General features: G+C 44.1%; 1 protein-coding gene across 1 annotated transcript; it reads left to right on the top strand.

The window, feature by feature from the left end:
• Positions 1 to 21981: 21981 nt before the first annotated feature.
• On the top strand, positions 21982 to 58373 carry TBX18 (T-box transcription factor 18). Its single transcript, XM_060236636.1, has 8 exons — positions 21982 to 22286; positions 24590 to 24782; positions 27290 to 27391; positions 31829 to 32000; positions 40146 to 40313; positions 45724 to 45788; positions 52083 to 52177; positions 57627 to 58373. Exons 1-8 carry the CDS (start codon positions 22004 to 22006, stop codon positions 58349 to 58351), a joined length of 1803 nt encoding a protein of 600 aa, XP_060092619.1. The 5' UTR covers positions 21982 to 22003; the 3' UTR covers positions 58352 to 58373.
• The last annotated feature ends 13716 nt before the right edge of the window (positions 58374 to 72089 follow it).

Genomic DNA, 72089 nt, shown 5'->3' with positions numbered 1-72089 from the left:
AAACCTTGGGCCTGTTGAAGAAAGGAAACCAGAGGGCATGCCTGCCATGGACTCTGGGCAAGAGCCAGAGCCTGTCAGTTATTGAAGCTCTCTAGTTCCCCCCCACACACACACACACACAGGACCGGACCTACATGTTTTTTGAGGGGGGGTGGGCAAAATTAAAAAATGGTGCCCCTTTATGGGATATTCTATCTTATGGTTCCATAGAATACAATGGACTCCGTATCCAATTTAGCATCTCCCTCCTTTGGTGCCTGGGGCAAGCACCCCCTCTGCCCCCCCCTGCCCACACACACATACAAACAGAATTCTCTGGGAATGACCATCATATTTATGGTATATACGTGCCCACTGAATCCACTCCTGTCCTGCTGGATTCAGTCTTGAAAAGTATTGTGCTATCTCTGGCCTCTCAAAAACTCTCCCATTCAGGGCCAATGTCCCAGTGGAGCTGGCATGATGCAATTCATGTGCAGAAACCTGGCTTCAACAAATTCAACAAGGTTCAACAAGCCATAATATCTCAGCTGGGATCTCTGAATAGATTTGGTATCCAGTCTTTTTAATACAGTGTTACAACATTGATCTTGGCTGTCCCTAATAGAGGGAGAAATCCTTGGGTACTGTTATGTTGGTGGGGGGGGGAGCACAAAGAAGCACACCTGTCAAGTATAGCACCTGTGAAAGTGTCACAAATGATGATCCTTCAATAAGCCTTCCTGTTTCTTTCCGTTGTGTAGATACTGTATGCGTAATACACAGTGGGCCAGTTATAAAGATTTAATAAGCATCAGTTTTAATATGGCTCCGTTACTTATAAGTGGCAAAACCATGAGTGAATTATGCAGTTTATCCCACATGAGCACTAATAAAATCTTTATTCCACACCACTCTGTGTGTTCTGAACATTTAAGAAATGTTTAAGAAATGGGGGGGGCTTCTACTGGGGGGGGGGGGTATTTTTATACTCTTGTATCCATTAAGCCAGGTGCTTTACTTGCGACAAGTCCAACTGTTCAGAACATAGAGATGGAGAGAAAACTAACTAATAAATCCAAGACACCTTTTAAAATGACTTCAAATTGCTGTTTAGTATATTAAAATGTCACAGCTTGATAGGTGATGTCTTGGGGCTTTCCCAGGATTGTGCAGCGGGCATAGTTTTCTTAAAGCAGACGTGTCATTATGCCCCATGGGGTATATTTGCAGACAGGCTGTAAGTCCCCGTCACTTTTGGCCTGTTAAACTTACAACGGCAGTGTTGGCACATGCGTTTATGCAGCTGTAAAACCATTTGCCAGTCCAAATGGGCAAAGGCAGGAGTGTAAATGCTCTACCTTCCATGAATCAACAGAGACTACCCGCTCCTGCCCCCCCCCCAAAAAAAGTTCAAGCACAAACAGTTTAAACAAACTCAGCTAGGGATGAGTTGCTGAGAGTGTGCCTGCATGTTCAGTGGCTATCAGGTGCACTCATGGGCCTTGGTTTAAATTTCTCGTCAATGTGCTTCCTAATTTATCTCAATGGACAGGGAAGCACCATGCTTGCAAAAGGTATGTAGAGGCTCACTCAATTTGTTGGGGAAGTCTACTTCAACAGCGCCTGGAGAATAGAGAAACATCTGACCCTTTGAAGGATGTGCTGTGTATGTGTGCTGGCTGTACACTGCAGCAAAACCACACTGGTCTCTCACAAAGGACAACAGACAGAACCAGTATCAGACCCTGGCTGAAGTGCTAACATGAACAGTATATGGGCAGAAGGACATGAAACTCTTGGTTTGAACCTGCAGTCCAGCAGCTGATTCCCAGCAGCCACTAGTCAAATGGCTCTAGGTAACTCCCCCAAGGGGACAGCCCTGTTGTTTGCTTCTGCACTCTGTAAATCCTTTCTCTGGTATGTGGAGTCTCCATTTTTTGGTAATCCTGGACTGAACTTTTGATTGGCTCAACGACTAAGGAAAGGAAAGGTCCCCTGTGCACCAGTCGTTTCTGACTCTGGGGTGATGTTGCTTTCACAATGTTTTCATGGCAGACTTTTTACCGGGTGGTTTGCCATTGCCTTCCCCAGTCCGTTACACTTTCCCCCCAGCAAGCTGGGTACTCATTTTACCGACCTTGGAAGGATGGAAGGCTGAGTCAACCTTGGGCCGGCTACCTGAATCCAGCTTCCGCAGGAATCGAACTCAGGTCGTGTGAGCAGAGCGTTCAGACCACAGTACTGCAGTACTGCTGCTTTACCACTCTGCGCTACTAAAGCACCTCCTTAATCTCCTTCCCACAAAACACCTTTTCTCTCCGCCCCTCATACAGTGAAAAATACTCTAGAGCAGGGATGGCCAAACTTACCTAATGTAAGAGTCACATAGAATAAACATCAGATGTTTGAGAGCCACAAGACATGAACGTCAGATGTTTGAGGAAGGGAGGGAAAACAGATGGAGAGGGAGGTGGAAAGAAAGCAACTTTAACTGCATTCTCCAAGCCACTGGCTGGCTTGGCTTCAAGAAGTGATTTAAAAAGGGAAATGTCTTTTCCAAGGCAGCCAACAGGCGGTGTGGGCTTCGAGAGCCACAGAATATGTGTGAAAGAGCCACATGTGGCTCCCGAGCCACAGTTTGGCCATCCCGGCTCTAGAGGGAGGCACGGCTCGGCTTTGGGGTCGCAGGACTCTGCTGTAGCTGGAGGGTGATATTCTACCCCTGCCTCTAGGGGGCACCGCCCGTTCGCCTAGCCTCCCTGACCCCACATATCGTTGGAATCAAGAAATGCCGGCTCAGCTGCTTGAGGATCGGGGAGGTGGATCTCCTTCAGCTGGAAATCAGTGGCGGTTCGATCGGCTGAACAACGTTCGAGTTCCGTGGCACCTTTAAGAGCCACAACGCTTTCGGTGTGCATGCGCTCTCCCTCCGATCAGCTGTCAGTGCGCAGCTCCTCCTCCTCCTAGTCTGCTGACCGGGCACAGATCGCCTCTGCCAGCCGCCTTCTCCTCCCGCCTGCCTGCTCACCCACGCCCTTTCCTCCTCTAGGATGTGCTCGGGACGGGAGCAGACAGGCAGGCCTCGGAAGAGGCGCACGGGGGCGTTTGCTTGCCGGTCTGGAGAGGGCGCAGCTCTCCTCGGCCCTAGTCGAGCAACCCAACCGGGACAGGGCGCTCTGCGATCCGCGTTCTCCTCGCCAGCCCCCCATTTCAGACCGCCTCCTCCAAAGATACGGCGTTCGCCTCCCTTCTCCAATTCCGCCAGTCACGAATGTGGCCGTGCCATGGCCAGGCCGGCCCTACTTGCTGGGCTCGCCGTGCCCCCTCCCTGGCCTGCGCACCACCAACCCTCCCCCCCCCCCGCTCCCCGGAAGCAACGCAGCGCGTTCAGCAACTGCAGAGAAAAGGACGGACGCGCGCTCTTGTCTGCTGCGAAGGAAGTCAGCTGGCCGGGCTGCTCGCGGAGGAATTTGATTTTGGCAAGCTTCAAAACAAAAACAACAGGGAAAAAAACCCTTTCTTCCAGATGATAAGGAGGGAAACAAGCCTCTCTGTGTGCTCTTGTGCCCAGATCTGGGCGGAGGGGGAGGGGGGCAGGGGCTGGGAGAAGGCAGAACTTTGGCAGCATGTTGAAAAAATCTGCCGGGCTCTTCGAGGCTGTCGACCAGATGGAGCGGCCGTTCCTCCGTCGAACGTGTGTGTGCCTGAATTTATATGCCCTCACACAATATATCATATATATAATGAGAGGGGGGGAGGGAGGGAGAGAGAGACAGATACTTCCCCCCACTCACTCGACTGTTGCCGGCTCCCCTCGCGTATAAAACGCAGGCGCTCGGTGGTCTCACCTGAAGCACAATGGGCGCAATGTAGGCAAGGCGTCAAGCCGAAAATCCCCCGCGAATTCTTGCTTCCTCCTCAGCTCCTAACTGAGACGTCCCGTCGGAAGCCGGGAGGGCTTCGCTTCTTCCCCGCAACCCGGGCTTCTGGCGCTCAGGGTCAGGCGGCGCTGCCTCGCTTGGCCAGCTCCAGCCCCAGTGCACCCGCACGGCCTTGCCTTGGAGGGGATGCCGGCGGAACTGACAGCCCGGCTGCGGGATCGAAGCCTTTAGCCCCTCATTGGCTTGGCCTGGAATTGTAAGCAGCATTTTTTGAGCGGGGGGGGGATGTTTTATGGCCACGGCTGTTGGGGTCCCCCCCCCAATGGCTGGGATTGTAATAATATCTTCTTCGTTTGAATGGATGTTTTAGAATGGATTCAGAATAGAGTGATGTCTTCGATCTGAAATAGAATGATGTTCTAGAATAGATTCAGGAGGGTCGCCGTGTTGGTCTGAAGCAGCCGAACCAAGTTGGAGTCCGGGGGCACCTCTAAGATCAACCAAGTTTTATTCTGGGTGGCATGCACACGCGCAGTGGCCGTGCACAGGAAGGCTTAAATACATGCCCAGATAGATCCAAGCGGGCAGCCGTGTTGAACAAAGCAGGAGTCAAGTTGCACCTTTAAGACCAACCAATTTTTATTGAGAACGTAAGCTTTCGTGTGCTCTTCAGCACACTTCATCAGACGAGGAATCCAGCACAGTGAGCAGAGCCATACATAGCTGGTAGGCAGTGGCCCAGAATGCAACATGGTACAGATTTAAGAACCAATGACAGTGAAGCAAAATTATCTGGTAGGCAGTGGTTTAGAATGTAAAATGGTACAATGACAGAATAGTAAAATTTAAAAAATTGAGCAAACCTTTGATCTGAGTAGTATGGGCATGCGGAAGCAACAAAACATCAGTATGACGTATACATAAGCAGAATGAAACTTGGTTGCTCTTGAAGGTGGCCCCGGACCCCAGCTTGGTTCTGATGCTTTAGAATGTTGATCTGACTTGGCTTTGTGAGCCGCCCGGCCGGAGTAGGTTTTCCCAGAGGAGCCGCATCGCCGTGACTTTTCTCGAGATTGCTTCCGTGTAGTAACACAGTCCAAGTCTGAAAACCGAAACCAGAAGCGAAGCGTTGCTCAGCCGCAGCATCGGGGGGACCTTTTTGGAGAAGATTTAAGGGGATACAGGTCGGTGTGGGATTTCAGGGACTGTAGAATGCTCGGTCTCGGTCGGCGGGGCGGGGGGGGGGGGGAGCACGAATTGGACAGAGAGTGAATTGACCAGAGAGAAATGCCGCCTCCGTATGCTCAGAGGCCCTTTCCCCGCAGCCGTCCCCAGCCTGGGACTAGATTCTCCTGAGGCTTGTTCTCCCTCCCCCCCACACACACACATACACCCGCCCCCTAAGGGTTGGACAAGGGGCTTGTGCTTGTGGGCGGGCAGGGGCCGGTCCCTTCCTTCGGGGATCTGAAGCAGGAGCTAGGGACTTGGACCCCATGCTCGGGAAGGGGGGCGGGGGGGAGCAGCGTCCCCCTCAGCAGCGGGAGAACAGGAGGAGGTCTGCCGAGCTGAGGGGGTTGCGACGGGCCACTTCGGGGAAATGTTCTAGGCCCAGAGGTGGCCAGGAGCTTTGTGCAATCCGGAAGGCCTGGGGCTTTGTTTCAGGGACAGGTTTTGTTTGGTTGGCTGGTTCATTGGTTGGTTGGTTGGTTGGTTGGTTGGTGTTACTTAAAATCTTTGGTCGCCGTCGAGTCCCCATCGGGGATCTTGCTTATCTGTTAAAGAAGAGGTGGGGGGAGGGAGGGGAAGAAAACCCTCTGGAAATGTGAGTGAAGCGACCCCAACTACGGCTAACCTCAATAGAACTTACTACAGGGCGGGGGTCGGGGTGGGGATTGCAACCCCGATCCTGTGCATGTCTATAGAATTACAGGATTGCGGGCCTTTGCTCAGAGAAGTAAGTGCCATTGAGTTCCAGAGGGCGGGAAAGCAAGGGGCGACAGGGTTTCCGTCTAGGCCTGGTGTAAGGGTCCAGAGCCCACTTTCTCCACATGCAGCCAGTTGGATGACCTTGGGCCAGTCACAGGTCTCTCAGAGCGCTCTCAGCTCTACCTGCCTCACAGGGTGTCTGCTGTGGGGAGAAGAAGGGAAGGCAATTGTAAGCCACTCTAAGACTTTTTCGGATAGGGGAAAGTGCAGTATAATTCTCTTCTTCCTCCCGAAGTTTATATATTTGGTTTATATCGTCCAAAATGTTCTACCTACCCTCGTTTGATACTGGGGTGGCCCAGCCACATTTGTCGCTTCAAGCCTAACCCGCGTGTCACAATGAAAATAGAACAGGAGGAGAACTTGGTGCCGCCGGTTTTCAGTCTGAGTCCAGCGGAGCTCTGAAGGCCGAGGGGGAGACCTTTTCTTGCTCCGTCCCTTTCAAAGGCAGGACTAAGAAAGACAGTCCAAAGCAAGGACTGAACTTCGAGGCGAAGAGTGACTCCTCTGTACATTTCCTTCAGAACGATTCGTTGCGGGCGCCAGTGCTGACTTCCCACCAGAATGCCTTCAGGGGCGCCGCACACCGCTAACATCCCCCCGCAGAGAAATGCGTCTTCAGTGCTGCTGTTTGGTGCGCCTGAGAGCGAGCCAAGGGCCCGGCGCTGCTCCCCGCGCTCCCGGTGTTGAGGTCCTTCCCATCGCTCCTCCAAAGCGAAAGCGGGTTTTGTTCTTGTCGTTTTGGTGAACACAGAAACATCACACAACCCTTAAGGAGGTCTCTTTGGAATCAGCAGAAAAGAGCGAGAGTCCAGGAGCACCTTAAAGGCTTCACCAAATTTGTGGCAGGATAGGAGCTGTCGTGACTCAGGAAACCCCCTACCTTGCAACAAATTTGGTTAACGTTTTAAGGTGCTCCTGAACTCTTGCTCTTGTCTACTGCTACAGACAGACAAACACGCCCGCCCACCTCGATCTGTCTTCGCAAACAAAACCTCCTCCATCTCAATGGCGTTTCCATTGCATTCAGGAGAAGCCGCCTACTACCGCACCTCTGCTTTGCGGAACGAGGCCCGCAAGATTCCCTGAGGTCTCCTTGCAAGGAAGTGCGCGGGGGCTGCGGCTGGAGACGTGGCACTTAACGTGGAAACGTGGAGCTGCGGACTGGCAAGAGAGCCGATGGGCCAATGGGGTTCGAAGCAAACCTACTTCCGATCGGGTAGGTTTGCGGCGCCGGAGGACAGACCGGTGGCTCCCAGCACTTCTCCAGAAGCAAGAGCAAAAGGTGGGGCAGAGAAAGCCCTAGCCCGGGAGGGGGGGGGGGTCTTTCCAAAATGTGTGGGCGGAGGGGAATAGGGAGTTCTTCCCAGCTTAAAAATAATGGGGGGAGGGAATAAGAATCTGCTACTCGCTATTATTCGGACAACCATGGAGGCAGTCGATGAATCTGGCTATTGTTTGACGTCCCAGCTGGTTTTAGACACACGCGCACACAAATGGATGTATCGGATTTCTCTCTCTCTCGGACACGCACACACAGAAGGTCCCACGGGTGGCTTGGCAAAGAACTGATCTTTTGCAAGCACAAGACTAGAGACGATCCCAGGGAGGTCAGAATCCCCCCGCTCTTCGCTAGGCACAGGCAGGCTGGGACCCTCCCCGGCGGTCCTTCAGCTCCAGGGCTCGGGGCCAGGCTGGAAAGCTGCCGTTCGGTGCCTCTCCCTGGACGGCAGAGAAAGGCAACAGACCAGACCTTTAGCCCGCTCGAGGGGACGGAGAAGGCAGCCAAGGAGGGGGGAGGGGAAGGAGGGGGAGGAGAAGGTGGAGGAGGAGGAGGAGGAGGAAGAAGAAGAAGAAGAAGAAGAAGAAGAAGAAGAAGAAGAAGAAGAAGAAGAAGAAGAAGAAGAAGAAGAAGAAGAAGAAGAAGAAGAGCAGCTGGGATCGAGATCTGCCCTAAAGTCGCTTTCCGCGGATGGCTCTGCGGGAGGTGTCACCTCATCTGCCCTCCACCCCCTCTGGCGACTGCAGGCTGTCCGAGGAGTCGCCGCCTCCAGTCAGAAAAGTTTCTCCTCCTTCTTCAGAGCCGTGCTGCTTCAGACCCTGTGAAAGTGAGAGGCAGGAGAAAGCCAAGAAATGGCCCCAAACGGTCCCAGTCACAAGCACCTTGGTGCCTGGAGAGAATAGTTGACGCGGAACCGGGATGCCAGACCCACTCCCACGCAAGGGGTAACCCCCTCGCCCCAAAAGGGCTCTCCTCCCAAGGAGCCGCTGGCTTCGATGGGGCTGTGCCAGGAAGGTTTGGCCGCTGGCGGGGACATCCCCCACCCCCCACCCCTCGCCGCCGCCCTACAATTCCCGGGTCTGGGGGACGCCTGAGCTCTCGGGCCTCTGAGGTTCACCTGCCTGCCTCTCTCCGCCTCTCTCCATCAGCTGCCGGCACGCCAGGAAAGGGCAAGAGCTGCAATCCCCATGCGCCCTGCAGGGCAAAGCGCAGCGCCGGGAGGCGCGATCCAGCCCGGAATGTCCCCGGCCCGAGGCGTCGGCTGAAGCCGAAGCCACTAGACCACCGCCGTGCCCTTCCTCGCATTCTCTGGCGCTCACCTGCTCCCGACATTTCTGTTCCACCCTCCCCCACCCCCCACATACTTACACCCCACGGAGTTTACGCGGTTCTTAAAATAATAATAATAATTAAACCAGTATTTGTGCTCTGTTTCCCGAGAAGCCTGTCGCTGCCTTCGCAAATGACGCTAAACCGCGCTGGGTCGTCCCTCTGCATCCCCAGCCTATTTTGGGGGGAGAATATGCTCTTATTTTGCGTGATGGTGCTGTCTAAAACGTTTCTCGAGGAGGGAACGAAGGAAGCCTGTGAGAGGCCTGGCGGGTGGTGGAGGAGGAGGAGGTGGGATTCGGGAGGTGGTTTTGCTTGAGCGAGTCGTGGGGGCTGCGGGGACCACTTGGTGCAGCGGCTGCTCAAAAGGAAACCTCCGGTCTCCTAACCGTGGCGGGGGCGGGGGATGCAGAGAGAATTTCAAGAGCCTGGGGACTGACGAGGAGAGGCCAGTTCCAGCCCCAGGCAGGCCCCGGTCGAAGGGGATCTTCTCGGCCATCTGCCCTTCGCCTCCAGGGAACCCCGGGGGACCTAAGAACATCAAAACATAAGAGAAGCCATGTTGGATCAGGCCAATGGCCCATCCAGTCCAACGCTCTGTGTTACACAATGACCAATGTGTGTGTGTGTGTGTGTATATAGAGAGAGACTTCTTAACTAGAGGGGGGGGGTCTCTAGAGGGTTCCCTAGTTGCGTCGACCACCCTGCCGTTCAAAATCGGGTGCAGGATGGGAAGCGAAAGCCCCCACCTCCCAGCATCTGCTCAAATCTCTCGCCTTCAAGGAAGCGAGGCGGGGGGAGCGCGACCCTCTTTTCTACTCGGTGGGACTTCAACTCACGTAGGCGCGTCTCTGTGGCTCAATACTCCCTTCAAAGGTGCGGAGTCTTGTGAGCAAAAATTCTACTTTGTGAGCTACTTGGCGTTAAAGCTGTGAGCTCCTGCAGAAATTAGTTTGCTCGGCGGCCATCCTTCCCGGGCTGAGACCAAAACGTGTGAGCTGGAGGCTAAAATACTGTCAACTAGCTCATGCGAACTCAGCTGAGAGGGAACACTGCTGGGTGGCTGGATCTTGTTCTGCAAAGATTCCGTGTCTCCTGGGCAGACGTAACGGTACAAGCGAAGAGCTCTGTCGCCGGTCACCCCTGACTTCTGCGAAGGCCTCCTTAGCCCAACAGGTGGCATGCAGGGACCAGGTCCACTGGTCACAAGACGGGGACACACACGGCTCCCTCCCCCCCCCACTCTAGCCTTTCGGAGTCGCCTGCCTGTCCTTCGGGGGCTCCCGCGAGCCCAGGTATCTTTCAAGGAAGGTATATTGCAAAAATCAACATTACAGATGTCACACACACTGCGAAGCCTATAAAAACGCGTTTACAGTGGTTACTTTAAAAACGAAATTTATAACTTTCATATGGACCTTTCTGGTGCAATCTGCAACCTCCATATGTTTCCCAGTTCCATAATTCATTCCCTCTCTTGCTCTCTTCCTTCCCCCTGGACAGCTGGAGCAGGTAGTCCTTCTGAAAGTCTATTTCGCGTAATCCGAGAACCTGCCTGGCCCGAAGACGGAGGTTTCCATTAAACACGCACACTCGCAAGCCCTGCGCAGAAACGCGCCGCGTCCCTCGGCTTTCAAGCCCCCCCCCCCTCCCTGCCCTTTCCCAAAGTTTCTGAGGAATCGGGGGAGCTCGGGTGTCCAAGGGGCGAGCGGCAAATCCCCCCCCCCTCCCCCGGCCCCACTTTTAGGCTGACAAACGCTGGCTCGGCTTCCACTTAGCGCGTCCTGACTAAACGAGGGTGATTTGAAACCAGCGGTTTCTGCGGAATCGGGGGGAGCTCGGGTGTCCAAGAGGCGAGCGGGAAACCCCTGCCGGAGAACCAGCTGCTCCATGTGCAGCACAAGCACAAAGCCTCTCTCTCTCTCTCTCTCTCTCTCTCTGGGGCCACTCTGAAGCAAGTCCCACGGCGTCCAATGGGGCTTCCTCCCTGGTGCGCAGCCCCTGCATCTGAAGGCGGACCCTCTCTGACTCCCAAAAGCTGGTGCTGCAATAAATATGAATCCCAGGAGGGCAGCCGCGGCGGCGGTCTGAAGCGGCAGGACGAAGTTCGCGTCCAGTGGCACCTGCAAGAGCAACCAAATATTCAAGGGCTGAGCTTTCGTGTGCCCGCACACTTGTCTCGGAAGAAGCGTGAGTGCACACGGAAGCGTATACCTCGAACAAAACTTGGTTGGTCTTAAAGGTGCACACTGGACTCAAATATTGCTCTGAAAGAAATGTGGTTAGTCTTTAAGGCGCCCCTGGACGGCTGTCTTATTTTGGTGCCTTCGAGGCGGCCATAAAGAAAAAGAACGCCGGAGCTGCGCTTTCTTGTTGCTGCGGTCCTCGACGGGCTTCAGCGGCAAGAGATGCTGGCCACCGTCCCCATCGAAACGCAGGCAGACGAAAGGATTTCCTCTCCCCCCCCCACCCCCCGCCCCCAGTTCAGATGGATTTTTTTAAAAAAAAAACCAGTGCTGGAAAACGTAAGGGTTGTCTCGATCCTAAAACAAGCAGGCGTCGGTGAACCCCTATGCTGATCGTGATAAGACCACCACTCATAATCGTAGCCTTTTGGGGGGAGGATCTGGTCGGATTTCAGAAGGGAAGACCTCCAAGGAAGGCACCGGCCAAGCGTCTCTGCTTCGCGCTGGCCTCGAAAGCCCTGGCTGGGCTGACCCCCACACCCTGTCGAGGGGATGAAAGACTTTGACGGGCTCACCTGAGAGTTTCCGGTGAGATTGGAATTCGGGACTGGCTTTCCCCCTCGTACACCTGCAAGGCGGCTTCTGTCGGGGAAGGACGAGGCGGGTCCGGGCAGCTGGGAGCCCAGATCTCTGCAGGGAGGGGCTCCTTTGCAGCTCCGGCTCAGTGGGAATGGATCGGGGCAGGCAACTGCTTAGGGATCTGGACCGTGGGGGGTGGAGGGAGCCGCATTTACACGAATTCCCAGACTGATTTTAGTTAGTCGGTGTGTTTACACCCCGACTTTCGAAGCGTCTTGGGTCGTTCTCCTCCTCTCCCTTTCACTCTCACGACCATCCTGTGAAGGATGCCGCCCTGAGCCTGCTTCGGCGGTGAGGGCGGGCTATAAATAAAATGTTGAGAGCCAGTTTGGTGTAGTGGTTAAGTGTGCGGACTCTTATCTGGGAGAACCGGATTTTATTCCCCACTCCTCCACTTGCACCTGCTGGAATGGCCTTGGGTTAGCCATAGCTCTGGCAGAGGTTGTCCTTGAAAGGGCAGCTGCTGTGAGAGCCCTCTCAGCCCCACCCACCTCACAGGGTGTTTGTTGTGGGGGAGGAAGGTAAAGGAGATTGTGAGCCGCTCTGAGACTCTTCGGAGTGGAGGGCGGGATATAAATCCAATATCTTCATCTACCTCACAGGGTGTCTGTTGTGGGGGAGGAAGGGAAAGGAGATTGTGAGCCGCTCTGAGACTCTTCAGAGTGGAGGGCGGGATATAAATCCAATATCTTCATCTACCTCACAGGGTGTCTGTTGTGGGGGAGGAAGGTAAAGGAGATTGTGAGCCGCTCTGAGACTCTTCGGAGTGGAGGGCGGGATATAAATCCAATATCTTCTTCTTCTTCTTCTTCTTGATTGATTGATTGACACTCTAACCAGGACGCCATAGCAGAAGAGAGCGGGAGTCCAGTAGCACCGAGGAGACGAACCAGATCGGTGGCAGGGTAGGAGTTTGGAGGAATCACTGCTCACTTCTTCAGAGACCAAGAAGTCTTCAGGCACCAAGAAGAAGTGAGCAGTGACTCCACAGAGCTGCCACAGATCTTGTTAATTTCTAAGGTGTTACTGGAGGCCAGTAGGTGGCCTCGGAAGGAAGCCCCCTGAGGAAGCGGATGGGGAGCTGCCTAGGAGGAAGGACGATTCGTTGGAGGGCGTAACGGAATGAAAGGAAAGATCGCAGCATTAGAAAAAAAGAAAGAAAGGAAGACATTCTCCGGACCGCGCACATTGACATCCCCACCCAACACTAATAATTACAACGGGGACAAGCGGGGCTTCATTGGGTTAGGCTCTGCTAGTTTTGTATGGCAGGGCTCATCCTGGAACCTAGGGAATAAAGACGGGGAGTCTCTGGGCATGTGCAGAATCATGCACAAGTCTCCCTGTTCAATAAGCAACCCCTCTGGTTTCCCAATAAGCAGCCAGTTCCGAGGCTATGGATGTGGGCAGGCACGTGCTTAGGAATCGGAGAGGCTCAACAGGAAAGAGCGCCTTTACACGGACGCAGCAACTCTCTCCTTCCTTCTCAGGGCGATAATTAACACGATTTGCATTTCAGTTCCCTGGATATCGCTAGGAGACACTGACGCTTAACTATCCTCCCCACGGTAAGAACACTGTCCTGGGAGTAAATCTCATTGAGCAGACACGAATGAGATTCTGAGTAGACCTGCTCAGGACTGCTGTCTACAACTATTGGCCGGGCCGGTGCCCAGCAGCGTCTAGACTGGTCCCTTCTGCAGCCTCCTTCTCTCCTCGATTCTGGTACCAGACCGTGGCCAGATCCGCGTCTGTCAGGATGGCTTTGCATCTCTGCGCTTCCTTCTCCCATCCCCACGGCGACCGCTACTGCTCTCTCCATAGAGACGTTGAGCCTGCTCGATTCTCCCTCCCCCGGGAGTCCCTTGTGACGCCTGAAAGACCAACATTTTTTATTATTATTAGAGGAAGCTTTCGGAGGGCTACTGCAGGCGCCGGGCCCTCACGAGAGCAGAGGTCCTGCAACGCAAGAAGGGCGGCTGGAGAATCGATCTATGTAGCCTTGTGTGGGATGGAATTCAAACGCCATTTACCCGGGCGCGGGACATGGAACCCTACGGAGCCCCTCCGGGTTCATTTCAGTTTGGTGTAGTGCTTAAGTGTGTGGGCTCTTATCTGGGAGAACCGGGTTTGATTCCCCACGTCTCCACTTACAGCTGCTGGAATGGCCTTGGGTTAGACATAGCTATCGCAGGAGTTGTCCTGGAAAGGGCAGCTGCTGTGAGAGCCCTCTCAGCCCCACCCACCTCGCAGGGTGTCTTGTGGGGGGAGAAGATATAGGAGATTGTGAGCAGCTCTGAGCCTCTGATTCAGAGAGAAGGGCGGGGTATAAATCTGCGGTCTTCTTCCGAATTCGACAGGACTGATCTAAGTGAAAGGTGGTGCTGAAGTGCAGAGCGTCTCAATAAGGAGAGCAGCTGGGCTTCTTCCTGGCGCTCCCATCTCTGTGAGCTTCGAGGAAGGGGGGCGGAGGGGGTGGGAGGTGTATATCGACAAGATCTCAGTAACCGGCTGGCCTTGGGCCCTGCTTCGTGTAGCTGGAGCCTAAGCCTGCGTCTCCGCTTGGAAGTACTGCAATCAGAGCCATTCATTTCCCATCCATAAGAAGCCAAGGATCCGCTGGGATCCGGAGCCACTCAAAAACCCGAGCTTTTGCCGAGCACAGCCCACATCCGTTGAAATCCGGTTTGCTTTAATCCGATTGTGGGTCAGGCAGCCCAAGAGGGCTGAGTTCGCGCGAGCACGCCGCCTGCCGTGCCAAACGGAGGAGGCCAGCAGCAGCGCCGTTCCCCACCCAGCCTCCGGCTGAGCCCGGCTCGGATGCTTGAAAGGGCTGCCTGGGATGCTAATAAAGGAGCCCGCAGCCACGTGCGAAGAAGCCCTCTCGGCGCCCTCCCAAACGCGGCGGCCCACCCCAGCGGGCACACGACGGCCCCTATCCAGTCAGGGCTTCTGCTCAGAGACCCCGCCGGGCTTAGGCCACCAAGGCTCCACAGCGGGACGACAGGGAGTCTCTTGGCTCGGCTGGAAGCGCTCGGCTCCAGCAGCGCCCCGCTCTGGTGGGTGGCCCCGGTCTTGTCGCGAGGGAGGCGCTGGGCTTCCAGCGGGGCTCGAACCAGAGAACTTCTCTGCCGGCTTCACCGCAGGCCTGAATCCTGACTGCGAACTGCTGGGTCTGACTTTCGAGATCCCCCTCTTCCCCTTTGGAGGGGGGGAAAATGGATGTTTGAAACTTTTTATTTAATTCATACACGACAATAATTTTTTTTTTAGGGGGGAAAAATCCTAGCGTTCCTGAGCTTAATTTTTGTGTGGTGCTCCTTCGCAGGGCGGCAGGAGCGGCGTGGGATAGATGCAGGCCGGAGGCTGGCAGCTCTTTTTTGCAAGCGAACAATTCAGAAATGCAACAGCGATGCCCACTCCGGCGGGAATTCCCAAGGGAACCTCTGGAGCGGGGCCTGCGCCACCTTTCTGGCGCCCTAGGTGAATCACCCACTAGGCCCCCCCTTATTAAAAAAATATAGGGGAAATGAAGAGCTCCAAACTTGAAACTTTTCACATTTTTTATTTACTGGTTTTTAATTTTAATTTTTTAAAAAAAAAATGTGATATGTTATTTTAAAAAAAATTGTGAGAATAAGTGCTTGCTGGTCACACCAGGAAAGAGGGTGGTGGGACAGGAGAGGTGGGAGACCAAGTCGCACACTGGGGAGAGGGGGTGGCTTGGCTTTGTTGAGGGCAGCTTGGTGATGGGAGAAGAGAAGGTGACAGTGGTCAGGAGCCAGAGTAATGCGTCTGGGAGGGGGCACCCAGCAGTGCCCCCTAGGCCAGGTGGCGCCCTAGGCGGCTGCCTGCTTTGCCTACTCCCACTCACCGGCCCTGCTCAGGAGGCCTTTCCCAGCGCTGCCAGGAACGCTGCTTTTGCATAAAAGGGCAGGAAGGGATTTTATGCTAGGGATTGAGAAGGAATCCTACATTTTTCTGATGGAAGCAATTCCCCCCTTCCCTTTCAATGATATGGGGGGGGGGGAGGAATTAAGGGCGGTGATTCAATTTACACCCGCAGAGCAAGAGCTGGCCGGGAGTCTTTTCGCTCCTTTTTTCGCCACACGCCTGCCAAAGGTTGATGAACAGTCTTTCATGAGCTAAACAGGAGGCCAAACTGCAGCAAAGCCGATCTGGTTTGGGGCTCGCCCGGGAACTGCACAGGGCCGTGTGCCGGGGATGATTACGGGGAAGGGGATTCACTCCCTATTCAGTTGTTTGGGGCAACACCTCAGGGGAATCCCTGTCAAATCGCTTCGAGAAACCAGAGCGAAGGCGTGGGAAAGCAAGCGAGAGCCTAAGCGCGCCCTTCCTCAGTCTTCAGCGGGTTTACCTGGGAGTAAATGTCGTTGAGTTCAGGCTTAGCCGCGACGAGGCCCCTTGAAATTAAGGGGAGGCAGATTTTCAGACCCGACGACGCTCCCCACCCCCCTTCGAAGGGTGCCACTGAAATTAGCCCGGCTGCTTGTCTCTGGAAATGCTCGAGGTATGAGCACAACTCATAAAGGCGGCGGCACTTACTCGCGAGTCAGCCTAGGGCGCCGCAGTCCCAGCCAGAAGGCAACGATTCGTGCCGGTGCCCGGCCTGGCGGAAGGAGAGGGAAACAGGAGTCAATGGGTCCCGTTGGCTTCCCGGGAGAGGAAGTTTCCCTTCAAGGGAGAAAGGCTTTCGCCGAGCTGCCCCGCTGACGGAGCAAAGCCTCTCTTTGTTGGGCAGGAGAGAAATGCCGAAACTAGTCAGCTCAGTCGCTCTGGTTTGACTCCTGGGGCTCACTCCCAGGGATTTAGGATTGCCACCAAGGCATCCGGGGTAAGCGCCACAGAAGGGCGGGCAAGCTAGAAGCTGCGCTCCTGCTGCGCCCAGGTCCGGCTGGGAATCCTGCCCTGGGGAGGGAGGGAGGGAGTTCCTTCGGAGCCTGAGGACCATGCGGGGGGGCAAGCAGGAGCACACAGACCGGCCTGAGGCAGGGAACTGTCCCCCCCCCCCCCCCCCGTTTTGATCTCTTATTCTTTCTGGGCCGGCAAGGCGACCTTTTGGCTTGCGTGGGTTTTTACGAGAGCTTTGTGAGCGCGCCAGCCTGGAGGAGGTGGAATGGGAAGTCTGGCGACACGAGCAGCCGCAAAGCCCTGACGAGCGGAGGAGGAGGATGGATGCGCCCGGGTGACGGTCGGGGGTCGTGGCTCAGGGCCACCGCTACACCCCGCGGAGAAGAAAAGGAGAGGATGGGTTTTCGGGATGCTTTCGGGACGAGTCACAAGCATCCGCTCCCTTAGAGCCTGGCTGCGACTAGTTAAGTGAACTGAGCTGATTGATATCTCAGATCCTTCGGGCGCCTCCCTCCCTCCCTCCCTTCCCTTGCTGAAGGCAAACAACCGGAGGATGCCAACGCAGCCGGCCTTATCAGCAACCCGCCCCGCCCCCAGCCCAAATCATTGCGACGGAGCACAAAAAAAACACTTGCGAACTTGATTCCTTTTCAAAAAGGATTGTTTTTCTTTTATCCCGGAGGAATAAACGCCTTAGGTGGAGATAAGCTCTGATTCCAAGAACCAAGGGCATAGACTGCGCAAGTCGATTTGAAAGAAGGTCCCACTGAAATGAAGGAAGGCGGACAGAAAATCATTGCAAAACAGATAGGTTTCGGCGAGAAGTCTGAAAGTAAGTGGGACTGGCCATCAGCATAGGATCGGGCCAAATCCAACCGCATGCATTTGAGAACCTCTCATTGATTTAGGCTGAGGTCAGTTGGACATTTACCGGGGGTCTTTAACTGTACAATTGCGGTATAAATACACACACACACACACACACACATATATATATAGAATCAAGACCAGATATGTAAGAAAACCGTCGTCCACCAAGACCAAGGGGCAGTCACTCCTTCGGGTTCTGCGTCTCAAGGCTTGGATGGGAATCTGAGGCAATGAAGTGTTTCGGCTGAAATCCATGCTCTTTGGCGGCTTCCATGCAAGCCTTTGGCTCCAGAGAGTTCCGGACTTAAGTGTGTCGCCATCATTAGGAGAAGTGCGAACACCAGACATATGGTACACACCCGTTTACACCGACTGACATCTGTACCGGCTTAACAGGTTTGATCTGCGTCGGCAAAACAGAAACTCGAATTGACCAACCCGGTTCATGCGATATCGCCTTGTTTTTCCCTCTCGCTCTCTCGTACATCAGTTTTCAACCTAACTCCGCTGTCCCCCTGTGTCTGCAGTCACTGCACGCCTTTGGTTTTTAATGCTTGCGAAAGTTGCTGGCTCACATACAGTCACTAACTTTCCCCAAGGAGGGTGGGGATCGCTTTGGGCATCCTTCGTTTTTATTTGTAAGAAAGCCGTATGTATCGAGGCATTTCAACCATTCCCTGAGAGCCAGTAACACACTGTCAGCCTGACCCACCTTACCGGGTTGTTACTCCGAGGAGAAAATGGAGGAGAGGAAAAGAATGCCAGCGGCCTTGGGGCTCCATTGAGGAGAAAATAGGGGTGAACAAAGTAAATAAATAAAAGCTCATGCTATTGGAAAAAAAAAAAATCGAGGTCTTTAAATTTTATTTTGCAAATTTCAGACCCTGCCTTTCTGCTCTCATAAGGGGGCTAACAAATTAAAACATAAATAATAAAACCACATCTTAAAGACACATCGCTAAAACAATCCAAGAGCTAAAATACCCACAACATTTTAAAAACAATATTAAAACACTAGGCAGAAGGGAAAGATCCCCGAGGGAACCAACCAAGGAAACAAAAGTGTCTCCACTCGCTGGCAAAAGATGGGCACCGTCTGTTCCTGGGGAAACAGTTCCAGAGTTTGGGCGCCACCACTGAGAAGGCCCACTGCCTAGCTAGCCTCAGATGGCCAAGACATCCAAAGCAGGATGTGGTGATCCCAAACCGCAAAGATCAACTCCAGCACCAGGCACCTTGAGTTGTCCTAGTCCCCGCCAAGTGAGAGCAGAGTTACAGACAAAACCACTCCCCCCCCCCCGCCTCCAGGGCTACCATGGGGTGATGGATGAGGAAGTTCTGGCAGGTTGGGCGAAGTCTTTGGCGGGAAGGATGTGGGCCCTCGCGTGGCAGCCAACACACACATAGCACAAGCGGGGCGAACGTCTTTGTGACCACATCTCGCCTTTGTTTCTTCGGAGCCGCGCACCGGGGCCGCTTTCCCTGCGGCATAAGCCCGGTGGCGCTGAAGCTAAACTCGGCCTGGGGCGGAGTGGAGGGAGGGCGGGGGGGGGGGGGGAGAGACAGACAGACCCCGAAGTTCGGCTCCTGCCAAAGCAGAGGCCTGGCGGCGGGCAATTTAAACCGCAGCCCCACGAAGCTGAACTCCCGTTTCTGAACTGAAGTCCAGACGCTTCGGTTTCATCCAGTTACGCTTTGATCCCATCATTAAGAAAAAGGGGGAGGTTTGGGGTGGGCAATCCGTCCGTCTGTCTGTCTGAATAAGCGAGACGTGACTCACGAAAGCGCCTATTGAAATGTCTGCCGCCGTTCCTCCCCCTCCCCTCCCCTCCCCGTTTCTCGTGCGAGCAGGAGAGAGAAATCCATTGGCGGCGGGGAGGGAAGCCGGGCGGGCGCTCTCTGCTCCCCGAAGGAGAGGGTCCTCCTCATAATGCGCCCGGAAAAGTGCCGCCGCTTTTCTGGACTCCCTCTTCGGCCTGCCTCCTCCTGCGCCCGAGGCAGAAGCCGCCCTGGCTCTAGACCGGGCAGGGAGATCCGCTGGCGCGTGGAGGGACCGCGGTGCTCCCCCCCCCCCCCAGCACGCGCGGAAGCCAGGGTTTCTCGGTCCAGTCCTGCCGGGGGGCGAACCCCTAAGTTACTTGGGCAGGAGCAGCTGGCTTTTGCGCTCCGCGGGGTTACTTGGATTGAACTGCCTCCCAAGCAGCGGCCCTTCCTTCAGAAGGCGGGTGGCGTCCGCTTAAAGGGCGTTAAAATGAAATGAAACGCTGCTGAAAAGGAAAGGCAAAAGCGATCTACCTCCAGAGCTTTTGACTTTCCAAATTGCCTTTCTCTCGTAAATTCTGGCCTCTCTCGCAGATGGCTCTGCATTTTAGCGATATGTTAAAATTCCATCCTCTGATCACTACGGGGCGTAGTCTCCAAAGAGACATCATCTCTCCCCCCCCCCCCCCCGAATCCAGAAGTGGTGTTTTTTTAAAAAAAAAAAAAAATACTCCACATTTTGCTGGAAGAAGAAACAAGAGAGAGATTCTTATCATTACAGTGGGCAACGGCGCCTCCGCTATTGCTCAAAAGTGGGCTAAAAGCCAACACAGGATCCTCTCTACAGGAAAAGGTGTGGCGTTGAAAAAGCGAAAGGGGGAAGCCAGGGCAGCGAATCCAAAACATTCGGTACTTCCAAGGACGTTTGCTTTCGGATTCTGCATATTCCAGAGCATTCTGGAGTCCTCACTTCAACGTGGCTTTTCCCAGAGATCTCGGAATGCGACTTGCCCGCCACTGTGCTCAGAAAGAGGTTCCGAGCAGGGCCAGGCGAACCCCGCCGCCTCTTGCCTTTAGCGCGGAGCACAAGGGTGCCACCGGGAATCTAATTCACCCAAGGCAGCCTTATAAAAAGTTACAAGGAATATCTGTGACTATCTGCTTCCAGAATGCCTAGTTTAGGGGAAAGACGACATTTGTAAAAAGCGCCTGATGACCTGAACAGGGTTATTGTACAGTTCCTATTGAGATAAGGTTAGCAACGCTGTCTCGTTTGGTTTATTTTATTGTGACATTACTTTAATTTTATGTTGACATTAGGGAGGAACACAAACCTGAATGGGGGGAGGGGGAGGAAAATTTCAATCAGGAAGATGTACTTCCAGGTTAAAGATGTTGAGGAAGTAGTTTTCAAAGAAAAGGTGACTTTAAAGCCAGCTACTGGCATGGGGATTAAAGCGCCGGAGTTGCTTATATTGTCATAAATGAAAGAATGAAAGTATTTCGTTGGGGCTTGATGTCCCACTTTTCTCGAACAGGAAGGAAATCCTTCCCAGGCTGCCAAGCCATTTAAGGTCATTGTCCTTTTTTTCTGGAAGGGACGAATATTTTAAATTAGTGAAAATAAAATTACAGTAACTCAAGAAAGACGGCGTCTGCAAAAACAACAGATGTACTTTAGAAGGGCAGAAGCAGGCGCACAGCTCCGTTTCGACAAAATATTTAGCTAAAGGGATTTAAAAGCACTCGTTTGGGAAATGTTCTGTCCACGAGGAAAGACACCTATTATTTACTGCCACCCTGTCAGGTGAGAAACAGGTTAACACGGAACGTTTCGTGTCGTTTATATACCTGGAGCCCAATCCACACAAAACTGGATTGTTACAGTTTTCAACCCGCCACTGCTTTATAGTGGGCGGCACTGGGCCCACGCTCGCTTTCGGGCATTCAGACTCTAAACACAGAAAGTATTCTTAGCAGGTTTGGTCAGGATCCTGGATGTGTTTAACGGGGCTTGCTTACTCCCAAGCCAGGCGAGTGGTTTTAGGATTGCCCTCGATAACCTGTGAAAGTCGTTCCCACCGGAAGTGCTCCTGCGCAAACCCCATTCACAAAACGCAAGTCACGTCCGGCTCCACAGTTTTGTTCAGGAGCTCTCCCTTTTTAGCCAGACTTTCCTGGGGCTCTGGGAGCTCTCTGCCTTAGGAGTAGTAACAAGTATGCCGTTTGAAAAGCCATGCAAGTTCTGCCCCAGTGGAACGTTTAATATGTCTTCCTTGTCCTCTTTGGATTTTTAGAAATGCATCATGAAAACTAGGAGCACTTTATTACTGGAAGGGGCGGGGGGGGGGAGCGAAGAGACCTGTTTGTAGAGGACTTGTTTTTTGCCCGGGTACAAAGAAACCAAAGTCATCATTAAAATGTATCTGTATTTTTATTTGGTATTTGTTGAGGTGGGGAAGACAGGAAACAACTAGCGCATTGCCTGGAAAGGCGATATATTCAGAAGGTATATATTCTGTATTATTGCAATAGCCCTAAGAGTGTGGTCACTGCTACTCCCATTTTACAGATGCAAAATACCTTTGTGCGCAGAAAGGAAGGAAAGGGGGCTTGGGATGCCATAGCAAGAGAGCGCGGCCAAACACCCCCTGGGTCCCCTCGCCCCTTCCCACGCACTTTTGTAACCTTCGGCAGAAGAAGCACCCTGCTGGGGGGAAGCGGGGGTGAGCAATCCTTCACTTCTGATTGGCCGGGGTCCCTTCTTGATTGACACCCGCTCTCCGTCGCCGGGCTCCGCCCCGTCCAGTCACTTTATTGACACTAATGAGCCAGTTCTTCCCCCCGGTCTCCTGCCTGGAAGTGCTGACAGATCAAGGCAACAAATTTCAATTACAAGCCCTAATTTGTGTCCGCAGAGCGTTTGTTACCCATGTCAGAGCTGTTTGGCCCCTCAGACGCGGCAGAGCTTGGAGGAGGAGAGCAGGAGGAGGGGGAGCGAAGAAGCGCCTCTTGCGCCACAAGGCACCGCCGCGGCTCGTCGAGAGAGCGCGCGAGGGAGCCCGGGGCACAAAGCCGCCCGCCTGCCTCGCTCCGGCCGCCGCGAGTTGGATGTAAAAGCCGCAGGCGGGGAGGAGGAGGAGGAGGACTCGGCGCGGCCTGCGAGGAGGCAGAGGGAGAGGCGAAGAGGGCGCCCAGCCCGCGGGCCTCCGGGCATGGCCGAGAAAAGGAGAGCGTCGCCTTGCCCCATGCTGAGCCTCAAGGCGCACGCCTTCTCGGTGGAGGCGCTCATCGGAGCCGAGAAGCAGCAGAAGCGACGGAAGCTGGCAGGCGCCGAGGGCGAAGAGGCGCCGGCCGAAGAGGGAGGCAGCAGCAGCAGCTGCGACAAAGGCGCCGGCGAAGGCGCGGACAGCGAAGAAAGCGCAGCTTTGCAGTCCGGCGCTGGGGCTGGTTCGGCAGACGGCGAGCGGAGCTGCAGCGCCCGGGCACTGCCGACCGGTGAGTGAATCGCCTTCGCCAGGCCAACCGCGGGGCAGAAACCCTGAACAGGGATCCTTCGTCGGGTGGGTCTGGGCTCTGCCTCCTCCTCCCCGCCCCCCCCTCTCCTTGCAGCCCAGCCGCCTCGAGGCTTCCTGCAGGGCAAAGGCGGCTGCGACGCGACCGCCCCGCTCTCAGAGACGATCTTGCAAGTTTCAAAAACGCGGCCCCACCTTGCAGTTTCGCGGCGGCTGCCTGCCCGCACCCCGAGGCCGCCGTCACCGCCAGCCTCCGTGGGTTCTGCTCTTATTTCCCTTGCTGCAAACCAGACCCGCTTGCTCTGCAGACCCCGAGGAGGGTGGGGAAGAAAACGATCTTTTCGCAGTAGCGGGAAATTACTCTGAAACTTCTGCTGGAGCGATGCTACCCTGGTTTAGGGATGTTGGCAATCCTCTGCTGCCAGACTACCAGGTCTTTCTTTCTCGGAACCATTTGGTTGGGAAGTCTGTGTGTTGCCCGGTTTTTTCTTTTCCAAATCCCAGAGTACATTCCTCCTAGAAATTAGCTCCACGATTACAGTCGTACACACAGGACATTCTTGCGATGTTCCGCTCAACAAGCCACGGATCTAACACTGAGCCCGGCGTGTCTGCATGTACCGGAATCCTCAGAAACCCTAATCTATGCTGAGGACTTCTGGCCCTCATTGATTGTACTGACACTGAAGCGTGCTTAAACTGAACTTCCCTGGTGTTTAAAATCCTATTTGGACTGACACAGTTATTCAACATTCCCCCCCCCCCATTAGTTGTAGTATCAACAATTGTTTTAATATGGGGGGGGGCACTCTCCACAAGCAGTTTTCTTAGTATTATGCTAGTGGGAGCATATTTTGAGAACATAAAGCTCCATGAAGAGAGGCTTTCTTCTTAATTGCCCCAGCTAGGTGAAAAGCTGAACTAAGACAAGGAATAATATGCTTTCCCGTTTTAAAAATATGCACTTAAAATTTGTTTGAAATAAAAACATTGCCACAAATAAGACAGGGAGCTGCATGCTTCACTAAACAACATATATTACATGCTGCGTACTGTATATATACACTGTAATATACAGATTTAAAAATATGTAGCCCAATCATTGTGTTGTTCAGTCGGACAGTGGAGTCCGGCTCTTGCTACCCCATGGACCAAGTCACGCCAGGCCCTCATATTTTCCTTCTGGGACTAATTTTGTGCTGATCCCTCCCCACCCAATAAAAAGTACGAAACAGACTGATCATGGTTTAGGGGTTTTTTTTGTTTTAAAGAAGAGATAAAAATAGACGTAGTTTTATAGCGGTTAAACCCCAGTGAAACTGTTGTTGGTTTGTTTCTCAACAGAATCCCTAAACCTCTAAATACTTTATTTGTTAGGTTCCACCCACCTACAGCCATGCCATCAACGAATACCCAACCTTATGCTGCTTAAATGTGTTGCTTTTGATAGGCGCCCGTCGCTTTCTTTGGATGGCATCTCATCGTCAGTAATCAGATCCGTACAAAAGAGGTCTGTCCAAATAGGCACGGCGAAGCACGTTTGTTAAAAATCGCCGTTTGCAATGTAAAGGCTTCTTCACGGGGCTGAGATACTCTGAAAATCTGGGACACACACACAGTTTATCACAAGGAATGGGCTTCCGCTCAGGAACCGACCTGCTAGGCGAGCGGGATTTCCACTGAAATCCACAGGGCCTCTTTGAAGCCAAGGGGATTTGTTCCCCAGCCAACGCCCCCGTGGGTCACCGGCTTTCTTCAAGGCCTCCCCTCCACAAAAAATGGCGATGCCTTCCGCAGCAGGCCCAGCCTCTCTCCTCCTCGGCCACTAGCGGCCGGGCTTGGGGGCTCTCGAACTATTTCTTTACGTGGTCCCCAAATTCCCGCCATCTGGCCGCCAAACGGCCCTTTTGTGAGTGCAATCTCTCCCACCGCTTCCTTAGCCAATACGAGCTCGTGCCCGGCCATTCGCTTGGCTTTTCTCTCTCGCCGCGTTCAGGCCCTGACAAGAGACTGGCTCGAGGCGCGCCAAAAGGAGCGGCGAAGGCACAGTACCCACGTGCCCCCCTCCCAGAAGCGCACGTGCGCGTCGAGGGGAGGACAAGGCCCCGCTGCAGGCGCCTCTAATTGCTTGGCGGAGCCGAAGCTTGGCCGCTGCTAGCCTTTCTCGCCTCCCTCAGAAACCCAAGATGGAGGCAGAGAGAACAGGCGCGCCGCCTAACGCGGGGCTTGGCGCATGTGGGGTTGTTTCTTCGCCTGACGGGCTCTCTTTTTCTCGCCTCCCTGCAGGCGGCTGCGAAGAGAGTTTCTTGAGGACCGCGTCACCGTCGTTGTCACCCGGAGGGCCTGCCAAGGCCGCGGGTTCGAGGCCCGCTTCGCCTCTGCTTACCCCGCAGGTACCTCGGGTGGACCTGCAGGGCGCGGAGCTCTGGAAGCGCTTCCACGAGATCGGCACCGAGATGATCATTACCAAGGCGGGAAGGTAAGAAACCGACCCCCATACCATCCACCATAGGCGTCGGCCTCACCCCAATAAAATGTGCACATTTCCCGGATTTCGTAAATATCCAGAATTCAAAGCGAGATGTAGAGGCCGTTTCCTTCCGAGTGCGAGGCGAGCAGAGAGCAGCAAGACGCACGAATTTCGGCTTATCCAGTTTGGTATCACGCTGTTAATAACTTAGACTTGGAAATAAAGTCTAGACTCTATTCCATTCAATCAGAATTATTTCCACGTGGCATTGTGAACTGGGTGCAAACACCCAGGCAAGTCGGCGTATTTTGTTTTGTAGAGGATCTGGTCATTAGTCCGCTTGATTTAGCGACTTGTGTTGTATTTTAAATTGCATGACGCGTATTTTAGCGGTAGTTGCCAAGTAAGAATATTTACACACTGACAAGACTTGGAAAGCCATTTACATTTGATTTGTTTCAAGGTAATGGGTTTGTGGTGTGATCAGTGTAATTCTAAGCCATCCACATTAATAGTGATCCTAGAGTGTAAACCGGTTGTTTACCCCTTAGGACAAACCCCAGAAAGACTTTTTTTGCAATTTGTTTTTTAATAGTTTTAGAATGTACAGTTTCTAGCGTTATTACATGTCAATATAAATACTTTAAAATGGTTCTTGAGGAACATTTAAACAACATCAGGAGAAACTATAGATGTCCTTTCATTTTGCGTTTCAGTTGCTGAGGATATCATCACATTGGGTTTGCTCCACAACGTTAATTAAATAGAAAGTCTTGCACTGCATTTGAACATTTGAACATGTTCAAATGACTGTTAATTTCTAAAGATAGCAGACAAAATCCCAAATTCACAAATGCGTCAGAATAAATAAAGTAAATTGATTTATAAGCCAGTTCAGCAAGGATAATTTCAGTTGATACAGAAATATGTGGAATTTTGGATTTCCTGTTCATTAGAGTGAAGGGTATGAATGCTGCCTTCTTCTGAAAAGAACCTTTTTCTTCCCTTTCCAAGGGATACACATGGTAAAAACCTGTATAGTATAAAAGTATCTGAACTTATTAGAAATTACAGAAACATATTTTATTGAATCCATATGTTACCTTCTACATTTTCAGAGGGTTTTATTAATGATTGAAGTGCAGTCTTAAACAGCACAAGGAAACATTTGTCTTAAAAGTTGTCCTGTCAAAGGTTTTCTTTCCTTTTTATCTACAGGTGTATTGAAATAACAGCATTAACTAGCTGGCTACAGATAGATTTGCCCCCTTGTTTAGTTAATCATAATATTTAATTCTTTCTAAAATCTAGCTTCATTTCATATATTTGGAGCATTAAAATATTTAACATAATGGGATTTGCTTGTTTGCTTATGTAATAACAAAAAGCATATCTGTTACAAACTTTCTTCAAACTGAACCTTAAATAAGTAGACACAATTAACAGTTATCCATAGAGTTGCAACATGTATTAAAATTATGTGTTCTATAACAATTTCTAGTCTGACCCTGGGAAATGTAGCCATGTAGGTACTCCTTCATATTTAGTTTCCTCTGCTGACCTTATTAGAAGGTGTACTAGTGAAAAGATTTTATCTTTTGAATATAAAATAACACTTCAGACTGTATCCACTGGTAGATTCACATATGCAAGGGCACCTGAAATCAATGTGTTCTTTGTCTGCACATTGTGAAACCTGTATGTGTTACCTTTTATAATACCTAGTGTTTGATATTATCAAGCAATGAGTCTTCCAAGCCTTAGACTTTTATTTACTGTACATACCTAACTATGTTAATGAAGGAGTAAGCTCTATTGATTTCTAAATATTCATGTCTAGTGTATTAGTGGGATGGGGGGAGGATACTGTGGACCTTGTATTTCTGTTACGTGTACGTACCATTAAAGCAATTTATTAGTATTGTCTGCTATGACAGGTTCAATTAGAGAGGAGGAAAACTGATTTCAAGCATCATATTCTGTTCTTCCTGTGATAGTGCTGGTAACCTTTTTGGCTGGGATGGGGGGTGCGGGGGGAGACCAGTTCTAGATTTAAGGATTTCTTGATCAGGGCCTATGATTTGGAAATAAAGGTTATCAACTTCAGTGAAACTTCCTTTCAAGGAAATATCCTTAGTTTTAGCCTCTGAATGTTCTATTTTGTGTGAGCAATAGCTCCTATCTCAGTACATTTCCTGATGTTATTGTTGTAAAACTTAAATTTTTAAAACAAAATTTCAGAATTTGCTGATCAGCAAGCAATACTTGAATATTGTGGTATAATCCGTATTCTGAAGAAATTTGAAAAGATGGGTCGGGGCAGGGGAGGGAAGCATCTGAAGTCTGTTGAAACATACATAAAGAACTATTTTATTAATCATTGAGATAATGATAAAGATTCCTGCTGCTAATCCTAAATTAGAAAATGCTGGAGCTGTTTTTGCAAACATGTCCCTGTTTCTGTACAAGTCTCCAAGTCTGTTTTTTATTAAAATGCTCTCCTTTTTTGTGTTCAGACGGATGTTTCCTGCAATGAGAGTGAAAATTTCAGGTCTAGATCCACATCAACAATATTATATTGCTATGGACATTGTCCCAGTGGATAACAAAAGATACAGGTATAGTAACTGCAATTTATAAAACTTGGAATATCGGGAACTGGAAAAGAGCGTGGCTAGTTTGGAAATTAACAGAAGGTTGTGCTTAACTCTTCCAAATTCCTATCTTCATCTCACTGCATAAAAAATAAATGTTCTTTGCCAAGCACGTGAGAACAATCAAGAGATTTTTTTTACACAACTGCTTTGTACATTTGGCTCATATTTTGAACACACTCTAGATGAGCATTCAAATATTTTTTTTCCTGTCCCATAAGCCACAGTCCTCCAGCTCCCTTATTTTGCCATAGACTCACTGAAGCCAGGAAGGTCAGTTTGGACTGTCTGTAACCTGTGTAAAGCACTGTGCTAGCCCAGTCAAAGAGCAGCATTAGTTGTGGTCAGTTCTTCTCACTTCTCTGCATGAAAAGTTCCCTGAATGAGTAAATGCTAAAATTATAGTTTAATAACCAGGGCAATCCACATTTATTCCTTTTGAACTCATGGTAAGAATTTGTAGGAATGGGGGAACACAGTTCAGTTTTTAGGAATTTAAAAGTTTTACAGTAGTTGGTCCAGCCATATTTATTGTCGGGTTAAAGAAGTATCACCAAAGGGTTCAGTTGGAAGAGACTTGTGCATACTGTGAGTTTCATAAGCTAAACTGCCCCATTCACTAAAAATCCTGTGTATATTTAATATATGAAAAGCAATTTCCTTTTCCTTACTCTTGCACCACAAATCCTATTTTTTCTGCTTTATATGCAGGCCTATTTCTGCATTTTATGTGTGCAGAAAGTTTTTGTTCTCTCTTAACTTTCTTAAGGACCCCATAATATGGTATTAAAATGTTTTTATGTTTAACGAATTCTCAGTCAGATCTGCCAGTATAAACTGATCAGAATTCAAGCAGCAAGATCACAAATGGCATAATTCTATTCTGTTAGTAGGTTGCACAGTATCAAGCACCATATTGTCCCAATCCAGTTACTCTGTTATGAGAGTTAGGGCTCTGATGTGCACATAGCTTTGTTAGACAGGGGAGCTCCCATTCTTTTCAAACAGCCCCTTTCAAATGGGCTTTGTAATTCATTTTAGCTGCCAGTTGCTAATTGATTCTTCCGTCATTTCAGACACATCCATTTTGGCTCCTGGTTGCTAATGGATTTTTTTATCTTTTCAAACAATACTGCTTGTGCCCCTTTAGAAAGTGGAGCTGAGCTTGTTTTTTAAACAAAACTTCCATTTTCAGGTGTTCTTTGCACCTCTGTAGTGTGCTGTCTGCAGCGGTTCTGGAAGTGCCACTTTCCCCCTGCTTTCCTGCAGTGCATGTTTGTTTTGGTTCCCTCCTGACCCGCATGTTCTAACTTAGGTGCTATAGTGTTAGACCAGTACAGCACTTAAATGCTATATTGACAACATTCAGATGCTTGTAGCTATCATTGAATTGCTATATGGGTCTAGCGTTGTAGCACAAAATATTTTTTTAAAAGGACAAAAAAAGTGGAGTGGTTTGAAATGGGCAGAATGCTTCAGACACAACTCATACATGGATTTAAATATGTTGTCTGAAACCTCCATCCCCATGTTGCTTTACAAGGAATCAGGCCAGCAATGGTAACAGCCATTTTAAAACAACAATATGAAAGCAACCGTTGTTGTGGAATGCTTTGTGCTACATTGTTGAATTCATTATGTTTATGGGTATTCCTAAAGAGAATGAGGCTATCCACAATTTGGAGCCCTTTAAACTTGGAGTTGTGGCCATTCATAAAAGCATGAGATATGGAAATGTGGCATGTACATCTGTATTACTTTTCAGAATTTACAGCTGTAGGGAGAAGGGGAAGTAAGCTGCAGATTTCAGGTAGTGTTTTTAGGATCCAGTGCATTGCTCTCTAGTTGCATTGGTTCACTAAACAGTTTAGATAGAATATTTCAATTACGGTATTAATTTTAATTTATATTGAAATGGCTGTGTTCATTGTTAACATCAAAATGGAATTGTATCCTAAAATTTCACTATAACTTAGATTATGTGTTGCACTGCAGAAGCATAGCATAGTACAGTTCCTTTTTAGGCTGACAAGTGTAACATTTACTACAGATAAAAGAAAACGTAATTTTTTTTCCTGTTATGGATACAGGAGGGGAAAACCCCATGAACTGTTTGGTCCCGATTAAGCACTTTTAAGTTCCATTGATTTTTGTGAAACATCTGTTTTCATTCAGATTGTTCTAGGTCAGTTCAAATAATATTTTATGGATTACTTCAGTTATGAACTTAAATATATCTTGCACATTTGAACTGAAAATTGGGAAGGATACATCAGGTATGATTTCAAAATTATGAGATTCTTTAAAATGGGTAAACATGAGTGAATTTAGCGCTGATGACTCATTCAGATAACTTTTATTAACATATATTTCAGTCTTTCTGTATGTCATATCTTATTTATTTATTTACTTCACTTATATCATGACTTTTTCTCCCGTGGGAACCCAAAGTGGCGTACATTCTCCTCTCCTCCTTTGTATCCTCACAACAACCCCATGAGGCAAGTTAGGCTGAGAAAGTGAGATTGGCCCATGTTCACCCAGTGAGCTTCCATGGCAGAGTGCGGAATCCAATCTGGGTCTCCCAGACCCTAGCAACTGTGCAAAGCTGGCTGTCTCTCTTTATTGGGTGCCATTCCCTGGATTGTGATTTTTGCCCTCCTCCCTTTGGAATCTAACTACCTTCCCCCCTTTTTTCTTTTATCGTAAACTTTCTCTTATAAAGACCTTCTTTTCCACTTCAATTAGTGCAATTTATGTCTGTGGGATATTTCTTTTAATCTTTTCCCCATATGCTAGTCTTCAACGGTGCTACCGAGTTGGTTATAAGGTATTTTTTTTAAGGGTCTCTACCCTGTCATTTTGTTCTTCTTCTAGAAGTGTGCTGGAAGGGTGCTTTCTGAGTGGGTCAGTTTAGATGTTCTCAGAGATTCTTAGTGGTATGGTGGGTTATCAGTGGGTTTACTAGAGAACCTTTGGTCTAAGGGCATTTCTTAGCCAGGAAAGACACAATTTCCCCCTTCCTACCATTGTTCTGTTGAATAATCCTTACTTGCTTCCTGAGTTGTGGCTCAATACTGAAATTAATTCTGGAAGTTTTCTTAAAATGAATATCCCTTTCATGGGAACTGAGTGCTGTGGATTCTGCACAGTAATCCCATTCTTACTTCTTTTAGCATGAAGGACATAATAATACTTTATCTCTTTTAGTAATATTATGGTAAATATTAGGAAGGGATTTTAAATATTTATAATATATAAATGAATTCTGCAAACAGAAAAAATGGCAAATAATTTAAAATAGTTTAGACTGGATTACAGTTGTGGCATTGAGGAAGATTACTGGATTCCAATGATTTAATGCAAGTTAAGTCCCTTTGATGTAATAACAGAGCTCCTCTACCCTTTACTCCAGTGGAGCTGGCAACTCAGCTCCATGTTGGCAGTGGAGTGCACATTGGGCTCTGGATTAAGGCATATATTTTTGTAAAACAGAATTCAAGTCTGTTTTGATCACATCAGATTTGATTGCCTGTGCCCAACTCCAGCTGATATATCTAGGTAAACAAGATTATTTTAAAGTAAATGCATGCTTATTTCTTTTCTGTCCATATGCTATCTAAGAGCATGCTTGTAAAAAATTATGGTAGATAAATGCGCGTTCAGTGGATAGTTTTAAATAGACGATGGAGTCACCAAAAGTCAGAATATTGTTTTAATAATTGGATAAATGAAAGAACTGGAATTTTAATCTGAATTTTAAAAGGAATCTACATAGAATGTTTCTTTTTATTGCAATAATCCCATTACTGTATAAACATTAAGGTACATGTTTCTGGGATTATATCTAATGCATGTTTATTTTTACAGCCTCATTTTAGATTTTTCAGCATTTAATTTAGTTTAAAATATAATTGGCTAAATCAAAATAACTTTAGCCAAAAATGTTTATTGGGGCTGCAGTTTTCCATATAATGTGCAGAGGAACAAGGTTGGCTGGGTACACAAGTAGTCAAAAATGTTTGTTTGATTAGTTAGGCCAATTATTTTAACTTTATTGGAATATCAAACTATTTCATAATTATCGATTTGGATAGTTACACTATACACAGGGTCAGCGTATAGTAACAGTCTACTATGCAGTAATAAAGATAAAGCAAATAAACAGCATTTAAAAAGTCAGTTTTAAGGCACTTATTCCTAAGAAATGGTATTCTTGACTTTGAATATTTGACAGTATTTGACTGACTGTTGACCAGCATGCAAACAGGAATTCTAGTTTTTTACTTAAATATTTATCATGCTATGTATTCTGATATAATTTTTTTGCTGCGAAATAGTGAAAGTTCCAATTAATTACTTCCATTGTGCCTGTCATAAACAATGGGTTTCTTTCCATAGGTATGTTTATCACAGCTCCAAATGGATGGTGGCTGGTAATGCTGACTCACCCGTGCCTCCTCGTGTATACATTCACCCAGATTCACCTGCCTCAGGAGAGACTTGGATGAGGCAAGTCATCAGCTTTGACAAACTGAAACTTACAAACAATGAATTGGATGACCAGGGCCATGTGAGTATGTTGTTTTCTAAGATGGTACAAAGTGCTGCATTTTCTAAAGAAAGGATTTTTGATTTAACCTCACATTCAAAAACTGGATTGATCATACAAAACTTAGATCAGTTTATGTGTGTGCATGCTTTTACATTTTGCCATGATGGTTAATTAGTAATTGGGTGCCATTTTACTGTGCAAGACTGCTTTCTGCCTTGGAGAAATTAAATTAACTAAATGGAAAGTGTAGAACCAGCATTACATTTTGTCAGTGCACGTATAGGTTGAACCTTCAGTTCTTTATTGAAAACAATATGCCTGTCTTAAAAATATTTTCAACTTACAATAATTTTACTTGAATAAAATTTTAACTAATGATTTATTTTTAAAAAAACGCTAAATCATTTGTGCAAAACCCCATGAGGTGTTAATAACGGTACTCAAAAGGAACAACATGAGAGCTGTGTTCACTCTGATAATGATTTATTACCTACCTTATGGAGCAAGACCTGTTCACAGCTGAAGTTCATTACATCTGCAAAACTGGCAGGGAATTGTTCAGTTTAAGTGTTCTGTTTGCAAGCTCCAAATTGTTTAGTCATGACACTACCTCACGTGACAACATACATTATAAGAATATTTCCTTCTCTGTTCCTAACTAGTGGAAACAAAGACTGATCATTGTCTTTTAAACAATCCCCAGTATACTCGTATATCAAACTTTTGGTGAATAGTGTAGTCTGGAGTTTTGAAATGAGGTTTTTTAATAATACATTTTGAAAATTTGGTTATAAATTACACATTAATTCCTTTGAAAGATTGTGCTTATAGAAAAAAATTCTATGAACAGCAATATGTGAGAGCTGTGCTTACATTTTTGTAGATAAATAAGACATCCCCTTATATATGAAAAATGTCCCTGCACGAATGGAGAACACAGAAAAAACAGTCAACTAATTAAGATTTTTTAAAAAGCTATTATGTGTGTTTTGAGACTGACAGCCTGAGGCTGATTTTTTTTGAGGCCACTAATGGTCCATATGCTATACACTGATCTCCAGGTAGCACTAGATTTCTTAATCATGTCGAATGAGCAGTTGTTATGTATAGTCCAATCTGCATACCTATAGATAATCTGCTCATAAATAAGCATACTGTTGGTCAGGTAGAAGAAAATTACTGGTCTTTACCAACAAAAGCAGTTGTTCCTAGAGGCTAAAAATGGTGAAATTTTGAAGTAAGCTGACAATTGTTGGAGATTTTAAAGTAAAAGTAAAGTTCGGTAAAAACTACATGGATCTATGCCACACATACTGTGTTCATAGGGTTTTTGTGAGTTTTTTGGCCACCTATTATTAATAGCTTAGACATATGGCCCGTGGGACAGAACTGGCCCCTCAGGGCTCCTACCCATTCTGCAAGCAACTGGCTCTCATCTGCTTCCTGTTTTGCAGCTCTATTTTGCCCAGCTCTCACATCTCCTGCAGAGGGGAGAAAGAAAACCAAGACTCCCGTCCCTCGATTGGCTGAGGTCTCCTTCCCCCTTCTCCCCCTCCTTTGGGGAGAAAGAGAGGGAAGAAAAGAGCCAAAGAGAGACAGAATCCCATGGTATTTTTAAGACCAACAAAGATTTATTCCAGGTATAAGCTTCCATGTGCAAGCACACTTCTTCAGAGACAGAGAGATACTCACAGGGGGAGTGAAAGAGCCAGAGAAAGAGATCCTCCTTTCCAGTTCTAACAGAAGGAGGGGGGCAGGGAAGAAACCTAACAGTATAGCTTGAAGTCGTTATTAGTGGAAGGGAGCAAGAGTCCAGTAAGGACAGAGAGAGAGAGTCCCATGGCACCTTTAAGACCAACAAAGTTTTATTCCAGGTTTAAACTTTTGTGTGCATGCACAGCTCTTCAAAGGGAGGGGAGTGAAAGAGAGAGAGGGATCCCCCTTTCCAGTTCTAACAGATGGGGGAGGAGAGAAGAAGCCTAACAGCAGCGCAGCTTACAATCTTTATTAGTAGAAGGGAGCAAGAGTCCAGTAGCACCCTAACAACTAATAAAATTTGTGGCAGGGCTTGAGTTTTCACGAGTCACTGCTCACTTCTTCAGATACAGCTAGAATGTGAGTCTTGGAGAGTGAATTCAGATGCCAAATTACAATATCAGGCATTGGTAATGAGAGAAGAAACCTATGCCTCAGTTCACTCCAGGAGGATGCATTGTCTTCAGCTTCATTATCAGTTACAATTCAGCAGTCTTTCTTTCTGTTCTCCCTTTGGAATTCCTTTGTAAGAGAACTGTTACTCTTAGATCTGCAACTGAATATCATGGAAGGTTAAAATGTCCCCCCACTGGTTTTTGCATGTTGTGGTTTCCAATAGCAAAGAAGGAATAAAAGCCCAGTAACACCGTAAAGTCTAAGAAAATTTGTGATATTTTGTGAGTCATTGCTTGGTTTTTTAGACTTATATTAATTTATTTTTTGCTCCTGGACTGAATCTTTCTGGACCAAACTGAGACCTAGGTTTCCTGTCTTGTTACCAATGGTGATATCTCCATACCTACTACCCCTCTGCATATTACACCTAATCCAATCAAGCCTGCTATTGCCATTCAGAATCTGAAATCATCTTTATAAAGTTATATCTCTGGTACCTCAAGTCACATATTATGACACATATGGCCTGGCCCGGCAAAGTGACATTTATGTCTGCTCTGTGTCTCGTAACAAATGAAGTCACCACCTCTGGTTTACAGGTATGAGCAACCATTCTCCCTGGTTTAATTTTAAGCAAGATTATAAGCAAGTAATGGAAAATTGGTACAGCTAGTCACTTGCTTTACAGAAGTTGTTAAATTATTCTGGATGAGAAGTGCATCTCACCAAGATGGTCAGCACCAGTGTTCCCTCTAAGCTGAGTCAGTGTGAGCTAGCTCAGTTTTTTAGCCTCTGGCTCACACATTTTTTTGTCTTGACTCAGGAAAAAAGGCCCCAGAACAAACTAATTTATGCAGTAGCTTACAACTTTAATGCCAGTAGCTCACAAAGTAGAATGTTTGCTCACAAGACTCAGCAGCTTAGAGGGAGTATCGGTCAGGACCTAAGTAAATCTTGACAGTTTGTCTCTACTTTTTGGATCTTGATTCTGTATTTTTCCAGTAAAGACAGGTGTTCATATATGGGAAAATTTGCTCTTGTTTAGTATTTTCAGAGCACTTACTTGGCTGTGGTGCTTGGGAACTTGTGATGAAGTTGAGCTTTACTCAGTGAAGGGTCTTGACAATGCAATTGGCCATGGATGGATTGGTTGCTCATAACTATTATTTTTATTGGACGCATTAGATAATTGAATGTCCTTGAGCTAGATAATTGCAATCTACAGATATTAGGTGGGCTGAGAATAGCTTTTCACATTGTGTAACCATAAAGGTTTAACATTTCCCCTCTGAGTTGAAAATTACGTCGCTTTTGCCATAAAACGATTATTCATTGTGTGGAATACTTTAGGATTACTCAAGCATTCCTCTTCACTAAGTACTTCAGTTTGGAAGAAAGTCAAGTAGCTTTTTTCTAGAGTAATTCAAAATACACATTGAACTGATTCAGGCCTAAAATGTTCTTTGAAAATTGGAATATAAGTTTTGAAGATGAATACAAAATATTGCATAATACATTGGTCTTTCTAAAATAGGGAAGATTGCAAAGTGCCAGTTTTTATTACAAGAAAATATAAAAACAAAAACCAAATAAATATGTTCCGTAGGATACACTTTTATTCTTTAGACATTATGACAGAATGAAGGAATGTTTTGAAGTGGTTGAATTATTGCACATCTAGAATAAATCACAGGAAGAATTTTTTCTTATAAATGAAGAGTTGGAGGCTCATTATAAATTAAAAGATGGAGTCTGAAGATAGCATTCTGTAAATTAGCTTTCAGAAGTGCAGTCTTAGAAATATTGATGAATTGTGTCTAAGGCCTGAGTAATCTCCGTGCAATGTTCTCAGTTGAACCAATGTGTTTAAGGGTGTATCAGTAACCACAGGCTTTTCATTTGGTGAATGATAGGCAACACAAATTATTTTCCCCTCACCATTACAACAACCCTCCAACCTGTGTTGTTCTACTCTGTAGTTTTATTCAGAATCAGAACAATAAAAGTCTGTTCTCTGTCCTTTGGAAACAAATGCAGTTTCCAGTTTTGCTTATTTTACCCTTTCAGTTTTCCCTCCACTTTTTAAATCTTCTCAGATAACTTCCTTGTTAGAATCATAAAATGGATTGTGTTTTTGCATTTATTTGAAATAAGAGGCTTTCACAACATTACATGTTAGGTTAAAAGCTGTGCCAGTGCTGGATTAAACCCTTTGGAGGCCCCAAGGCAGTCAAAATCTCGGGGGCCCCTTGCAAATTATCTCAGAGTCAGAGCACCCACCCCGCTGCCTGTGGTCCTTGCTGCAGCCTGCAGGCACCTTCTCAAATGCCCCTTTGACAAAGCTGTGGGAAGAAGCAGAGAGAGGTAAACTTGGTAACGATGCCAGCAGCAGCCACACCAAGTCAGGCAAAGAGTGGCTACAAGCAGCCAGACCAGGCAAGTCAGGCAGAGAGTGGCTCAGTTGCTAGCTGCATGTGCAGGGTGGAAAGGCTGCAAGCAGGGGGGAAACAGGGGTGGGGAGCTGGCCTGGGGCCCCTAAAGGCATGAGGGCCCATAGGCCAGTGCCTATTGGCCTAATTGTTAATCTGGCCCTGAGGTGTGCCTGTGTATGTGTACTGGATTATGTTGCAGTCACCCTTACTGTACTTATCAAAAAGGCTATGTGTGTCAGTTGTAAGAATTTCAACTGTCATCCTAGTAAAAATGATCTTCTTACTGTCACAGTTGTGAATGTACGATTAGAAGAATGTTAGGATCAGTAATTAAAGGCAAAAAGTGAAGCGGATTTGTGTGTGTTTTAATGCGATATTTGAAAAAAACACCTTTTAAAAGAACCTAGCATGGCATTCCAACAACGCAAAGATAGGAATGCTTAACCTGATGATTTCTGTATGCTTTAGTGTATGGCTGTGATTTGGATTGCAGCCTCAGATTACAAGGGACAGATTCTTTAATGATACCTGTTCCCACTGTTAGTTCGACTTAACTGTTTGGAAAAATAGGTATATGTTCCAAATTCTATTGTGATTTAAATGTGGAGTGACTATTAATGACTTTGTAAAATTTATGCTTGTGTAAGTTATAGCAAGAGGGGGGGGGAAGAGGGAGGGCCAAAGAACTACTTCTTTAGAGGACACATGGGAAGAAGGTGCTGTAGTCTATACACTCTAGTATACAAAAGAAAAAGCAAGCCATATCAGTTGCCCCCTTCATGTGGTCATGTAACTGACTCAAGGTATATCTAAAATTAAAGTAGTGCATACAGCATTATAATCAGCAGCTTTCTTTTACCAACTTTTAAAATGATCTTGTTTTATGGATAATTTTATTCTGTTTATGTTCAATGGCTTGTTTTTAACGGCCTTAATATGGTGCCATTGTTTCGATTGTAAGCTGCCTCAAGCAGGACTCTAAAGAGGAAGCATAGAATTATCCCAAATACATAAATAAAATATTCTTGTGTGTGTAATCTGGATAATTTAAAACACATCAAATACAGTCCTAACATTGTTTCACATTTAAATGTTGTGAACTACTTTCTCATGTGTACGCGTACATTTATACATACAGTAATCTACGTAACCTAGTTACTGGGTTAGTTAGATTTTAACTACTTTCATTTCAAGGTGATCTTTACAGTAAAGCTAAATTTCTTGTATATGTGACAAGGGTTTTAGAATTAAAAAAACAAAGGAGTAAGAAGTAAATGGTAGTTCACAGGTATTTCTTTGTAATACAGAATTATCTGTGCATATATTTATTTTCCTTTCTTTTTCTTTTTGTAAGGAGATAAAATCCAGCAGTCTATTGAACATTATGAGAGGAACCATTGTGTAATTATAGCTGTGAGAGCCAGGAAAAATGTAGGATGATGATACTTGTCCTTGATGTTATAAAATGCAGTTGAAATCTGGTTTCCTTTTATACAGGGTACTTTACTACGATTTATTTAAAAAAACCCTTTGTCCTATTGAAGGAAGCCCTATGTAGGTTTTGATTTGCATTTTTTCTTTGTTTTTCTTATTTTGTTTTATACCTATATTTCATATAACTGAAAAAAATGACTTCAGGGTAGAGTTGCCAGGTCTTACCCGGCTCTGGGCAGGGGATCTTCCGAGACACAGTGATGCTACCCAGAACTGATGTAATCATGCTGGACATGTCAAGGGGGGATGCTCTAGCACTTGGGACCTTTATGGTTATCATAGAGTTTTTCCCAAATGCTAGAGCGCCCCCCATGACACGCCCAGTGCAATTGCATCACTTTCAGATGATGCCATCACACTAGGCATGTTGTGGTACTCCAGTGCTCTTCGGGTGCAGAGTTCTCCCACCAGCCAGTTCCGTGGCAGCGGGTTGGAGGCTCTGAAATTGGGAGAAAACCCACCTCCGGCAGGAGTCTGGGAACCCTACTTCAGGGCACTGTAATGTTAAACTATGCATTAGCATATGCAATGAAAACTCTTTTTCCGCCATCTGATCATTAATTTCATAAGCTGCAGCCGCTCCTCAACTTCTTAGTTATTTCAGTCCAGTCGTTCATATAGTACAATATATTCTACTGAAATTAGTGGGACTCTTTCCCACTCTACCCTCCAGTATAGGGCAAATTAATATAACTATATAAGGCATCTCCCTCCTTTGGGGGGGGGGTCATACCACAAGGCTCCCAGTAAAGTAAAAGTAGCTGTACAATTTTGCCTGCCAATCAGTGATCCTGAGCACTTAGAAAGAAGTGTCACTGCTAAAGCCTGTTTTCAAAAAAAATTGCCCGAGTCTTGCTCTGCATTAGGATAAAGAAATGGGAAAATTTGTATTATGGTAGAAACATATCTGAGCATAATATTTGGTTATTCCTGATGTGATTGTCAAAAGCCTGACTTCACTCTAGTGAAAACTCAAGTATCTGGAAAATTGCATATTCAAAACAGTGTCATGTCTCCCAGTGAGCAATGAATTCATGTAAAATCATCCCAACTAGCCAAGACCTTATTTATACAAATATAAAACTCTTCCTTTTAATTGGGCAAATTTAGTTTCATGGTATTTGGCATTAAAGTTGTGCCAAGAAAGAGGAGGTAGCTGGAAGGATGACATACAATGGTGATTTCATATTCTGTGGCCAATAATGAAACAGGAAATTAAAAAATTTCCTCCTTTTAATTAGATTTTCTGTCGGCTAGTAGCCATGAAACCTTTATGGGAATTAATGGGCGCCCAAAAGTAATAATAACATTTTTGGTTTTGAACCATTAAAAGCAATTTCATATATGATATAAAATGAATATATGTTTTTTCCCAAGTCATCTAGACCTTCCAGAGTACAGTCCTATAAAGAGTTATACCCTTCTAAACCCACTGATTTCAATAGACTTAGATGGATATAACTCCATTTAGTACTGCCTTCCCAGAATGCTAGAAAATTTTGATTTGGGTTTAACCATTTAACTAGTTTTCATTCTGTTCAGTCCTGGTATTTATTACCAGTGTGCATATTTGTAGGTGAAGACACGTAAAAATGAGCCATGACAATTATTTATTCTCTGGATGGTTGGCAACCTTGGAGATCCATATTAAGTTGTCCTAATCCTCAGGTATGGATATTTTTAGAACCAGTATGTGTTCTTACTTCTAGAGTAGGGTAGCTTTCGAGAAGAATGGTGCTTGCTTCTACAATACAGAAAAATCAAATATTGCTGATATTCATTGTGGCTTTTAAAAAGTTAGCCTGTGGAGTGGTTGAAGTTTCATTTGTTCTTCAGGAAACCACAGATAGAACATTCCAGAGTGCTTCTGAAAATGTCCAAACAAGTCTGGAAAAATTCAGCAGCAGTCCGACCAGCCAGTCACCTTCCAGCCCATGTTTACTTTCTTTACATAGTTACAAAACCATCTCTCTAAGGAACTTAGCTGAGTTTGTGATAGATTAAAGTTAAAGATAAGCAATGTATTTTTATTAATCCAAAATACTGTTGATATAGAGGCAACAAATCTTTCTCTCTCTTGTTTTAGATTATCCTCCATTCTATGCACAAGTACCAGCCACGTGTCCATGTTATTCGAAAAGACTGTGGCGATGATCTTTCCCCAGTCAAACCCATTCCGTCTGGGGAGGGGGTAAAGGCATTTTCTTTTCCTGAGACAGTTTTCACAACTGTTACAGCATACCAGAACCAACAGGTAACTTTTATTCAATATAGATTATTATTGTCATTGAATTCTAAACAGATGAGAGGAGAAAATTGTCTACTACTATTACTTTCAGTAGAAAAAAAGGGCAGTTGTTTAATACCCTTTAGATTATGTAATAGAATTTGTTCTGGTCCCTAGAAAATGAATTGAGTTTGGGAAGCACAAACACACACACACACACGGGTTTTCTGCTCCTCAGAGCCCATAAAGGTGTTTCAGAAGGAAGAGTGATCAGAAGCCTTTTTTCAGTTCTTGGGAAAGAAAAAATAAGGAGATCCTTTACTAAGATTACTCCTGAGCATTTTTTTCACTTGTTAGAGCATGATCGTTTTGTTTTTACCATAGCGACTTACAGTCTATGGTACAACTGGTCATTATAATGTCTAGCCTTTATATGTACAACCAAATAACTCTTGTGTATATGGAACAACCATTCCTTGAAAACTGTGATCTGGCCAGAGTGAGCTACACTGTGATCACAACCAGTTAATTACTTTCAGAGGGTAGCCATTCTGGTCTGCAGTAGAACAGCTGGTACAATAGATACCTGACAAATAAAGCACTGACTCTCAAAAGCTTATACCCCAAAAATCTTGCTGTTCTCTAAGGTACTATAGGATTTGAATCGAGATTGATTACTGTAATACACTTTCAGGGGGGCTGTTTTGAAAACTGCCTGTAAACTTCGGCTTCTTCAAAATACGGCAACTAGGCTGCTGCCAGGGATCATATCACTTGTGTGGAAAGATTTGCATTGACTGTCCATCTGTCCAGAATTACCTTTGATGCCCTAAATGGCTTGGGGCCAGGATACATGAAGGACCATCTCTACCTGTATTGTCCAGCCTGCCAATTATGATCCTGTTCTGGAGTTCTGCTGTCTGTGCCTTCACCTTCAGATGCGAGGTGATTGGCGATCAAATACAAGGATTTTTTTCCCAGTGATGTTGCCTTGCTTATGGAATGCTGTTCCCGTTGAGGCTCACTTACCCTACTCTCTTTTAGATGTCAAAACAAAGCATGAGTTGTTATCCAGGTTTTTAAGTAAGGAGATCATATTTTGACATTTTAAATCTGCTTCTAGATTGTTTTATTAGACACACTGGCTGGGCACAGACGGACAACTTTGGGCACACCAGAGGTGCCCCAAATTGTGCCGCCCCAGATTGGAGTAGACAAAGAGTGATCAGACGCTCCTGCACAAGGAGATTGTATCTTGCACAAGGGGCGCTTCAGTGCAGACAGTTGTTGTGCACCATCCCCTTAGTGTGGTTTGCGTTTCTTTTGTTTCTTACATTTTTGTAGTGGCCATACAGTCATGCACCTAGGGCAGTTTTTTTTTAAAGAATACTGGTGTGAGCACCTAGAGCGGATGGCAGGTTCACCCTGCCAATCTGCCTCACTTACACTCTCCGGCATTCAGACGCCCAGAAAGGTGGATGAAATGTGGCACAAGAATTTTTGAGCTGCCTCAGCTGCTGGAGGACAGGGTGAGTACAGGAGCTGGACGGGAAGCATATGTGCACATTTGGACTTATTTTTTAATCTGCCAGGGATCAAACTGACGGTCTGGACCCAGCCATTGTATGCTGCTCAGTGTTCAGTGCTGTTTGTTTTAAATGCTCTGGCTGGGTTTTTCATAGTTTAGTTCTAACCATTTTTGTCTTATAATTTATTCATGTTCTGCTTTGTAAGCTGCCTCGATCAGGTTCTCTGGAGAGGCAAATATAAATTTTTGAAATAAGTAAACACATAATACCAAAGGTGTTTTCTGCAAATGGGAAGAGAGGTTGTAACATCTCTAAATGGACTAAGTGAAGCTAAATCATCTTCTGGCCATGTATACATTAACCAACAGGGAGGTTTCCTCCTTTTTGCAGACCCTTTGATCATAGTAGAGATGCACACCTTGATACAGCTAGAATTATGCACAACTAGTCATTTACAGCTAACTAGTAGTTTCAAATTGGGCATGCACATACCACCCACATCAAAAAGCACACCTCACTAATTGAATGAGCTCTGGCTACACATGACAAAGTGAAAGTAGATGTGTCTCTTAAGTGCTCATTTGGATCATCTGAGCATGCAGATGCTCCTTTCATATTTTGTTCTTGCTGGATTGGCAGAGCACTATTTAGGAGGTAGGAAAAGGTGCACGGAGCCTGCCTCCTTCCCTTTCTCTTTCTTGCTGTTCCCCCCTCCTGCCATGATTATTTCTCTACAGTGGAAGGTATTATGAGAAAGGGAGAGAGCAGAAAGGAGAGGGCAGGAGGAGCTCAGTCCTCTTACATATGGAAACAAAATCAATGAAATGCTTTCCATTTTTTACTGAAGCCTTTCGCACTTTAATCAGGCCATTCTCCTGAGTGTATGGGAATGGACATTCTCCCCAAAAGATGATACAACACCATTGGTATTCCATCACACTTTTGCTCATATGTTTCTGTTCATGAGAGATATTCTTGTATGTTAATTGGAAGTTTAATGTATCTTTCTTTGTAAAACCACTAGATAATTTGCTGTTACAATGCTTGTCCCAGGATCTTGTAATGTGCTATAGTATTGGTAAAGGAATATCCATGACCCAGATAGCCCAGGCAAGCCCCATCTCATCAGATCTTGGAAGCTAAGTATGATTGGCCTTGGCTAGTATTTGGAAGAAAGACCTCCAAGGAATACCAGGGGGGTGACACAGAGGCAGACAGTGACAATCCACCTCTGAACATCTTTTGCCCTGAAAATCTCATGTGGCTGCCATAAGTCAGCTGTGACTTGATGTCACTTTCCACCACCAAAGGGATATTAGTCATGGAGCAATGCAAAGCAATAATAGACATTTGGCAGTTTTTCTCCAGTTAGTTTTTTTGTTAGCTTCATGATTTAGTTCTCTTTTTTTGTATGGTGCATTATTTATGTTTGCATCTGTTTCATTGTTATTTAGCTTTTCCAGAACTTATTTAATGGTGAAGGGAAAAATGTATTCATAACTACTGCATTAATGGCTGCGAGCCAAAGAACTCCTTAGTCACACACCAAAGGGTACCTTGGGCTTGGTGGTGTAACTGATTGTGTTGTTGCTGTTCAAAGAGAAAGTAAATTAAAAAATCCAATTTAGGCATCCCAAAATAAATTTTTGGATTCTGATCTACATTAACCAGTTGCAATAAGAGTTCTGGGACTGATGGTATATTTGGTGATGTGGAATAGATCACTCTATACAGCATGATTCAAGTTCCTAAATTTGTGAGATGTGTATCTAAAAGTTAATCATCAGAATCAATTATTATAATCTAATGTCTTTTTTATTCTTTTTATGGAAGTTGAGGCTTATAGCCATGCAATTAAGCTTCCTTCTTTAAACATAGGAACCTTCTCCCTTACAACTTGATTGTGAACTGCCTATTAAAAATTGAATTCTGTTGGCTTCTCTGGGCCAAGACTGTGACCTTTATTCTTGTTTCATGCTAGAATAGTGGAATCTACATGCCAACACTGCAGCGTGAAATAAATAATTTCATCATGGACTCTGCTAAAGGGTGAAGACAGGTGTACCATAAATAGAGGATTTCCAGTGGGTTTTTCAGCTGCGGAACAATGTTGGCCCTGAAGCTGATGACAGATGTGCATATCGGGAAATAGAACTCTGGCTGTGCTGTCAGTCATCTCCCAGTGCTTTAGGAAAGCTGTCTCTCTTGGACACTTCTGTTTGTTTATTGCTGCTTCATTAGTTCGTTCCATGCTTCTTTGCCTGCATAAAGTTAACAAAGACTAACCACAGAAACGTGCCTCTTTTCCTGAGTGCTGTTAGTTTGGAAGGAAGCTGTACACAGTGCAATCCTATGGACATTTGCCCAGGAGTAAGCCCCATTGAGTAGACCTGTGTGTGATTCTGTGTCAGCCTGCTTTTTGAAGTGTCATTAGTTCACTTGCAGGCTTAGAGGAGTCCTCTTCTTTGTGTCCTTTGTGTCTGTCTTCACTTTTGTTTCAGTACGGATAGCTAGGCTATGGGTACTTTAGTGAACTGGAATCACTATTCATTTAGTTGCAATTAAATCCCATAGAAATGTGTGGGACTTAGTTGTGGCAAACTTCCAATAGACTGCATATAATTGTTTTGATGAATCCACACTTTATATACTTATTTATCTTCTGACTTAGTTTATATCTGACCATTCTCACTGTGGGCCCATAGTGGCTTACATCAGGGGTGACCAACGGTAGCTCTCCAGATGTTTTTGCCTACAATTCCCATCAGCCCCAGCCATTGGCCATGCTGGCTGGGGCTGATGGGAGTTGTAGCAAAAAACATCTGGAGAGCTACCGTTGGCCACTCCTGGCTTACATGATTATCCTCTCCATTTTAGCCTTAAGAACTCTGAGAGATAGATTGGAGTGCCTGATTGTCCAAAGTCACTCAGTAAGCTTCCATGACAGAGTGGAGATTTAAATCTGGGTCTCCCAGATTTAGTCTGTTTCTGTAACCACTATACCATGCTAGCTTGCTTATTAAAAAGCACATACATACACAGAAGAAGAAGAAGGAGATGATATTGGATTTATATCCCGCCCTCCACTCTTAAGAGTCTCAGAGCAGCTCACAATCTCCTTTACCTTCCTCCCTCACAACAAACAACCTGTGAGGTGGGTGGGGCTGAGAGGGCTGTCACAGCAGCTGCCCTTTCAAGGACAACCTCTGCCAGAGCTATGGCTAACCCAAGGCCATTCCAGCAGGTGCAAGTGGAAGAGTGGGGAATCAAACCCGGTTCTCCCAGATAAGAGTCCGCACACTTAACCACTACACCAAACTGGCTCTCCAGATGTTCACACAAACATACACTGTTAGTAGAAGTTAGTTAGTAGAAGATGGTTGAGTTCTTGTATAATAGTGGTCAGTTTTTTGTTTTTTTAAAAAAATGGTTGTAAAGATTTAGAAAGACTTTGAGGACTGCGGCTTTAGGTGGGTAGCCATGTTGGTCTGAAGCAACAGAACAAAGTTTGAGTCCCTTGGCACCTTCAAGACCAAAAAAGCTTGATTCTGCATATAAGCTTTTGTGAAAGCTTATATCCAGAATTAAACTTTGTGGATCTTAAAGGGACTCAAACTTTGTTCTTTAGAGGACTAGTTGTTGGAATAAAGACTTTATAGGCTTCTACAGGCAAAATCTTACCTAAATAAAACCACTTTGGTGTTTGTAGCAGTTTGCAGAATTTCTTGGCCACAATCCAGTGAGTGAGCTGTACATAATAGATCCATGCAAGATGTGTGCTTTGGGTTTTTCTCTCTCAAGTTTTAGGCCATATCAAGACACCCCCTCCCACACACACACATTTAGCATTCCTAGATAGGATGGCTGTGAATCACCTTTTCTCTGATTATATTGTGTTCTTTTGACAGATCACTCGACTCAAGATTGATAGGAATCCTTTTGCCAAAGGATTTAGAGACTCTGGACGTAACAGGTAAGTATTAAAGTACTGATTTCATTTTTAACAGCTGTGAGGTATTTCTTACCAATAATAGGCACGATAAGTTGCAAATTGCACTAAGATCAATGTGGATTGGGAATGTTGATTGAATGTTATGCTTTCCTTGCACTTAGGTAGAATTAAGGCAGTTGTTTTAGTTTCATGTTACAAGTTATATACCTAAATGTGGATAGCATGAGACTGAACTGCATATTGTCCTTGTTTCATAAATAAATACTGTGTATTGATTAGTAGAGAATAAAGCAGTAATCTTACAGTTAGTGACAAGAATTCTGAAAATGTCTCTAACTGTGGAAAGAATTAGGATATTCACCTATTTTGCATATTTACCTCTTACTTGATATTATCTTTTACATAACATTTCATTTACTGCTGGAGGAATCTATGCATTAGGAGTAGTTTCACTTTATTTTATCAAATTTATATCCTGCCTTCCCCTGACAGGCTCAGGGCAGCTAACAACAATTAAAACAACATAAATATTAAAACAGAATATATAATAAAATCATTCATACATTTTACAATAATTAAAACCAAGATGTGACTTCAATGAATTTATTTTTTATAGAAGTCATAATACCTTAGGGTTATAAACTACAAATGTATATCATTTTATACCAATTTCACTGTCATGGATTCCTCCCAAGAATCCTGGCAGCAATACTATGATGAAATGTTGAGAATTTTTTGTTAGCGCTCTCTACGCTGCCCACCCCATACAAATTGCAGTTCTGGGGGAAACTGTTAAACAAGTTTAGTAGTGTAGATTTTCCCTTAAATATGCTCACCTGAATTAGTTTATAAACAGCATTTCCCTCTCCTTTCAAATGTTTACTGTCTGTCTATATGTATAACATCAAGAAAATATAAGGAAATGTTTGTCAAAACTGGAAGAGCTTTACCAACAAGAATTCTAGATTGGTGTGTTCCTTAGACAGGAATTAAGTCAATGTCAACTATAATGGCCTGTTTCATAAGGAACTTCAAAATGCTTTTTTTTCATGAAACACAAGGGTGGGTACAGATCTGACTTCCTCCCATTTGTCATTAAATTTGACCTTCCAACCTATAGTTCTGAATAAAAATTAGCACTTGGAGGCAAAAGTAGGTACCAGGGGATGCGGGCTGAACTGGTTCAGTAGTAGGTACCAGGGGATGCGGGCTGAACTGGTTCAAATCATTCCTCACAAATCGATTTCAAAGGTTTGCTATTGGAAAACAATTATCATAAATGTGGGACCTAACCTGTAGAGTTCCACAGGGCACGGTTTTATTCCCCTTGTTTTTCAAACTCTATGTAAAGCCCTTAGGACAAATCATTCGTAGCTTTAGGGTTGGTTATCATCAATATGCACATGATGCCTAGCTCTGTATATCCTTATCTCAATTACGTGGTGATGCAGTAGCAGTCTTGAATAACTGCCTGGCTGCTGTGATAAATTGGCAAAGCGTGAACAAATTGAAACAAAACTCTGGGCGTTTTCGCACTGACCTTAATCAGCAGCGACCCCCTCTTCACCGCGCAGGATCGGTGCGGATTTCGCACTAATTGCCGTGGAGCACCCGGAAGAGCCGGAAAGTCCCGCGGCTTTTGCGGCGCAAATGGAAACTGGTTTTTGGCGGTTTCCGTTTGCGCTGCAAAAGCCGCGGGACTTTCCGGCTCTTCCGGGTGCTCCGCGGCAATTAGTGCGAAATCCGTGCCAATCCTGCGTGGTGAAGAGGGGCGTCGCTGCTGATTAAGGTCAGTGCGAAAACGCCCTCTGAAAAGACAGAGAGAATGCTGGCTGGGAAGGTGGATATTTTTAAGGACATTGTGCTCCCCACTTTTGATGAAGATCAGCTGACCGTTGCTGACTCGGTTAACTGCCTTGGTATATACTGGAACCAGTGTTTTGACTGGAGAAGCAAGTTAATGCCAAAAAAAAAAAAAGCTTTCTTCCAACCCACTCTAGCTTGAAAGATGCCCCTCTCCCTTTCCTTGATCTGGCTGATCTGGCCATGTGGGTCCATGCTACAGTAACATTGAAACTAGTGTACTGTAATGAACTCTACATTGGCCTCCCCTTAGAAACAATTTGGAAATTCCAGTTGGTACAGAATGCAGCAGCTAGGCTATTATTGGGAGCTAGATGGAGGACACATATTACTCCCATTCTGCATTTACTCCACTGGCCACTAGTTAGTTACCAGACTCAAATTAATGTATTGGCTATCACATATGAAGCCCTTCATGGCCTTGGACCCTCATGTCTATGTGACTGCCTATTCTCCTGTGGTCTGCCACAATATCTTTGATCATCTGAGCAACATGTTCTGCAGGTGCTGACCTGCAAACGAGCAACATCAAAGTTGGCCATACTTGTGCCTTCAGCTTTATGGCTCCTGCCTTATGGAATGGCCTGCCTAAGGAGGTCAGGAAGGCTCCCATTTCCCTGGCTTTCCACAAACTATGCATTACTGAATTATTCAAGGGGGCTTTTATATGCAGGCAATAGAGATGCACTGTACTAAATGATTCACAAAGTTGCTTGGATAAATGATTACGGAATATGGTATTGGCTGTAATCTTTGCATCACTGATGGTGTCATATTAATACTTATACTTTGCTTCAGTTCTGTTTTTACACCTCTGGTTGGTTTTGCAACCCTAATCGTATAGTGCTGTTTCTTGAATATCCCACTCTTGTCAATTGTATTGCCTCACCCTATGTAATTTGCCTGGAGTTCAAGCTCAAAAGGACTATAAGTAATGTAAATAAATAAATAAAAGAGTAAGAAAACAAACTTAAAATATGTCTGCCTTTGAAGCTGCAATTTTATAGACCATGTGTCATGTAAGAAAATACTAAACAGTAGTAATAATTTGTAGATCTTTAGTAATGGAATCCTAGGAATGCTTTCCTGGGACTAATCCCCGTTGAATAGACTGAAGTCTTCTGCTTAGGGATGGCACTGTAACAACCTGCCAGAAAAAGGCAGGGAGCAACAATTCACTGTTTCAGAAGATAATAGGGTAAGATATAATGGGTTCAAATTGCAGGAAGCTGTTTCTAGTTTAAATATTTTCAAGATCTTTTGTTTATGCAAAAACAAAAAACACCACTTACAAATAATATTATTGAGAGTTAATTCTACACGCATTTATTGGTGAATAAAATGAATTAAGCAAATATTCCTGATTAATCAGTTTAATAAAATTAATCAAATTTTATTCTAAGTAACATCAGTCAGCATTGGTAGAAATGGCAGCTTCTTGTTCCAGTAATTGCAATGCAGTTTGTTCTGCTTGCTTAATAATACAGTAATTCTTAGGAAGGAAGAACAGAACTCAAAATACTAAGCATGGACTGAAGTGTGCAAGACAGGGAACTGTGATGAAAGAACAGTGACCATTAGAACAAATACTGGGAGAGGTGGGAATAGAAAAAAATGTTTATGCATAAGGGCAGAATCTTAAAATTCTTGATATTTACAGTTGAAATGACTCAAGAAGCAGGTGTTAGTCTGTTACCTACATCCCCTGTTGGGTGGAGGCCATGGCTCAGTGGCAGAACATCTGTTTTGCATGCAGAAGATCCCAGGTTCAATCCAGTACTTGATTTGAAAGACCTGTGCCTGAGACACCAGAGAGTTGCTGCCAGTCTGAGTAGACAATACTGACCTTAATAGACCAATGGACAGATACATGTGTTCACATAAAGCCAGCCACAGCAGGCAGAACTAAGCCAGATGGATCCATGGTTTGACTCTGTACTTTTAGCGTCAGAGCAGTTAGCATACACATTTATTTTTTTAATTTATTGCAGCAGCCATTATAACTAGGAATTTCTACTTTAAAAAAAAATCAAACCTTTCTTTGGCTGTTGCAGGATGTAGTTATTTGTCTTAGGGGAGCGGCCATGGCTGAGTGGTAGAGTATATGCTTAGTATGCAGAAGTTCCCAGGTTCAGTCCCTGAAATTTCCAGTCAAAAAGCTCAGGAAAGAGGTGATGTGAGACAGTGGAGAGCTGCTGCCAGTCAAAGTAGATAATACTGATTTGATGGCTCAGTGGTCTGCTTCAGCATAAGGCAGTTTCATGTGTGTGTTTTCTAGCATTAAGAAAAGTTCATGTAAATGTCTGATAAAAGTGGCTTCAGTCGAGCCTCAGTTGAAGGAGGTTGATCTTGGTTCTTTTGAGTGCCTTCTAACCCAGTACCTCAAAAACCAGAGATAAGAAATAAATTACAAAATTACACTTGTGTGTTCAGTGAAGCATTACATTGTGAGAGCAATCCTAAGCAGTCTATTCAGAGGAACGTCCCATGTTATTCAGTGGGGCTTATTCCCAGGGTAATGTCTTTAGGATTGCACCCTAAATCATTTTAACATTCATGTGGCAGAGTCTCAGATAGTATATATTGGTATAGCTTCAATAAAAGTAACAAATGTTAATTTACTCAGAACAATGATCTACTCCAGTTCTTCTCTAATCCTAAACATACTTATTTGGAAATCAACCCCATAAAATCGTTGGGGTATGTCCTCATGTAAATTAGCTTAGGATTGCATGGGATGTACTGGCTCTCCTCTTCTGCAGCAGTGTCCAGTGCATCACAAGGGTCTCCAGATCCTGGGGAAGTGTTTTTGGTGCAGTTTGGGTCCCAGGCTAAATCCACTAATGTGAGTCCAGGTTTTTTCCCAAACACTATTTTTCTGCAGTATTGCATACTTAACAATATTAAAATGAAAATTGCTACCAGAGTAACAAATAGCTTGGTAGAACTGCTGTTTTATAATCCTTTTTTAGGGTGCTTTAGGAAAATCACTTAACTAAAACTTTTTAATTTTTTGTTCATATTATTTACAGTCTCACACATGGTTTTGTAGAAACCAGTGGCTTTACCTTTGGAAATACTCTTTTTCTGATTAATGTTTTGCAATGTGAAATAGAATTTATACATTGAGAATAGTTAGAGCTTTCATGTAGACTTTAGGAAATGATTCTGTAACTCAGGGAGGTATGAACATTTCTTTATTTAAGTAGTTGGGGAGAAAAATATGATGGCTTAGTTAAATAAAATTGGCCATTTGGTAGTATAAATTAGGATGGTGATAAAATGTGGAAATTGTTGGAAGGCATCTTGTATAAATTATCACCTTGGCTGGACTCCTCCAGGAGGTGGGCTTTTATCTCTGTTTTAACTAGAAATGAAAAGCCTCCATTACCACAGGGGGAAGAAAGAAGGCTATTTTTAAAATCCACATTTAGTGAATGCTTTATAACTCTTTCCTGCAACATTTCTGGAACCACTGAATTAAAAAAGCAGTATCAGGAGAATGCATTGGTTGATTCAAATTCTTACGGTAAAAAATAATTTTAGTTTTGATTATCAACACAAAGTGAATTCTATCAGTTAATAACGCAGTATGTGAAGGAGAATTTTCTTTCATCTGCCCTTTCATTAAGCAGCTGGTCCATTTATTTGGATGACCTTGATTTTGGCGCTATGAAAGAGGAAGGGGGAAATTTATTTCAACTCCCTTTCTTCACCATTCACAATCTTATCATGTAACTTTTTTCTAAACTAAAATGCCTCAGACACTTTAGCCCTGTCTCATAGAGAAAAGTCTCCCTGCTTCTGATGGTTTTGATTGCCCTTTCCTTTACCTTTTTTCCAGCTCTAAGACATTAACACAGTAGCATACTTGTATTGACATGTGGGCTTAACTTTTTAGCTTTCAAAACCCTTGGAGGAAGCATGCATAACGCAAGATAGAGTTGGTATCTAGTTTCTGAAGAGTTATTACCATGCCCACCAATTTAAAAGAGAGACATGTCCTAATCGTTTCTAGTACCATGTATTTTTAACATTGTGAAATGTCAGCCAAATGTATGGTATAGTATCCACTGTTTTGCTTCTGAGCACAAGATGACATTCTGGCAATCTGAACAAGTGTTCACATGGAAAAGCAATATTAAGGAGGTATTTAATGTATTTTTAGCCTTTAAAATATTTGATTTAACAACAGCCACTTTTGTGTTTCACAAGTCCATAAAACCCAGAGGGTGGTGACTGTTTGGTTTTAAATACTGTATATGAAAAAGTTAGTAAGATTATTGTCATAGAGTAAGCCCAGCTCTATAAGGTAGGGTTGTGTGTGTGTGTGTGTGCGCGCATGTTTGTGTGTCAAAGAATGTGAATGAGAGAGAAAAGAAAGATCATAAAGCATTGTGAAACATTAGTACATTACTGATTATTCTCCCAAAATGTTGTTCTGTTGCCTAGGATGGGATTGGAAGCTTTAGTGGAGTCTTATGCATTCTGGAGACCCTCACTGAGGACCCTTACATTTGAAGATATACCTGGAATTGCTAAACAAGGTATCTGTGTCATTTAGGGACTTGGTGAGCCCCAGATTGGTTACTCTGTGTGCAGTATGCATCCTCCTTAAGATAACAACAACATTCCATTGATTTAAATAGATAAAAATTGAACCCTGTGCTTATAATAAAAAATAGACTAATTCACATCTGCCAATTTTGCATCTTGATAAAAAGATGGCAAAATGACTTTCAGCAATTTTAGCAAATACTCATATGGAAAAGCAGCAATGAAAATACTTATAACAATTTTCCCATGCCACGAATATATTTAAATACATATAGCACTCTTATAGTGCCCTTCCAAAACTTGTACAAAAGAAGAACACATAGGAGCTCAGTAACTTTGCCATACTTGTACATTGCAAAATATGACATTGGCATTCTGCAGTGTACCATGCCAACGCAGAAAAATTAGGATTCAATAGAGTTTCATTCTGCAAAAAATTAAATGTTTTTATTTTGTTATTATTATTATTATTCCACTAATATAATTTGTTTCACGGCCAGAAGACTGGTGTTCTGTTAGTCTTTCTTGCATTCTGGGCTTTCCAAGTTAGCAACCTAGCCTGATCTTGTCAGATCATGGAAGCTAAGCAGGGTTGGCTTGGCTAGTATTTGGAAAGGTGACTTCCAAAGAGTACAAGGGGCATGATGCAGGGGCAGGCAATGGCAAACCCCCTCTGAAACGTCTCTTATCTTTAAAAAAAAATAAAACAAAGTTTAGCTTACTATTTAGAGGTACATAATGCTAAAAGAGCTAGAACCTCTGGCTACCAGACAATCTGAGGATCTCTTGGCTGCACTACACACAAAGCCATTCAATAATAATTGCAGTATGTGAACTGCTGCACAATGGTCTGTTTCTATACAGGATAGTTTACAAAAAATGAAACAAGTCTTTGTCCAAAGAACCTTCCAGTTGAAAAATAAGCAGGGAACTGAAAGAATGCACAAAAGTAGTCAGTAAAGGACGAATTACAAGATGGTAAGCTGAGATCAGTTTAAGATAAAAGTGCAAAGCATACAGATGTTGCTTGAGAAGCAGCATGTTACATTGGCTAGAGAATCAGGTTCAAATCTCCACACAGTCATAAAGCAACTTAAGGAATTTCTCTCACCTTATCTCCTTGGGGATAAAAATGGGAGAGTATGTCTTGTCTAGGGGTGTGCACACACAAAAAAATATTTTTTTTTCTGATTTAAAAATGCCTTTTCTTCACTCTCCGGAGTTGTGCCGCTTTGGCAGCATGCCCTCCACAAGTGAAGGGCATGCCTTCTCCTAGCTGCATCACGTGGTGGTGGCTCAACTCAGCAATATAGCTGGCCCGAATAAAAGCTGAATAATATCACTGAATAATTTGGTTCAGTTTATGCCGAACACACACACCTAGTTTTCACTTCCTTTGAGTAAAGATCGTATAGAAGCATAAATCCAAGGCTTTTTATGTTTTAATTCCCATTACATTTAAATGTTGCTTTTCTGTTATCACAGAGTCAGATTGGCAAATGGCAAATCCCAAATATATCAGAAGGGAGAGATCTTGTAAGATGTTTTAGATTGGTTTTTAATATTTTTATATTGGTTATTTTTCATATTTGTTTGAGATGAAAGTAAAGTTGCCCCTGAAGTAGCTGTTGAAATTATTTGCATTTATTGTTGTTGTTTGTTACTGTTAATCCTAGATTACAATCAATTGCTTATTGCCATGCTTTAAGGCAGAGCAGTAATGCTTAGTATTATTTGAGTATTTGGAACACTTCTGATTTGGGTTTGTCCTTGCTTAATTTGTGAACCATAGAGCTAATTGGGAAACATTGATGAATCTTAATTGCTGCATAGCTCGGATCAGACTTTCATTGCAAGTACTTAAATCAAACTATATGTTCAGATTTAGCAAAAGATATCTTTTATTGGATTGCAGTTGAGTGCTGGTCTTGATAACGGAACAGAAAAATGGAGCTTTCTTTGCAAAGAGATTTACTTTGACCTATCAAATTTGGCTTTTGGAAAGTTACATTGCTTGCCAAAAACATTGTTTAGGAAACTTTAATGAAGTGAAACTGACTAGAACAAAATAGGCGGCAGATCAATTTTAAAATTGGATATTTACCACAAAAAGTGAGAGAGCTGTCTGGTCTGCTTCAGTGCATGCATTCTTGACTCCAGAGGTAGCATCCAGCCAAAGTTAAGCATTTTGGATTTCAATGGGTGTGTTAAGCACGCATTTAAATATCTTCCATTGAAATCAATGTGACTTAAAAGTGCTTAGCTTCATTTGGACGTGCCTCAAGCATTTTTGTCTACAGCTGTCACTCCCGTGATCATGCCAAGTTAAGTAATTTGTGGAGTAATTTTTAAAATAAACATCCCTTGCCCCTGTAAAAAAAAATGCTTTTCTCACTGATCTACAACCTAACCAGACATCCACTTTTTATTTTCCATGCTATAAGTCATTTTGGTTGCTTAGAACAACAGAAGCTTAGAAAACCAAGCAAGCAGTGACATTCCTTGTATTTGTTTCTTTTCTAAATAACTATATCTCCAAAACACCCAGTTTTATTTGTTCCAGAATTTCCAGAAAAATTCTGTGCTGGAATAAAAGCACTTGTTAGCAAAAGCTCCAGGTTGACTGCATTTGGCAAACTAAGGGGAAATATGTGTGTCAAGAAATATTTTTGGTGGAAAGTTAGCTTTGGATCTGACATCCATATTATAGAGATGCTGAAGAATTTTCAAGTCCCTTAAAGTCGTGCTTACTTTTTTCCCTTCCATATTAATTGCTGCGGTTAATGGGTATATAAAACGGTCCCTTAGTTTAAAGAACAGAGTCAGTTTAGTGCTGAGATGCTAATGAGCTGTCTCTCAACCACTTCAAGAAATTATGTATATCGTTCAAGGACAAAGTCTCATTTCCCCCCATCTGGATGAGGCCACAAAAGCTGTGGAAATTATTGGTGTTAGCAGGTGTGTGACATTACAGAGCGATTTCAAGCAGAGTCTTCTGTATCAGAGCCAATGTGGTCTAGCGGTTAGAACGTTGGACTAAAATCCAGGAGACCTAGATTCAATCCCCATCTGCTGTGGAAGGCAGATAGCTGATCTTTGGCTAGTTATGCACTCCATTTATTTCATGAATCTCAGGACAGTTTACGATTCCAAATTAAAAATTCTACATAAAACTATAAAATCCCATAAACCTTTTCTAAAGAAACTGTTGCAGTTTAAACTTCATAAAAAGCCTTAGCAAATAGTGACTTTCAGAAAACTTCCAAGGATAATCCCCTCATTGCTCAGGTGGAAGCCCTGCTCAAAAAGACAGATTTCTGGTTGGAGCCAAGAAAGCAGCCTTAAGTGAAGAGACAACCAGAAGATGGTAACTAGAGGGAGAGAAGTCAGTTCTTTAGATGTGTGAGTCCGAAACCATGAAGGGCATTAATGATTACAACTATCACCTTTAATGGAATTTGGAAACAAACTGCAGCTGATATAGCTGTCTTAAAATAGGCAAGATGTGTCTCAGTTAACCCCATATAATAATTGGGCTGTTACATTCCAAACTAATTGTAGTTTTCTGTCTTCAAGGATAGTCCCATACAGAGCACAACCACAAGGTTACAAAAACACAACTGATTAGCATGGCTAAAGGTATGCTGATCTGACATACATAAGAAGCTCTGGAATGGAAATTTGACTCTCTGTGCTACAGTGACAGCCAGTCCTATGCATATTTATTTATTTTACAAAACAGATATTCTGCTCTTCTGCCCAGTAACAGCCATTAGCAGTTAAAATGGCCAACAGTTAAAACAACGCATTATAAAAAGTATCATTAAAATCATTACAACAATTAAAACCCAAACTACGTATTAAAAGCACATAAAATAATAAGTTAAACCATAATGCAGGAAAGAGGAATCACTGAGGAAACGCTGAATAAAACAAAAAAAAAAATCACTCTGGAGGAAGGTAATGACAGAAGGGGACAGAGACATATCCCTGGGGAGAGAGGGTTCCATAGTTTTGTTGCACAGCCAAAAAGGCCCAGTGGTGTGGACATCTGAAGCAGCACCTTGGAAAACAACCTTAGTGGTCAGGTACATTTGTATGGGAGTAGACAGACCTTCAGGTATTCTGGTCCTGAATATGTGGTAGTTGTAGTGTGAATTGTATAACCACCACTGCACCAACTTCTTATCTGCAGCAGTTTTATCTTATCTGTGGCAATTTTATCTGTTATGCTGATTTCATAGATGCTTTCCTAAAAACAAGTTTAACCCTAAAGGAGGAGGTATAAGAACATAAGAGAAGCCATGTTGGATCAGGCCAACGGCCCATCAAGTCCAACACTCTGTGTCACACAGTGGCAAAAAATTTTATATACACACATACACTGTGGCTAATAGCCACTGATGGACCTGTGCTCCATATTTTTATCTAAACCCCTCTTGAAGCTGGCTATACTTGTGGCCGCCACCACCTCCTGTGGCAGTGAATTCCACATGTTAATCACCCTTTGGGTGAAGAAGTACTTCCTTTTATCCGTTTTAACCTTTCTGCTCAGCAATTTCATCGAATGCCCACGAGTTCTTGTATTGTGAGAAAGGGAGAAAAGTACTTCTTTTTCTACTTTCTCCATCCCATGCATTATCTTGTAAACCTCTATCATGTCACCCCGCAGTCGGCGTTTCTCCAAGCTAAAGAGTCCCAAGCGTTTCAACCTTTCTTCATAGGGAAAGTGCTCCAGCCCTTTAATCATTCTAGTTGCCCTTCTCTGGACTTTCTCCAATGCTATAATATCCTTTTTGAGGTGCGGCGACCAGAACTGCACACAGTACTCCAAATGAGACCGCACCATCGATTTATACAGGGGCATTATGATACTGGCTGATTTGTTTTCAATTTCCTTCCTAATTAGTTTTTAATTTGTCTATCAGTTGTAGGACCTCCTCTTTTGTCACCTCAATCTGACTCAGGTCTTTCAACACCCCTTCCAAAATTAGTGGTTCTGGCGCGGGCAAAAAGTTCTCGTCTTCCACAGTGAAGACGGAGGCAAAAAATTCATTTAGCTTCTCAGCCATTTCCCTATCCTCCTTCACTAATCCTTTTACTGTATGTAAGACTTGTACTGGTGGACCCTTCAAGGACTGTAATTTACATATATGTGAGAGTGTAGGGAAGAAGGAAGGATTCCTCTTCACCAGAAGGGATGTTGTTAGCTGTGGTATAGTGGATAGTTTTACAGTTAAATTGGAGGTATTTGGCTTCATGTCAATCATTAGCAATTATGGTTGTTGGATTCTCTTGGATTAATCATTATCTCAGCATAAGGCACCTCAGATGCTGTGAACAATCAAGGGTGTAATCCCATTTAGGTCACTCCGAGGGCAGGATACAACCTAAAGAAATTAACATTCCCCCTGACACTATTATGATATTGTCTTCCAGGAAATACTGGCTCATCCTCTTTGCTTCAGGGAACTGGCAATGGAGTGCCAACCACTCATCCCCATCTACTTCCTGGGTCTCCTTGCTCTTCTCCAGCATTCCATCTTGGTCCCAACACTAGCCAGCTCTGCAGCCTCACTCCAGCTGACTACACAGCTTGTGCTCGTTCGGGGCTAGCTCTTAACAGATACAGCACTTCCTTGGCTGAAACCTACAACAGGCTTACCAATCAAACCACTGAGACCTTTGCGACCCCAAGAACTCCCTCTTATGTCGGTGTTTCTAGTAGTTCAACTGTGAACATGTCTGTGACCGGTAGTGACAGCGATGGCTTTAGCTGTCCACAGACAGGCTTGTCAATGCAGATTTCAGGAATGTCTCCACAGCTTCAGTATATTATGCCTTCCCCATCAGGCAACACCTTTGCCACAAATCAAGCTCACCAGAGCTCCTACAACACTTTCAGACTGCACAGCCCGTGTGCTCTCTATGGATACAACTTCTCCACATCCCCTAAACTGGCTGCCAGTCCTGAGAAAATTGTTTCTTCCCAAGGAAGTTTCTTAGGGTCGTCGCCAAGTGGAACCATGACTGATCGGCAGATGTTGCCCCCTGTGGAAGGAGTGCACTTACTTAGCAGTGGGGGGCAGCAGAATTTCTTTGACTCGAGGACCCTTGGAAGCTTAACACTGTCATCATCTCAAGTTTCTGCACACATGGTTTGATAAAGCTTTTAAAAAATAAAAAGTATAGTGCATTGGTTTTTACAATGTATTCCTTTTTGGATTACACAAAGATGATGTACCTTATAAGGTGTTTCTGTAAAAAAAATCATCAGAGAAAGTTTTTAGCTTGCCTCTGGGCAGATATTTGGATACACTTGAGGGTTCTGAGTTCAGCCGAGTTGTTTGCAGAACAGCCCAATTTAGTTTCCGGGTAGCATACTCTTCATTTTATATAACACATTTGGCCATATGTAACGAATTAAGCAAGACTTCCTCTGGCATTCCCTTTTCCACATCTTTTAAAGAGCAAAATAGCACTCAGGTCTGATTTAGATGAAACACACAAATATGTATATCAACCATTTTATAACAGCTGTCCTTAAAGTGTTCCTACCACAGTAAGCTGATGCTGCAAGACATGTGTTGTTTCTCTATTCTATTGTTGGAGAGATAATAACACATGCACACTGATTAGGCTTAATCTAGAAATCTATGATTTTTTAAAAAATAAAGGGACAGTGTAACTTCCTTCTGAAACTTTATGGAGTGCTTTGGATTTTCTGTGTGGAGCCCTTGCTGTTAGAAAGCAGAGGAATATCTACTGGCCTTGCATCATTTACAAGGGATTGCAAATGGCAGTGGTGACAATCTAAATGCAGCAATTGAAAGGGCAATTTGGCTGTTTTTTCTGTACAAAATGGATTCGAAGGAGGGTCAATCCATGTGAAAGAGTATAAAGATTTTCTATAGATTTTCTATTTTAATATTTTAAAATATTAAATATATGTTTGTAAAAGGAAAAGACAAGGCAGGATTGCTAAATATTTCCATAAATTTTGTGTCCAGATTTTTTTGAGGGGTGGTGACACTTGTTTCATGAAGGCAATGAGTAGCATTTATTCCCCTCCTGTCATTAGACAACAATAAAAATGTATATTTTTGTCCAAAGAATAGACAGATAGTGGGAATCTTATTGCCAGCTTGTTTAGAATCTTACCAAGAGTAGAAGGTGATATGGGGACACCTGCAGTTTCCTCCTTCCACATCCACTGTTCCACACTGTCTTAAAATGTGATCCCACATTTTGAAGGCATCTTGGCAGCTGATGCAGGAGATGGACAGAGCTGCAGAGGAGATGAAAACATAGATGTTTTTGTACACATGCAGAAGCACCAGTATAAAACACACACATTTTAAGTCTCAGAGGGCAGCTGTGTTGGTCTGTAGTAGAACAGTTAGATTTGAGTCCAGGAGCACCTTAGAGACAGAGGGAGCTTTGACTTTTGGAAGCTTATAGCTAAAAACCTTGTTGATCTCTAAGGTGCTTTCGGACTTGAATCTCACACTTTAAGGCTTTAGGTGCTCATTGGGTAGCTGTCTGCAGAGAAAGAACCATTTGCCTCTTGTTGATACACTCCCTTGGTCAGCAGCTCTCCTACTTTATATCTTGGTATAGAAATCCTTGGTTTTCCTCCATTCCCCACAAATACTGGAAATCTCTTGACTGGAACTAGTGAGGGTAAGTTATGAAAATATTTTGAATTTTTCATTCACATACTTAGTTGTGACCATACATCAAAAAGGAAAACACTACTGTTATAGATAAAATAACTATACAGCAGTGTTGCATATAGAGTTCTTGGAGTGTCAATAACGATATAGAAAATCAAGCAACAAAATGCCTAGTTATAGCAATTGCTGCAAGGATTTCAATATGAGGTAGTTTTGCTACTATGAAAGCAAATACAGCTATTTTTGTTGTTGTCTTACTACTGGGAAGCAGAAAATTCCACTGTTGGTTACCAGTGATCAAGCCTTACTGAAAACCTTGTTTAAGACTTGGTTCCTTTCAGTGGAAGCAAAGACTAGGAATATCTCTCTAATATAGTATCTCTGGACATTTCTATTTGGCCCTGCAAAACTGCAGATGAGAGAGCAGATTCCTATCTGGGTAGACTCTTATTAACTATTTAATAAATTTCAACTAGTTCTACTGATGCTGATTTTTGGAATATGTATTTGCTAGCTGCAAGCTAGCCTTTACTTTTTTGAGAGCAAAATTTAAACAGATCCCAATCCAGCATACTGGTTTTGATCCCAAAACCTCAAGTACAAGCAGAAGGCATTGTCTTAGGCAGTACTGAATCTTCAGCTGTGTCTTCAATAGAACACAGATAAAAGAGTGACAGTAGTGACTGAACATCCCATGAAAAGTACACACAAATGGGGGAACCTGGTTGATAGAAGGTGTCCTTAAACACCGTGATATACCTTAACTATACCACTTCTGAAGGTTTCTTGCCTTGAAAACTCTTCAGGGTAGCCATAAGTTGGCTGCAACTTGACAACAAAACACACACACACACATATTTACTAAATACCCAGTGAACTTTTCTCCCTCCCCTTCCCATTCCAATAAGCCGTGCATCTGCAATTGTGCCCCCAAGAGTCAGTGTCTAACTTGGAACAATGTACACAGCAAACTGGTTATCTTCCATATGAAAGGGCAATCAAGAAAAACCTTCCATCAGTGGAAACCATGGTAAGGATCCATCCCAATGACTGGTTTGTAGTCTTTACTGTAGTGCTGAATGCTTACACTAGTGTTAGTAGGAATCTTCTAGAGCAAGGAAATAAGGATTGTATTCCTAATGTTAGATTGGCAGAAATATCTGTGTTGTGATTGGAAACAAACAGTTAAGATTCCTTTGTACTACAACACAGTTAAGATTCCTTTGTACTGTGATCTGATTGGCCTTTTCAGAATTTCAGTGTTTCAGTTCATTATACCTGTTTCTAATCAGCTTTATATCGCAAGCAATTGCCTCAACAGTTCAAGCCGTATTACATATATGTTACTATATTCTCAAATGTTTGAAAAATATGTTGGAAAATATTGACACAAAATTTGTGATTATATTGGATCCTGCTGTAATGAAATTGGAATCTTTTACATAAAGCTTGAAATAGATGTAATTATATATCTGGTCCTCGACTGACAGATGATTTTAAATTGTATGTTGCCATCTTAACATGTGTTAAGGGAAGGTGATGGAAGTCACAAGGCTTTGCGGTACACCTGAACCCACTGGTTATATACATACCGGTCATAATGATATCTGCATTGTAACTTCTGTTGGATTTCCATTATCTTGCCTTTTTGCAATATGTTTATCATATCTTAAAAAGCCATAGTATTGTTTAAAACATATTTCAGCATCTTACCTATTGTAAATATGGTGCGTGATTTCAGAATTCAGCTTTTCATGGAATATAATGAATGCCAAATATACAGTATATCCATAATTATATATAGCTGTATTTTGTTTTTTTAAAAACCCACAGAAATGATATTAAAGTGTGTATCTAAAAACACTTATTAAAAGTTGAAAATAAAATTGCTTTAAATAATTAAATACACAGCACCCTCTTCAGAGAAGTGTCACAGATCTTGTTTACATGCTACATTTATCTTTGGAGAAATTTTACTACGTATCTGCCTATGGTTGTATTTTGACAAGGTGAAAATTACATTTTAGATGCCAGCTATGGCAATTTCCATTTACTGAACTTACCATTCTTTCAGCCCAGCTCTGAAGCAAGTCTCACTGAGCTCCTTTGGTTTTTAGTCTCACATATGTGTGTTTGCGGGGTTATAATCTTTGTCTTCAACACAGATTGTCTTGAAAACTCAAATATCTATCATTTGTGCCTTAGACTGTGACAGTCAGAATTCGTACCAGAACTATTATCAATAGAAATTGTGGACAGACTTTATAACCTTCTATGCTTGGACCATGGAAAGAACAGAAACAAAAAACCCTGACAGGCCATGGAGGAGAAGAAATGCAAAGATCTATCTGGTTTCAATGTGCTGCTAAAATTAGTATATAAATGCAACCAGCTGGAAGTTCCTGGGGGTTTGCAGTCCCATAAGGCAGGATAGCGGGCTGACAAGCTAGGGTTGCTGCTGATGCCACTATTGCTGAATGTCTCAAGTATTCTTAGTCCATTTTTTACCTCTAAATGCTTTTGTCCCGAGCGTAAAAGATAAAGAACTAATGAAGTACTACTTGTATGTGATTTGCAATATTCAATGGCAAATAGAAAAAAAGGCACAAGGAAAATGTTTAAACTTGTTGCTGTCTGTCCTCTCTGTCATTTGAAGGTGAAGGTCATGATAAATGTAGACCATATGAAGATTCTAATACTGACAGCCAACCAGCAATGACTTTATTTTGGAACACAGGAATGAATGGCTTGCAGAGCTGACTAGCCCTTGAGAGTCCCCTACTATTTGCTGCTGCATGTCTAAAGTCATTCCAAAATACATGATGATGGGCTGAAAGATTGTCAGCCAGATCTAACAAACAACACTTTTTTGCAGATTTTAGTCACACTTGAGATCCCTTCTCTAAAGTTCTGCTTAAAAATATTGATTCACTAATAAAGCAAAACAACTGCATCACTATAGAGAGCAAGCCAAGCTTGCAAAATTGAATGCTCATATATTCCATGCAGATACGAGTTCTGTTACCATCTCGGGGAGAATCTGAACTCCACAAACAAGAATGGAGAGGTTGTGGCTCAGCAGCAGATGATCAACTTGACATGCATAAAGTTCCAAGTTTAGTCTGATCTCTCAGGATTAGACAGAAGACTGTGACAATATGACAGACCCAATGTTCCCTCTAAGCTGCAGAGTTGTGAGCAAAAATTCTGCTCTGTGAGGTACTGGCATTAAAGTTATGAGCTACTGAATAAATTAGTGTGCTCTGGGGTCATCCTTCCTGAGCTAAGACAAAAATGTGTGAGCTAGAGGCTAAAAATCTGTGAGCTAGCTTGCGCTAACTCAGAGGGAACACTGGACAGACCTCAGCCTGAGACCCCAGGAGAGGGGCATGGAGATGGGGGGTGGGTAATAGAATATGGCTTGATACTGATGGCACTATATGGAAGTAAGCATAGAGAATCACATTCTTTAGTTGTGTACTAGATCTTGAAAAATGTCTCCTCTCTGTGTCTCTCTGCTGTTTAATGTTCCATGCGTGCAAACTTAAGAAAGATCCTAATTTCATAACAGAATGCCCGGGTTATTAGGTTTTGAGGCTGCGGAAGTTGAATATGAATATATTTGGTGCAAAATTCTTCCTTAGATCCCCAGACTGAAAGAAGCTAGATTGTCCACCACCAGAGCCAGAGCGTTCTCAATAATAGGCCCCGCTCTGTGGAATGCCCTCCCTGAAAACATCAGGGCCCTGCAGGACCTGCAAGACAACTATTCAAACTCGCTTTCTACAATTAAGAGTTGGTGGCTATTATTCCACAGCACTGACAATCTCACTGAACCAATATAATTGAAACTAGAACATCGGAATAACCAGAACATCAACGTGCAACTTGGACTTTTAATGACTGTAAAATGTATGGAAATGATTTTATTGCATATTCTGTTTTTAATATTTTATGTTGTTTTTAACTGTTGTTAGCTGCCCTAAACCCGTTGGGATGGCGGGATTTAAATCTGATAAAATAAATAAATTCTCTCAACTCCTGATTGTGCTTCTATGCAATCAGTAATGGATCATATACAGACAAATCTACAAGAGACATTCTTCTGTAGTACAATTCCTTTATTCCTCTGCAATAAGAAACCTATCCATCAGTAAGCAGCACTCAGTTATGTTTGGAATATTTTAGATATCCCTTGAACCATTTGATTAAATGGGTAATTGTTGTGATTGCGATAATCTTATATAGTCGTAGTGCTGGCACCAGGTGAGCTGTAAGCCTAAAAGGCAATTGGGTCCTAGATTCTGTATATGATTTTCCCATCTGGATTGGAGAGGAGGAAGACACCTTTGTTATACAGGCCTACCCAGCCATGCTATTGAGTCATGCAACAGATATAGCAGCTCAATAAGGAAATGCCTCATGCCTCCATATTATACATTAGGTTCATCCTGGGATTATATTTGGACTGTGATCAAGGGGGTTCTATAAATCTCACTTTTTGCAAACAACTATTGGCCATTCAACCACTAGAGTGGCAGCTGAACCAGGACTTCTGTCACGTTCTCAGGGTGCAGGCAGGCAGGAGTCCAAAGCCAGTCCAAGGTCAAAGCCCAGGAAGTCAAGCAGGAGCCAAGTCACCAATGCAGAATCACAAACTGGAATCAGAAGTCAATATCCAAAAGGTCAGGGTGCCAAGGAAATCAAGCAGGTCAGGATCAGGAAGGAGAGTGGATGCAAGCCAGAGAATAGACTTGTTGCTTCCACAAGGTTACCAGGTCCTGGGTGGGAGCTATATGAAAGTCTCAATCAACCTGCTCCCTGGGTGGCAGTGACTCTGCTAGAACTCAGGGCTGAGAGATCTGAAGCATTGGCATGCCTTCGCTCTGAAAGTTCTTTCCGGAGCCTGCTTCGAACTCTTGAGATGGGAGGAGGATTGCTTGGAGGAGATTGATCGTCAACAGCTGACACTGGTGCCTGGAGAGTGATTGATGGGCCAGCTGCTGTTTGTTCAGCTGAGGAACTGGCTGGCAACTCTTCCAGGTCTGTTAACCCTTCCAGCTCCTCCCTTCCTATTTTGCATCATATTTCTTTTTGGCCAGTATGGTAGAGTGGGCTTTGTTTTTTCTTTTTGATGGCTTTCCTTCACTCCCCCCCCCCCAGGTTTTTGCATAGTTTCTGTTTTTTCTTTTTTTTTACTGTGCTTTTTGTGTACAGTTAAGAATGCTCAAACACCTGTCAATATGGCTCATGTTCTACTCACTAGTCGTGAGCTGGAAGCAGGCAGTTTGGCTGTTCATGAACACCTTGAGCCTGTTTCAGCAGTTATTTTGTGCATTCAAAATAGTACACTACAGTGCCATCAGCAGAATTTCATGCATGTGTGTTGATGTTATTTCATGTATATATGTTTTCATCCAGCTTTATGGGAGTCCAGTCCTTCATTTAACTGCACCCACTAATCATCCATGACCCTGTCACCTACTTTGCAGTCACAAGGCAAAAGGAAACGAAACTCCACCAGCACAAATACTGTGCAACTGCAAAGTTGCCGTTCACTGTGCAGCTTGGGTCAGACAATGGCAAGGCCAGGAGAGCCAAGACTTGGCTCATGAGGGATCTCTGCTGCCCAAAATGCCATGCTCTCCTGTTGAAGTTGTCAGCTTTCCTAGTTACAGTAGAAGTGTCCACTCTTATTTTTAAAATTTACTTAGTAACTGGTGCTGTTTCTGAGGTTGTATGATTTGGCTTTTTCTCATCAATATTAGTGTTTTCATTAATTGAATTGTCTCAACTTTATTAATAATACTTGCTGGTCTGTCCCTTGATTATCATTCCATTTCCCCATTGTCATTACATTTCTGGCCGTGGTAGTGGGTTCTCAGTTTTTGCATTCTTTTCAATACCATTTTCAAGAACACTCCTTTGTCTTTTTTCATCTTTTAAATTTAATTCTCTGCCTTTTTTGCCTATGAATTTCTGTCTTTCTTTCTGCTTCTTTTACAAGCCTTATATTAAGCTTTTCTATTCACTTTGAGAGTTGTTCTGACTCTTCTGCGCCATAGTTTATTTACTCCTCGGTGTTAGAATTCCCCCTCTCCTCTCTCTGTTATTGGTTGGGTGTAAACATGCAGAAGGATCAGGTAGTAGTGAGCTGGTACAATGCTGCTATGGTAGAATGATAATTTCAGACTACATGTGAAGAATAACATTTTTATATACTTAATTGTACTTTAAAAATTTCCCAGGTTCCAGAAGTTCATTCTTTTGGGTTGTCTACATTAACTGTGTGAAAATGTGAGGAATTATGTACTGAAGGATCATGAGGATCATACATGATAAAAATAGGAAATTATGTCAAAAAGAATTTCATTGTTCTAGCTAGGGTTGTAAAACTGACTTAAGCCTTTTGTATCTGAGGAAGTGTGCATACCCACAAATGTTTATACCCAGAATAAAACTTAGTTGGTCTTTAAGGTGCCACTGGATGCAAACGTTGTTCTTAAGCCTTTGCTGACTGTTTGCCTTTCCTGTCTCAAATAAAAAATGTTGGAAAAGACCTTTGATACACTGTTGGTGGATCCAATAGAGACATTTTCCTATAAAGGATAACTGAGCCTTTAGAATTCTGGCTGGTGGACAGGTCAAACTCAGGGAGAAACCATAACTGAGAGGTTAGGGGCAATCAGTGGTACACTTTCCAAGGGAGTAGAAACAAGTGACACATATTGGGGGAATCTGCTTCAGCCTTGCTGTTCCTGATGAGGTTTAGTCCAGTTTGTTCCCTGTCACTGAGGTTGAATGTCTGGCCTCTCAGTGGATCATAGGAGCATCAGTATGCAATATTGTGGCTGAGGTAATACAATGTGCACTTTATTTGATTATTAGCTTTTGCTAGGATGTACTTTTTGTACTTACTAAGTCAGTTTAATTTGTAAATCTAATATTTTCCAACACCCAGGCTACCAGAGATCTTTTAAATGAAGTCAATGGGAACTGCGCCCGAGACATTCAAGACACAGCCCCTCCTTAAGGGTGATAATGTCTACACACATTTTCAGATCCTTTCCCTAGGCTGCTGTGCTGCTGATTACTGAATAGATATGGGTGCGGAGGGAGGCAGACCAGTAGTGAATGGTGGACAACTTTCTTGACCTGTTAATGGTTGGCAAAGTATTTGATGACAGTTGCAAGAATCCGATGCACAGCAGTATCCTTTACAGCAGTTTAATCTTTGTCATCAAATCCTCCGGCAGCCGTGATTAATAGTGGCACTTGAGCCTGTTTTGAAAGTTGTATATTTGGTAGCTATGAACTTTGATCTATGGTTTCACTTTAAAGAATCACTATGCCACAAGAGTCTCCTGAAGATCCTTCCATCTAATTAAACCACACACAAACACAACATGGAGAAATTTGATGCTATTGATACAAGCTCTGTGTTTATTACGATATTTTAGGCATTTTATTAAAACTGGACTGTTGTTCCCAGCAAGATAGTAGATAAGCTACCTAAGAACAATAATGTCATCCCAGAATCACAATGATTTAGAATTTCCCAAGACCAGAGTCAGCTAGAAATTTACTTTGTGGATTTACTCAGCACCCCAGTTTCAGTTAAGGGTGAGACATTTTAACCCAAGCTAAAATTAATTTAGTGAATCCAGCCTTAGTCTATTTTTCCCCAGAAACTATTTGTCTTTCTACCATGTATGCAGTGGATTTTACAGTCCAGCATTATATGATTAAAACCTGATAGGATTAAAATTTATATTAATTATTTTAAAAGGTTCTTAAAAAGTATCATTTTATAATATATCCAAAAGTGTATCATAGCAAATATTATTTCAGACACAGGAAATGCCCTGCAGGACCCCTTCACCTAGCATGGCACTCTGTCTTTTTCCTGCAGTCAGCTAGATGTTCATGAAAACTTGCTAGAAAGTTATTAAATTCATGATTATTCACATTAAGTTCTGATGATACACTGGTGTTGAATGACACTTTTAGAAAACTACTCACAGAAATGTTCCCTTTTCAAGAGTATTCCATGACAGTAAAGTCCTCTTTAATGGGGGGGTGGGGTGGGGTGGGATTACAGCTTCTGGTTTTGGTTTCATTGAACAGAAGTTGTGATCTTGCATGACTTTGCAGCACCTATGTAAATGCAAATAGACTGCGTGAGCAACTTTCATAGCATAAAACTGCTTCAGTATATCGATGGAACTGATTCTCAGGCATAGTTCTGAATTTGTGCTTATTTAACAGCTTTTATCCTAACTGTCTCCAATGAGGTGGTAAAGCCTCTGTCGGGGCCACCACAACCACTTCTGATTGTTGCTGAGGAGGGAGTCACATGACTGAATAGACTTCCAGACAAATAAATTCTCAACACATAGAAAATGAGATATCAGAGAGACACACCCCAGCCTTCCCAACATTCTGATAATATTCTATGTACAGTTTTTGGGGGGAGGGAGGAACCTTCTATTACATTATACTCCTCCTGTGCAACTGTGGTCTGAACTGTTGCAGACCACACACAGTATCAACCTGATAGGCATGCACAGAAAAGTGATACGGTAGATTTCTGAAGTGAACATAAAAATCTCCGTCTCCTCCTGTAGACATAGCTCTGTTGACAGAAGGCAATTTTGTCCCTTCCTCATCCAGACTGTACCCACTTGCTCTGCAATGCTATTAAGCCATATGGTTATTCAGGAAGGGGAGACAGTTGGTGCCTGGGGAAGCCAAGGGTAGGCATGAACGCTTCCCAAACAAGGTTCAGGAGGTTCGGGAATGGTTTGTGGGAAGCATATTTCATGAACCCCTGGTTTGCAGACCACGAACCAGCCCACTTTGTATGAAATGCAGTTCATGTTTTGGTTTGTGCCCATGAACACTGCAAGTATAATGCCTGGAGCAGGGCTCTCAAAGATGATCTTAAAAGGCACCCTGTTCTACATGCATAAGGTCTCGTTCAGTCCCTGGCATTTCTACTTAAAATGATCATGAGTAGCCAGTGTTGGGAAAGAACTTCAGTGCTTCCACTTAAATGAATGTGCATGGGCCAAAGCAGAAGAAGGCCTTGGAGAGTGAAGACGGCCCTGGAGAGCCAGTAACTGAGCACTGAGCAAGATATGCCAATGGATTGATTGGGTATAAGGCCCCTTTGTATGTTCATCATGACAATTATTCTGCAATTGCCTCTGAGAGGAGGAAAGAGCTGGTTGTTCTGTGTCCGTAGGTGAGACACAAGCACTAGAAATATGCTACTGCCCATCTCCTCTTGCCTTTCAGGGATAAAGCTCTGATAAGCCACAGAATGGTCCCCAGAATTCTGTCCTCTTGTCATTTTGTTTTTATGTATATATTTATTTAGAACATTTCTGTGCCACCTCAGGGTCCTCAAGACAGCAAACATTAAACTGTTAACATATGTCAAACATTAAAATATTTCAAAAAATGTTATTGTCTAGGGGCCTCTTGCAGGTGCCTGGTCCCAGGATGGCTCAGTTAGCTGTTACCAGTGAAAAAGCCTTCTCAGTTGTGGCTCCTATTCTGTGGAATGCACTCCCGTGATACACATGCTAGGGTTGCCAGTCTCCAGGTGGGACCTAGGGATCCCCAAGAATTACAGCCCATCTCCAGACTACAGAGCAAATGGATGCTTTGAAGGGTGGACTCTATGCCTTTGCACCCCACTGAGGTGCCTGTCCTCCCCAGGGTCCATTCCCAAATCTCCAGGAGTTTTCCAACCTGGATCTGGCAACTTTACCTCCCCCCCTTCCCTTGCCAATGATCAAAGGGGATTCACAACAATAATACGGGAGAGACGGTGATGCAGAAGTTACATACAAGAAAGGCAGTGGGAGAGACAATAGGAAGCAGCTTTGCTCCATCTGTGGCAATCTTATTTTTGACTGACTTAGAAGAAACCGACATTTTTGATCCTAGGGTCAATATATTTTTTGAGGAAATTATAATTTACAAAAGATTTTTGGATGATTTATTCCTTATTTTTAGGTCACAGGAGAAATTGACACAATTTAGGCAATGGATGAATACATTACATCCTAAATTAAAATTTTCTATTCAGAGCAATGAGTATTATTTACCTTTTTTTGATGCAGTAGTATACAGGAGTGGGGATAATACCCTTGGGATACATACATATAGGAAACCTATGGATTGTAATTCCTATTTAGATTACTGCTCATTCCATCCTTCTCACCTCAGATGGAATTTACCCTATGGACAATTTTTACATATTCATAGAAATTCTACTAGAACAGAACATTTTCAGGAGGACAGTAGAATAATGGTTAAGGAGTTTAGGAGCAAGGGGTATCCAGAGAGGGTGATTAAGAAAACATTAAAGCTATTAATGTAGATAGGCAGGAAATGTTTAGGGATAAAATCAGAAGGAAGGAAAATAGGATCAATTGAAGCTTGGATTGCACTTCTCTGTTAAACAGCATTAGAAGGACTTTATTTAAATGCTGGCATCTTGTCAGTGATATTCCAGGCTGTGAACAGCCTTCTTGTATTGATTACAGGAGAACCAACAATATTAAGGATTCGATAGTGCACTCCAGGTTACCATCAGCCAGGAAAGGGAATGAGGAATTAAAAGGACACCATCATTGCAAGAAGTGTAAAACCTGCCCATTGGCACTTAAAATATCTGAATTTGTAACATCACAGGGGTACAAATACTATATACTTAAGAGTATATATACCACCATACTATATATTTAAAGAGTATGACTACATGCGCAACCAAATTTGCAATATATCTAATAATGTGTGAATGTCAGCTTATGTGCATTGGAAATATCGGGCTTTTTCACACAGTCTATGTATTCCGGTATGGAAGCTGGTCAGTTACTGAACAGTAACGGGTTTCTGCTGGCATTTCAGACAGACCCGATTCAGTAACTGGCTGCTGCCGGAATACTCTCACCTTTTCACACACTCCCGCGGCTGTCCCGGTAGTGAGGCGTGCCTGAGTCGTTACAAACAAAGAGCAGCTTTTTCCACTTTTCAACCCCTCCTATCGGGTTGAAATCGCTATGGGGTGCTGTGTGAAATGTCCAGTATCTAACCCGGGAGCAGTTTTCGCGCCCTTTTTCGCCCGCCGGCGCGCGCGATCTCCGGCTTTTTTTTTTTTTTTGGAACGTCGGGCTAAGATCGCTATAGCGCTATAGCGACATATCACAACAGCATCACCATAGGGATGCCTGGGCTCCATTAAGATGCCAGATATCGCCACCGCTGAAACCTGGTAACTTATCTCAATAGAGCCTAGCCATCTCTATGGTGTTGCTGTTGTGATACGTCGCTATAGCGCTATAGCGATCTTAGCCGACGTTCCAAAAAAAAAAAAAACCCGGAGATCGCGCGCGCCGGCAGGCAAAAACGGCTGGCGCTGGTGGAAGCGAGATAAGAGCGGAACAGTGTGAAATGGCTCGCTTCAATCACGGAACCCTAACGGGGAAAAAAACATGTGTCTGAAAACTCCCATCCCTGTCTCGGATTACTGCAAGCGGCACAATACCGACTCCCTTCCGGTTTCCACTGGTAAGTGTGAAAAGGGCCATCACGAGAGCAGTACTTATTAGAATTATGGAACACCAGAGTTGAATTAGGAATTCAGTGATGGACTCCTCTTTGGTTTCCTATTTTCAAGAAAAAAGATACACAGTTGATAGTTTCAAGTATTTCATTTTGTATAAATATGAGAACAGAAAATCCTGCTGAGGGAGGAAACATGGTGGATCCACAGGTTGAACACAGTAATTCCATAGGGACTCAATTCTGCTGTAGATATGTCTTGTTTTCTGTAAAAATATGATATACCAATTTAGGATTCAACAGTCTGCTCTTTGAAAATGGTACAGTAGTTCTTTAACATCAGGGACAGGTGTGAGTGCTTAGCCTTTTAAGGCTAGAACTGGGCAGGGCAGCATTGATGCCATTTGAACAGGAAAATATTCTTTAATTTAAATGTATGCAGTCGATGTGCGTGAAGTGGAAACTTTGACTATTGTAAGTAATGGATATTAATTGGAGATATGGGTTATGTATTATATGTGTTTTCAAATGCTGTTAAATTTTGGGATGTTAAGGCAGCAAGTCCCATCATGGAAAAAATGGTTGGGATACAAACAACAAGTTGGTGAGTTCGTTGATGGTGACTGCAGAGCATTTTGCCTGATTTCTC

Source organism: Heteronotia binoei, chromosome 1 (assembly GCF_032191835.1).
Source record: "Heteronotia binoei isolate CCM8104 ecotype False Entrance Well chromosome 1, APGP_CSIRO_Hbin_v1, whole genome shotgun sequence".
Classification (NCBI taxonomy): Eukaryota; Metazoa; Chordata; class Lepidosauria; order Squamata; family Gekkonidae; genus Heteronotia; species Heteronotia binoei.
This window is presented reverse-complemented; position numbering and strand designations above follow the sequence as displayed.

Coding starts and splice junctions, on each gene's coding strand:
- TBX18 (XM_060236636.1), top strand. CDS start 22,004: ATGGCCGAGAAAAGGAGAGCGTCGCCTTGCCCCATGCTGAGCCTCAAG. Junction 22,287..24,589: donor CGCCCGGGCACTGCCGACCG/GTGAGTGAATCG, acceptor GCCTCCCTGCAG/GCGGCTGCGAAGAGAGTTTC. Junction 24,783..27,289: donor ATCATTACCAAGGCGGGAAG/GTAAGAAACCGA, acceptor TTTTGTGTTCAG/ACGGATGTTTCCTGCAATGA.